General features: G+C 43.6%; 1 protein-coding gene across 2 annotated transcripts; it reads right to left on the bottom strand.

Annotated features, from left to right (window-relative positions):
- Positions 1 to 17,325: 17,325 nt before the first annotated feature.
- Positions 17,326 to 44,781, bottom strand: ATP12A (ATPase H+/K+ transporting non-gastric alpha2 subunit). Of its 2 annotated transcripts, none has more exons than XM_081814693.1 (23): positions 44,761 to 44,781; positions 43,736 to 43,891; positions 40,641 to 40,700; positions 37,510 to 37,713; positions 36,618 to 36,731; positions 35,494 to 35,628; positions 35,245 to 35,362; positions 34,722 to 34,990; positions 33,870 to 34,068; positions 33,603 to 33,712; positions 31,886 to 32,020; positions 28,564 to 28,756; positions 26,249 to 26,424; positions 25,431 to 25,567; positions 22,478 to 22,628; positions 21,778 to 21,946; positions 21,536 to 21,690; positions 20,119 to 20,242; positions 19,791 to 19,936; positions 19,172 to 19,305; positions 18,916 to 19,017; positions 18,388 to 18,479; positions 17,326 to 18,302 (listed from the first exon to the last, which is right to left on the bottom strand). In XM_081814693.1, exons 2-23 carry the CDS (start codon positions 43,853 to 43,855, stop codon positions 18,274 to 18,276), a joined length of 3,072 nt encoding a protein of 1,023 aa, XP_081670819.1. In that variant the 5' UTR covers positions 43,856 to 43,891; positions 44,761 to 44,781; the 3' UTR covers positions 17,326 to 18,273. The 2 variants fall into 2 exon arrangements, with proteins under 2 accessions (XP_081670819.1, XP_030893786.1); XM_031037926.2 differs by lacking the exon at positions 44,761 to 44,781 and adding an exon at positions 44,558 to 44,645.
- Between the last annotated feature and the right edge of the window lie 15,758 nt (positions 44,782 to 60,539).

Genomic DNA, 60,539 nt, shown 5'->3' with positions numbered 1-60,539 from the left:
TATATCACTAATTCTCTCTTCTGCCTCATTTATCCTAGCAGTTAGAGCCTCCATTTTTGATTGCACCTCATTAAGAGCCTTTTTGATTTCGACTTGGTTAGATTTTAGTTCTTTTATTTCTCCAGAAAGGGTTTCTCTAATAACTTCCATGCTTTTTTCAAGCCCAGCTAGTATCTTTAAAATCATCATTCTGAACTCTAGTTACGACATCTTACTAATGTCCGTATTGGTTAGGTCCCTGGCAGTCAGTACTGCCTCTTGTTCTTTTTGTTGAGATGATTTTTTCCATCTTGTCATTTTGTCCAGAGGAGAACAGATGAATGAGAGATCAAAATGCTAACAGGGTAACAACATCCCCAGAAAATATACACTAAACAAATCAGAAAAGACCTGAAACCGGGGTAAAAGAAAGGGAAAGAGTGAAAAAAGAAAAAGAAAAAAAAAAAGAAAAAGAAAAAGAAAAAGATAAAACAAACAAAAACAAAACAAAAAAACAGAATATGATCAATCAGGCTGGTGCATAGATCAGTGCCACACACTAGATTTTGGGCATATTTTGCTCTGTTAGAAGAAAGTGCCTCCCAAAATTTTAAAGAAAGAAAAACATATATGTACAAAAATAAGGGTTAATACAAGAAGGGATGGATATGACTGTAATGATGAAAATTATAAAAGATTTTATAAAAGGAATTGATAAGATAAGAAGTTGGTTTAAAAAAAGAGAAGAGGATTTAAAAAAAAAGGGGGAGAGAATGTGATCAGGCAGGAGACTAGAACAAAGCCATACACTAGAGATTTAGGGTATATTTTGATCTGTTAGAAGAAACTGTATCTCAAAATTTTAAAGAGAGAACAACATATATATATATACCAAAAATAAGGGTAACTCCTATGAAGGGATAGAACATGACTGTAAAAATAAAAAATAAAAAATATTTTTTAAAAAAAGTATTGATAAGATGTTGGTTGAAAAAGGGAAAAAGAAAAATTAAAAAAAAAAAACTTTGAAAGACTAAAGAATCATGGGAAAAAAGCCATGAATTCTATGTGCAGTATTCCCCTAGCGCTGGAGTTCTGCCGTTCTCATTGATCGGTAAACTTGGTCGTGGCTGGCTGTTCTTGCTGATCTTCTGCCATGGTTCCCAAATGTCTTTGCTGGAGGTGGAATGGCCCTGCCCTTGCCGGGTCTGGGCTAAGTAATCTGCTCGGGCTTGCTCTCGGGAGCTTTTGTTCCCTGCAAGCTTTCCACACAGCTCTGGAGGACAAGAGTGAAAATGGCGGCCTCCCAATCTCCACCCCGGAGGAGCCGAGAACTTGGGGCCCTGCTCCTCAGTGAGCCCCCAGAGAAAAGCAATCACTCCTGTCTCCCTGGTCTCCGGCCGCACTCCATGCTCACCTGGCCTGTGACTGAGCATTTCTATCTCTGGCACACGACCCCGTGTGGAGTCTCCAAACCCAGCAGATCCCTGCGGTGCACTCCCGCACCGCTCCTCCTGGGGAGGAAGGGGAGTCTCCCCGGATCTGCCACTTGTTGGGTCCCTGCTGGAGGAGCAGTGGCCTGACTGTGCCGCGGATCACGGTTTATGGCAATCCCGAGCTGAGAGCCCGCTCCTTGGCTCCATCTCTGCAGCCGGCTTCCCTGCTCTGATACCTGGGAGCTCTGCCGCACTCAGGCACCCCCGGTCTTTCTGTGACCCTGAGGGTCCTGAGACCACACTGTCCCAGGGAGGGGTCCACCCCCCCACTTAGCCACTGGTGTGATGTCCCTCAGCGGAGCAGACTTCTAAAAGTTCCGATTTTGTGCTCCACTGCTCTATCACTTGCCAGAAGCAGCTGACAGAGGCCCCCTCCCCTGCAGTCTATCTTCCTGAATATCGCCTCGGATTCACTTCTCCACACATCCTACCTTCCAGAAAGTGATTTCTTTTCTGTTCAGAGAGTTGCTGCTATTCTTTTCTTCGATCTCCTGTTGAGTTTGTAGGTGTTCAGAATGGTTTGATCCCTATCCAGCTGAATTCCTGGGACCAGATGAAATCCAGGTCTCCTACTCCTCCGCCATCTTGGTCCGCCCCTACCTCTATGGACACTTATTATCCATGTGATCTTGGAGCAAGTTATGTTACCTTTCCAAGTCTCTTTTTCCTCATCTGCAAAATGGACATGATAATAGTCCCTACAGTGTAGCTGCTTACAGGGTTCACCAAGATAATGCATGCAGAAGGCTCCCATAGTGACTTACACACAGAGGGATCCAGTAGGCACATGAACTAAGATGGACTCTCATTGACTCCCAACCTGCTCAAAGTTTCTCTTAACTTCCTCCATCTTTCAAGAATTTTCAAGGATTTCACTGGGGTCCTGAGAACTATTCCATGCCAGAAGGCAGATAAACTCAATTCTGTCCTTGATTATCTTTGCGACATTAGGCAAGGGAATCTTTTTGAGATTCATTTCCTTCACCTGTAAAATGCCCAGATCATTTCTCAGGCTTATGATGAGAGTTAAGTGTGAAAGGGCTTTGTAGACAGTTCACTATTAACAAGTGTCAGATATTAATGCTCTTCTTAAATAACACTTGACCTTCCATGTTCCTAGAGATGTTCATGAGTGGAAAGAATCTGGAGCTGTGACCAAGGGTGGCATTCACTTGTAAAGATGAATGTGTGCTGGAGACTACAGCAGCCTTCTCGTTACACTTCATTTCCTAAAATCCCACGGCCTGACTGTGTTAGCATTCACATCGCATGAGTGAGACATGGCAAATGGGCTCTCCATCAATTTGTAAGTTTGCCAGTTCTGCTCTTTCGTTGAACCTGTAATTACCTTTCAGAGGTTGGTCCAGGTGAAGCACAAAGGGTCCTGGAGAGGTCTGGCTGCAGTGCTTTATATGTAGTCCAGACCTAACTTCTCAGAACCATGGTTTTCCTTCCTACAAAATAGAAATATAGTAGTAAACCTACGCCCCCCATTTAATTCCCACTGATGCTGCAAAACTAAATGGAATTGTAAAAATTATGTAGGACTAGTCACGTATTTTTTAGGTTTTATTTTTTATGTTAATACATAAAAATCACTATGGAAAGTATTCTTGGAGAGTGTATTCACTTCAAGTAGAAGAAACTGAAATAAATATCTTTGGATTTCACAGACATTGACTGATCCCTCATTAATGAGAGACAGTATCACACAGTGGCTAAGAGCACAAACTGTGGAGTCAGATTGATTGGGTCTGATTCCTGGCTCTGCTACTTAAAGCTAATTATGTGTACCTGGGCAATGTACTTACTCTCTCTGCCTCAGTTTTCCCTTCTACAAAATGGGATGATAATAGTACCTCCCTCTCAAGGTTCTTGTTAGGATTAATTGAGTTAACATATATAAAAGTGCTTAGAACAGTGTCTGACAAACAATAAGCACTAAATAAAGTCCTGTAGTCAATGCCTAGCACAGTTTTCAGCACCATGTAGGGCTTCTACAACTGTGTTGTCTCCAATATTGCTTCTTTCCTTTTCTTTTTGAAAGTAGTTTTAGGCTTACAATAAAATTGAGAGAAAGAGAAAGATACCCCATATACAACCTCCTCCCACACATGCATAGCTTCCATTAACAACATCATTCACCAGAATGGTACATTTTTTCTTTTTAACCAAGAATGAGCCTACATTGACATATTACTATCATGCAAAGTCCATAGTTAACCATAGGATTCACTCTTGATGTTATATATTCAATGGGTTTGGACAAATGGACAATGATATATATCCATCATTATATCATAGAATATTTTCACTGTCCTTAAAAATTCTCTGTGCTTTGCCTATTCATCTCTTCCCTCTCCTCATTCACTAGCGACCACAGATCATTTAACTGTCTCCATAGTTTTGCCTCTTCCAGAATGTCATATGGTTGGAATCATATAGTATGTAATCTCAGATTGGCTTCTTTCACTTAATAATATGTACTTAAGTTTCTTCTATCTCTTCATGGCTTAAGAACTCATCTCTTTCTTTTTTAAAACTCCTGGTATTCTTTTTTTTAATATACTTTTTAAAATTTAAATTCAATTAGTTAACATATAATGTATTATTAGTTTCAGAGGTAGAGGTCAGTGATTCATCAGTCTTCTATAATACTCAATGCTCATTACATCATGTGCCCTCCTTAATGTCTATCACCCAGTTACCCCTTCCCCCCACACCGCTGCCCTCCAGCAACCCTCAGTTTGTTTCCTATGATTAAGAGTCTCTTATGGTTTGTCTCCTTCTCTAGTTTTGTCTTGTTTTATTTTTTCCTCTCTTCCCCTATGATCCTCTGTTTTGTTTCTTAAATTCCACATAGGAGTGAGATCATATGATAATTGACTTGCTCTGATTGACTTATTTCATTTAGGATAATACCCTCTAGTTCCAGCCACATCACTGCAAATGGCAAGATGTCATTTTTTTTTTTTTGATGACTGAGTAGTATTCCATTGTATATATATATACCACATCTTCTTTATCCATTCATCTGTCAATGGACATCTGGGCTCTTTCCATAGTTTGGCTATTTTGGACATCACTGCTATAAAATTGGGGTATAGGGGCCCCTTCGGATCACTACATTTGTATCTTTGGGGTAAATACCCAGTAGTGCAATTGCTGGGTTGTAGGGTAGCTCTATTTTTAACTTTTTGAGGAAGCTCCATACTGTTTTCCAGAGTGGCTACACCAGCTTGCATTCCCCCCAACAGCATAGGAGGGTTCTCCTTTCTCTGCATCCTCACCAACATCTGTTGTTTCCTGACTTGTTAATTTTAGCCAATCTGACTGGTGTGAGGTGGTATCTCATTGTGGTTTTGATTTGTATTTCCCTGATGCTGGGTGATGTTGAGCATTTTTTCATGTGTCTGTTGGCCATTTGGATGTCTTCTTTGGAAAAATGTCTGTTCATGTCTTCTGCCCATTTCTTGATTGGATTATTTGTTCTTTGAGTGTTGCGTTTGGTAAGTTCTTTATAGATTTTGGATACTAGTCCTTTATCTGATAGGTCATTTGCAAATATCTTCTCCCATTCTGTTGGTTGTCTTTTGGTTTTGTTGACTGTTTCCTTTGCTGTGCAAAAGCTTTTTATCTTGATGAAGTCCCAATAGTTCATTTTTGCCTTTGTTTCCCTTGCCTTTGGCGGCATGTCTACATGCTGTGGCTGAGGTTGATAGCTCATTTTTTATTAGCACTGAATAATATTCAATTGTCTGAAGGTACCACAGTTTATTTATCCATTCATCTACTGAAGGACATCTTGGTTGCTTCCAAATTTTGGCAATTATGAATAAAGCTGCTATAAACAGCCATATGCAGGTTTTTGTGTGGACATAAGTTTTTGCCTTCTTTGGGTAAATACCAAAGAGCACGATTGCTGAATCATGTAGTAAGGGTATATTTAATTTTTGAGAAACTGCCAAACTGTCTTCCAAAGTGGCTGTAACATTTTGCATTCCCACCAGCAATGAATGGAGTTCCTGTTGCTCACATCCTCACTAGGATTTGGTGTTGTCAGTGTTTTTGGAATTTAGCAATTCTAATAGGTATATAGTGGTTATCTTATTGTTGTTTTAATTTGCATTTCCCTGATGACATGTTATATGGAGCATCTTTTCATGTGTTTATTTGCCATCTGTGTATCTTCTTTGGTGAGGTGTCTGTTAAGGTCTTTTTTTTTTAATTTAATTTAATTTTATTATGTTAGTCACCATACAATACATCATTAGTTTTTGATGTAGTGATAAGGAGGGCATGTACTACATGGAGCACTGGGTGTTATACAAAAACAATGAATTAAGGTCTTTTTTTTTTAAGATTTTATTTATTTATTTGTCAGAGAAAGGGAGAGAGAGAATGAGAGAAAGAGAGAGCGAGAAAGACAGCACAAGTAGAGAGAGTGGCAGGCAGGCAGAGGGAGAAGCGGGGTCCCTGCTGAGCAAGGAGTCTGATGTGGGACTTGATCCCAGGACTGTGGGATCATGACCTGAGCTGAAGGCAGATGCTTAACTGACAGAGCCACCCAGGTGTCCGTCTGTCAAGGCCTTTGGCCCATTTTTAAAATTACATTGCTTTCTTATTGTTGAGTTTTAAGAGTTCTTTGTTTACTTAGATAAGAGTCCTTGATCCGATGTGTCCCTGTTGTTTCTTTATGCTTGTCCTCCTTGTCCCACTGAGCTGACTTGACTTAGACATATCCCCTGTAGTAAGGAGTCAGACTCCTTTTTGATGTTTGCTGACAGCTTTTAAGCATCACTTATCTCTTTTCTTTCTGTCCCAGATTTGAAAAAGATAATAAGAAAGCCCGGATAGTCTCTCTTTTGGAATCCTCAACCCATCCCCACCCGTACCATAGTACAAGCCCAAGCCACTTTCCTTTCTCTGCTCTCACAGCCATTTTGGACCTGCTTGGGAGCAGAAAGTCTCATTACATGAGTAATAAACCTTTCCATACCCTCTTGGTGTGTGTAATTTGATATCACCAAATTTTGGGTGGGGTCCATTCTGTTTAATCAGAGTGGCTGCAACACCCTCTCTCTAATAATGCACTATGTGAAATAGTCAATTACTGCTTATGGAAGATCTAACTGAATAATATATAAATAGAATGGCTGCTACCTTCTGGAGAATTCAAATGGGCAAGACCAGGGCACCTGGGTGGTTCAGTCAGTTGATTACAGCTCTTGATTTCAGCTTAGGTTCTGATCTCAGGGTTGTGAGAGTGAGCCCTGCATTAGGCTTGCACTCAGCTCAGAGTCTTGTCTCTCCCTCTGCTCCTCCCCCTGCTTGCACTCTCTTTCTCTCTCTCAAATAAATAAATAAATCTTAAGAAAAAAGGGTGGGGCTAGACAGTACAAATTTGCCCTGTTGTCTCAAAGCTGTCACTTTTAGGTGGTAAAAACAGGACACATATTGAGGACCTAACCATTCTGGAGATAGTCTAAGTATTTGGTTTTAGTATCTGAAGATTGGAGCAGCTTTCTGGACTTGCCCCCATGGAAGCTGTTTGAACATTTGGTGGTTAGAGGAGGTACCTTTCTCCTGAGAAAACCCTACATTCTGTCCTTATTTGACCCCAACTGCTAAGGAGGGCAAGGTTGCTGGTTCTGAGCATGTCCTTTTTTTCAAGAATTTAAGAGGCTAGATTCTCAGACCCCCTATAGAAAATGTTTAATAACACTAGAAACATGTTATCACACACTTGATGAGATATGGTTTAAATAAGTATTAATATCTCTTTCCTTTTGAGATGAAGAGAGATTATCATCATTGCTCCCTTACATTTGAAAGAATTGCAGTATAGAGTGGTTAAATGAGTTGTCCATGAATATGTTTGGATGGAGGGTCTGACCCTAGACCTGTGCTTTTTCTGCCAGGTCACACCACCTAATGCACAGGGTGACCATGTATCCCAGTTAGTTGAGGACATTCTGGTTTATGCCTCTTATCTCAGCACAATTATTAATAGTGCCTCATTTTATTTTCGTAAGTGTCCCAGTTTGAGTGATAAATTATATGGTTACCCTCCTAATACAGAAGATGATAGGATATTTTTAGGTGACTAAGTCTGCAGTGATTTGCATTAGTGCTTATTATTGTTCTTATTAGATTCAGATCAAGTTAATTTGGGGAAACTGGTACTTTGCAAAGATCATTAGAGGATTTCAGGGTCCAGAAAGGCCTCCCTGGCCTTCTTCCCCTTGCTTCAGGGTTGAACTTTATGTTTAATGTAACTCTTATCAAGGTTGCTGAAGGACTTTCTTATTTAACAGATCTAAACCAACACTGTCTTTTTAGCAGCTTCTTGAGAAAGCAGCATTGGAAAAATCCTACATCTGGTCGTGTGTGTGTATGTGCATGCTCACACGAGTGAGCATGCCAGCTTGGAAACATTTTCCTTCAGAAAAGTCATCTCTAAGCTAATGGAAAGTTGTAATGATCATCATGAGAATGACATTGATAATAGTAGCTACCAATTCTTGAGTGCTTACTATGTATAATGAACAATACTTATCACTTAATGTGTATTAACTCTTCCAATTTTTACAACAATAATATTAGGTGAGATAAATTTTACAGAGGAGGAAACTGAAGTACAGAGAGAGAAAGTTATTTGTACAAGCCTTTACAGCTAAATCAATTCAAACTGAGTAGGTAAGGAAACAGCCCTGGCAGCTGATAGGTAGGCCACAATGTTCCCAACTGAGCGTGAACAATTTTCACAGACTCTAACCAAGACTCAGATACATCCACTCTGTGGCTAGGGTGGAACAGGGTGGAAATACAACTACTTGGTTCATGCATGTCTGATCCTAGAAAGAGACAAGGATGCTCTGCAACTAGAAAGAACTAAATATTCCTTTCTTCCAGCTAATGTGAGTTTCTTTATCCATGATGGCTTTAGCCCTCTTTAATTCTCCCATCTCCTAGATAAAAATTACCAAGATACCCAAACACCAATTTGCCCTTGCTTCTTGATGGCATCCAATTAAAACTGACTCTTGCTCCCCCAGACCTTCCTTAGAATCTCCCAGGATGAACCAGATCCTAAAATGAGACCCTCCACTGAGAGCCCCATGATTTTCTTGGTGTGCTCTTTCCTTTGAAGCAGCAAGTTAACTCAATCTTGCTTGTTTGACTGAAGGTGTGTTCCTGATGCTCTTTGGTTGGTGGGCTTTGATGATGCCCAAGTAGGTTGACTCCAGGGCCTATATCTATTAGTACTATTACAAACTGCCTTCCTTCTTCCATTTCACTTGGAAGAGAAAGTAGATTTTAACAGAGCGGGAAAAATACCAAACATTCATGGCAACTTAAAATTTTTCCACTTTCTTTACATGTTCAATGGAGACTTTCATAAAATTATAAATGAAAGAACACATTATGAATACTTTCTCTGAAGGGAAAAAAAGAGGTCTTATCTAGAAGTAAAATTTTGGAGTCTATATCCTTCTAAGGGAGACTACTTTTTATATAAAGTTTGAGAATGAAGAGGAGAGAGATTATTTCTCTGTGTGCTCAGCTTACAAATTATAATGGTCATTAATGACTACTTATTACTCTATCAATCAATTAACACACCTCAGCCTGGGCCCAGTCAGTTCCTTTTCTGATTTGTTCACTATTTGATGAGTTTTGAGAGCCTGTTATTTGTCTAAAAGTAGAATAAGCTCTATGAGGAATATAAAAGAACTAGAGGACAGTACACCTGACAGTAATATAACAATGTATGTTAATTACCTCTCCCCTTACCCCACCCCCCCAAAAGAACTAGAAGACACTATTCCTACTGGTTGAGTAGTTGGATAAACTTGTTTTCTGTTCTCTTGAAGGAAAGCATGGGCAGACTGCCACCCCTGGGATAGCCTACAGGAGGATCTTCTCAAAGGCCAAGAATTTGAGTGAATGCAGAAATTAGGGCATTACCTCTATTTGCTACTTTCTACAAATTTGCAAAGTTAACTTTTACTCCATTCTGAGTGCTTTCAAGTTAATGTTGTATTATTACTACCTTTTATTTCTTTATGGTTATATAAGCATGGATAAAAGTAAGGAAGACTGGGCGCCTGGGTGTCTCAGTTGGTTAAGCGACTGCCTTCGGCTCAGGTCATGATCCTGGAGTCCCGGGATCGAGTCCCGCATCGGGCTCCTTGCTCAGCAAGGAGTCTGCTTCTCCCTCTGACCCTCCCCACCTCATGCTTTCTCTCTCTCTCAAATAAATAAATAAAATCTTTAAAAAAAAAAAAGTAAGGAAGACTGCATACCAGTTTGGTAATATAGGTTACCTGGAGTGGGGGGAAGGGAGAAGCAAGCAACAAAGAAAAAAGGTTGCATACAATATACAAAAATAGACTCAAATGGATTAAAGACCTAAATGTGAAACCTGAAACCATAGAAATCTTAGAAGAAAACACAGACAGTAATTTCTCTGACATCAGCCATAGTAACATTTTTTAGGATATGTCTCCTAAGGCAAGGGGAATGAAAGCAAAAATAAACTTTTACACAGCAAAGGAAGCCATCAAAAACAAAAAGACAACCTACTGAATGGGAGAAGATATTTGCAATGATTTATCTGGTAAGGGGTTAGTATCAAAAATACATAAAGAACTATACAATTCAACACCAAAAAACCCCCGAAACAATCTGATTAAAAAATGGGCAGAGGACCTGAGTAGACATTTTTCCAAAGAAGACACTTACGAACAGATACATGAAAGGATGCTCAACATCACTAATTATCAGGGAACTGGAAATCAAAACCACAATGAGATATCACCTTATGCTCGTTATAATGGTTAAAATAAAAAACACATGAAACAACAAGTATTGGTGAGGATGTGGAAAAAAAGGAACCCTTGTACACATTGGTGGGCATGGGAATTGGTGCAGCCACTGTGGAGAACAGTATGGAGGCACTTAAAAAATTAAAAACAGAAATGCCATATGATCCAATAATTCCACTACTGGGTACCCAGAGAAAATGAAAACACTAATTCAAAAAGATAAATGCACCCTATGTTTATTGCAGCATTATGTACAATAGCAAAGACATGGAAACAACCTAAGTGTCTATCAATAGACAAATAGTTAAGGAAAATGTATATACACACAATGGAATATTACACAGCCATAAAAATGATGAGATCTTGCCATATGAGACAACATGGATGGACCTAGAGGGTATTATGCTAAGTGAAATAAGTCAGACTGAGAAAGACAAATTCCATGTAACCACTCATAAATGGAATCTAAAAAAATGAATAAACAAAAAGCAGAATCAGAACTATAAATACAGAGAACAAACTGATGGTTGCCAGAGGGGAGAGGGGGGGAAAGGGGTTGGGCAAGATGAGTGAAGGAGAGTGGGAGATACAGGCCTCCAGTTATGGAATAAGTAAGTCACGGGAATAAAAAGCAGAGCATATGAGTATGGCCAATGATGTAATAATCACATAATGGGGCAGAGGGTAGCTATACTTGTGGTGAACATAACAAAATGAATAAACTTGTCAAATCACTAAGTTGTACACCTGAAACTATGTAACATCGTGTGTCAACTATACTTAAAAAAATGGTTAAGATGAGAAAAAGAAAAAAGATTACATATAAAAATATAATATACATAGTATAATATGACCCCATTTATTAAAATTATATATGTATGTGAGTGTTTTTTTTAAAGATTTTATTTATTTATTTGACACAGAGAAAGAGAGAGAACACAAGCAGAAGGAGCAGCAGGCAGAGGGAGAGGGAGAAGCAGGCTCCCTGAGGAGCAGGGAGCCGGACGCAGGGCTCAATCCCAGGACCCTGGGATCATGACCTGAGCCGAAGGCAGACACTTAACGACTGAGCCACCCAGGTGCCCCATATGTATGTGAATGTTAATGAAAAAATAGATCTACATATGGTGACTGTAAAGTGAAAAAAGGAAGAACAGCAACTGAAAGATACTGAGGGCCTCATAGGTATTGTGCCCCATGAGGCAGGTATCATCCCTATTCTAGAGATGACAAATGAAGACTCAGAGAATGCCACAGTAATGTAATAAATGGCAGGGAGTATCTACACTAGATCTATCTGACTCCACAGCCCAGGATGTTTTTCCACTATGAACAATCCCCTTGTTCCCTACCTTCTGAATCCCTCTCCTTTTTTCCTACCTTCTGAATATAGGTCTTTTCATGCTTCTGTTTCTAAGCCTGTTTTCTTGACTTATTCCCTTGTTGATAGTCTGTTCCAAGCTCCTCCAATCATCCATTCATCAAATATTTATTGAGCATGTACTATGTGCCAGGCACTCTTCCAGGCCTTAGCAGCAAACCAAGGAGACCAAAGTTCCAGCCCTCCAGGAGGTTACATTCCAGGGCTTGTCCATGGGGAGATAGGCAATCAAACAGATCAGCATGTGAAACATGGAGCATGTCAGATGCCGAAGACTGCTATGGAGAAAGATGAAGCATGGAAAGGGGAGAGGAGTGTTGGGGTGTTTGTAGTCATCAGGCAGATCTCAGAAGGGTGGGAGGGAAAGAAGCCTCGGGGTGTTTGGGAGAAGGCATTTCCAGTAGAGTGAGCAGCTAGCACAAAGGCTCCGAGCTGGGTGACCATTTGGCATCCTGATGGGGCCAGATCAAGGCCTAATGAACAGCTCACAACATAGAGGTCAAAGGCACACTGCATGGGGCCTTGTAGACCAATAAGGACTTGTGAAGTTCTAATGAGGATAACCAATACCGTTTGAGCTGCTAGCATGTGCCAGGAACTCTTCTAGGTGCTTTACATGGATGGGCTTATTTAATCCTTATGATCCCCAAGAGCTCGGCCTTCTTCATCCTTCATTGCCTGTTGAATGAAGTCCTGACTCCTGAGCTAGGCACTCAAGGGCTCCAGTCTGCCTACCTGACTTATCTTCCACTCTCCTCTAGGACCAGCCCAGGCTTTCCCACACTAGACATTAAAGGGAATGATCAGAGATCTGTCAGGGGCAATGGCCCTTTAGACTTCTCTGGGGAGTTGATGGCTTCAGAGTCTCATTCCACCATGACTGATGTCCTAGAGGCTCAAGTATATAAACCAGGTGCTGGTTTAATGAATTTACATTATGAAATAACTGCCTGGGGCATGAGGTCTTCATATTCCCCAGCCAGGCCTTCCTCCTCTGGTTGCATCACAAGTCAGAATGTCAACAGGTTAAAATGGAATTAGAGGAAGTGGATGTGGCTTTGTGACCTGATGTGGGTCTCACATGCCTGTCCCTATGTTAGGACTAGACCTGCCAGGGACGCCATCACATGGCTCAGTGGATCCAGGCGCTTTCCCCTTGACAGGCATGAGTGGACATATCAACTAGGCTTCAGTGTTCCTTTTCTTTATCTCTGTTGTGGACAGCTGCTTTCTGACAGTCTTTAGCACGGGTCTTCTTATTTAAGGTATATCTCTGCTTTGGCCCTGGATGTGTTCATTTGAGTTTTACGCTCATAGGCAATCTTATTTCTGTCTCTTGGGGGTTTGGTCACAGATACTGCAGCCCCCCAGGGGTGTGGTCAGGCCGAATACTAGACCCAGGCTCACAGGGGCCGGGAGATAGGTGTCTCTTCATCCTCCTGTTACTACACTCAGGTAGCTTAAAACCTACCTTCAAGGGAGCTGGCTTCCGGGACACATTGTGACCCACTGGGACACATCACTTGCCCCTGCCCCTTCCTTTCCCTTGCTGTGGTGCTTTCCCTCATCTCTGCCATTGAAATCCCACCTCCTGACTCAGTGGGCCTGCTGAGGGCGGTCTCCTGAATACTTACAACACTGTGCTTCTGCTGCCTGCGCCAAACCCTGCCCTCGAGCCACAGCTTATATACGAACATGCCCTTCCTGTTGTATTATTCGCTCCTCTGAGGCTAGTACCACACTGATCAATCCTAGTTTCCTCACCTTGTTTAGCCTGCCGCTGTCTACCTAGCAGGTGCTTGATTTTGTTGAAAAATGAAAGCAAGAGGGAGAAATTCCATGTTATAACTATGAAATGCAAAAAAGGAAAAAAAAGACCCTCTAATAAATTCTCATACTTTCAGGCTTACAGAGTGCTTTTCTCCACAGTATCTCAATTTATCTCTATAACAACTCTGTAGAGGGGAGCTTCTATCCCTTTAAAATGAATCAAGCTTTTGTCTTAAATTTCCATTGAACTTTATCTTGGAGCCTCTAGACCAAGAAGATAAAATCCTGAGTTGGTTCTGGTATGTCAGACTGGAGGAAGGAGCCCGCCCAGAGATCTGGTCTGAAGCAGAAAAAACAGCATCAATGAAGCGAAAGTGGAAAATGGAAGACAGGCCCTGGAGCTTGTTTGGGTAGCTGGCTGGGTGAGATTAGCCCACCTGCAGTTGGTAGATGTGAACTGCACCAAGGCTACAAGCCCCTGAGAGGAGTGAATGATGGCTTTCTTCCTCTCTTTTCATTGTGAAAGAGTATTTTTCAAAGAAAAGGTAAAATGGCTCTTCCACAACTATAGAATGAACAAGGGTTAAAGATTTTATTGGCCCATTATTTAGATGAGGGGACTTAGGACTGGTTTTTAGAACTGTTTCAAAGGACAAAAAAACACGTTTATTTGTAGTCAAGGAATGTCAGAAGATTATGCAAAAGGAGTAAACCTGGCTTTTCCAGAGGAAGCAGGACTGTCCCTCATGGGATGGGATTCATTTACGTGTCTATAGACAAGGAATATTTTGAATTGCTGTCAGTTCTTGATAACTTTAGATAACACCTGAAGGGTGTTTTCCATGGAAGCACAAATTCTCCCTCCATCACTTCACAGATTCTAAAATTGAGCTACTTAGTAGAACAGAAGAAATCCACAGTGCTGGGCAAGTCACTTAACCTGAGTCTCCGTTGCCTTATTTGTAATGTGAAGTTGGCACTATTCACTGGTCTGGTCGTCGTGACCATTAATAAGATAATGCTTTTAGGAAGATATCACAGTGCCCAGACGTAATAGGTATTTAATAAATTTCAGCGGTTGTTACTGTCCTATTAAGCGACATTAAACTCCACAAGTAGAGTGGTGATGGCAGAATGAGTGAATGTGGAGATCTTATACTCTTTATAAAGGTAGAGTCAGGAGCAACTAGCGTATGTGCATTTAAATGTGTATCTTGTTCTGCTTACGTCTCCTGGGAGGGAGATCCTTGCCTCAATATCTCTCCTTTCCCCCATCTTGATAATCATGGAGTCAGCCAGGGAAATTGGTGGCCTTTCTAGTGGCCTGATTTGGAGCATCTACAGGTAACCTCCCTTACAAAATTCTTCCATGGAAGTCTGTTTATCTACTTAAAGGTACACACATACTCACAGGGGCCAGGTGCTTCACATTCAGGTGTTCTCATACCTGTCACTACCTGCCTAGTCTAAATCATAGCTTTCCTTGCCTAACTCATCTTCTTGCATCCATTCTTCCCTGGCCCCCCTCTTCCTGTCCTCTATGCAGAAGTCAAAGTGATCATAACATGTAAACTGGAGCAAGTCACTGCCTTTATTAATAATCTCCAATAGTGCGACTCTGTATTTGTAATGAAATTCAACCTCTTTCACAGGGACTATGAGACCCAATATGATTCTTGCATATTTCTCCAACTGCCTGATGAACCAGTCTTCCTGTTGCTGTCCCTGTCCCTTCACACCTCACTGTGCCCCCTCTTCTGGAATTTTCTTCTCTCTGCTGGTGACAATGACTGCTTCTTCTCACTCACCTCCTCAGAAAGGATTTTCCTGACCACCTATTTAAAGTAGGCTCACCATACCTCCCCAACCTACAGCTTACTATCTAAGCCTCATTATGTCTTTTAAAGCCTTTTTGCCATTTATATTTTTTTCTGCCCCTCCATTGGAGTATCAGCTCCATATTTCTGTCTCGTTCTCTGCTGTATGATCAGACTGCGTGACAGATACTCCATACATCTTCGCTGAATGAATAAAAATCTCTTATAGTTGACTGATCCTTCATATCTTTTATGACAGGCAAAATAAATACTCACTTTATTATTGCTAGCAGGAATGTAAATTGATACAGCTTATCTGAAAATAAACTTGGTAATGTGTATCAAGAGGCTTAAAAATGCTCCAAACATAGATTATTTAAAAAAATAAAGACTTGGGGCACCTGGGTGGCTCAGTTGGTTAAGCATCTGGCTTCGGCTCTGGTCATGATCCCGGGATCCTGGGATCGAGCCCCGCATTGGGCTCCCTGCTCATGGGGGAGCCTACTTCTCCCTCTCCCGCTGCTCATGCTCTCTCTCTCTCTCAAGTAAATAAATCTTTAAAAAAAACCCAGAAATACAAAAATAAAGACTCAGTAAATCCAGCCTCAGTCTCATATCCCTGGGTTACTGTGCCACACCAATTAAAGTCAACTTTATTATTGTTTCTAAAACGTATCTAGACCTTCCTTAGCAGGTCAATGAAGTAGTCCCTCCAAAAAAACATTTCTCTGATATGGCACTTTATTGCCTTATTCTGTCTACAATTTCATAAAGCTACTTGATATGTGAGTCTCATTTCTGGGATTTCTTAAATTAGTTATATGTTCATTTTACAATATTTGAGTGTCAACTTTTATAAGAGTAGGTATGTACAATATGAGAGTTATTCCAGACAGGACTCCTTCTGTGAGGAGACTTCTATTTCAAATGTTACTCCTTTCAACCTCAAGTTAAGTCCCTTAGAGGTTTGTGTTAGATTTATAGCCTTTCCTGGCTGGCTCTGGCAGGACCAAGAGCTACCAACCGTTACAGCCAGGAGTGCTCAGACAACCTGGCAGGAAACAGAGTGAGGACAAATTATTCTTAGTTGAAGTTTAGAAAGCATTAGCTGCCTTGTCAAGACTGGAATGAGAAGGCCATGATGTTGCTGCCTGGAAAGGGTTTCCAGTTCATTGCTACTACTGATGTGAGATTAGCCCAGTGATAACTGTGGTTGAAAACAGAGATGCAAGACCTTGAGGACCCAATACGGTTCACTTAAATATACACATACAGTACACATTGTACATCATAATCTATTCACATAAAGTTACAATGGTGGCCCCTGACCTCTTTCATGCTTCTCAATGTGACCCCTGAGAAAATGCCACAGAACTGAGGTTCTGTGGCTCCCTCTTCCTGTCCCAGAGACACCAGCCTAGAGCCATCAGCAGCAGAATGTCCTTGTCTAAAGGCACAATGGAGGAGAGGTTGATAGGGTAGGCCAGGGAATGGGAAAGTTTAACCAAATGCAATTTTTAGGTTCTGTCAGGTCAACTGCTGTGAAACTGCTTTCCCCAGAGCTGCTGATGAAAGGTGTATCCTCCCCCAGAAATACTGACTTAAAAATGTAGGCACATCAGATTCAGGATACAGAGCAGGGGTGTTGGTGAGGGGAGTTCAGAAGGTAAATCTTATATCTTATATCTTTAGACCTTCCATAGAAAAGCAAAATGACTGAAAGAAGCAAAAAAAAAAAAAAATTGAAATCACATCTCATTTTTTTGTGCCCTATGCTATGCATTCTAGAAAAACTCAAATTAGGGGCGCCTTGGTGGCTCAGTTGTTAAGCGTCTGCCTTCGGCTCAGGTCATGATCCCAGGGTCCTGGGATCGAGCCCTACATCGGGCTCCCTGGTCTGCGGGAGGCCTGCTTCTCCCTCTCCTGCTCCCCCTGCTTGTGTTCCCTCTCTCGCTGTGTCTCTCTCTCTCTGTCAAATAAATAAATAAAATCTTTAAAAAAAATTAAAAAAATGTTGAAAAACTCAAATTAATTAAAATACAACAATTAGACTGGGTTTTATAAAACATCTTTTACTTAAAAATGAGGCCTCCTAGGGGCTGTCAACATGGATGTATGTGTCACATGTGAATAAAGCGAAGTTAAAGCCTGAAACATAACTGGCATAAAATTAGTGCCGGAGAGTGCTTTGCAGCTGTTTTACGTGAAATAAATATTATTGTTTTAAACCCCAATGCTTCTCTATTGAGGCTGAATCCTGGTAAATGAAAACCTCTTTGGGATGGGAGAGCATCTGGAGCTGGGATGTGCAAAATGGACGTGGAGCTCAGTTTTGGAGTTGGTGGTGGGGTGGAGAGCAACGTGGGAGGGAGGGAGGAGTCCAGCTGGGAGGAGGGAGGGCGCCAAAGGACTGGTGAGGTGGTGAGGGATGGGATGAGCAGGGATGCAGCTGGGTGACTGGGGACCGTTAAGAAGGATGTCTGAGAGTCAAAACTGAGGTTGTCCATGTTGCTGTGATGTAAACCTGCCATCACTTCTACCTCTTGCAAACCTTCAGCTGAATTAACCCTTTTAAAGCAAGGTGACTATGAAATTATAAGCTCTCTGGGAATTCACAGAATCTAGGAAAGTCACTGGACTTTTAATAGGGTATGGAATGGAGGTTTGAGCAATCTTATCTAGCAGGAAGATCTGAGCAGGTGGCCGGATTACCCAAGACTACTTAACGTGAGTGAACTTTATATACATATAAACATGTCATTCTTCCCTTGAAATTCACATATTTTTGAACAAGGAGATGGATATAGAGAAGCAAATCATATATAAACAGTTGAATATCTGCTTGAAAGTACAAAACCTCAGTGGGTATCTTTCATACTGTTTTCTGCCTTCTCTTTCTGCATTTTGGTAAGTCCCTGCTGCAGCAGTCTCCCAGATGCAGCCAGAAGATGAAGAACATCCCCAGTGTGCAATTGGGAGGCTTGGGAAGTCAGGTGGGCTTAATAATACATGTTCTTATCCCACCAGCCTGTGGAGGTAGAAAAAAGTTACTGAGAAATCAGGAGTCTGTTGAAGTAGATAAACATAGTCTCAAAAATCATATTACTACTTACTTCCAGGGTAGAGTCTAATGAAAAGTTTCCGCACCTCATCATACACCCAAATCAGAATGGCAAATGGCACAGCCACAAACCAATACTGAGGCCTGGAAGCAGAAGGGAGGAAGGTAAGTCTGAATGCATCCAAAGAAAGGGCCAAGCCCCCTGCCAATGGACAGAGAGTTTCTTGGTCATTTTCTCTGCCCTACTGGAAAGAACAACACATCCATTGGATCATACAACATAAAACTGGAAAGCTTCTTATTTAAACTGGACTGCGACTGGTAGAAGCAATATCTGCCTTTGAAGTGGCCTATTGGCTGAAGGTGGAGATGGGATGGTGAAGTTTAGAAAACCCATTTCCTCTTCTGGGAAAACTAGCAGGTCAAAATCTAAGATAAACTAAGATAGAATTGATTTGGTTTTGTCTCATTTGAAAGCCTGGAGGGGAAATAACCCACTGGAATTCTAAATGTTTACTTAGGCTGTGACAGCTCAGAACACGGCTGGCTCTTTCCTGTCCACTGTTGAAGAGGAACTCACCGGAGCATTGTGAAACTCAGGGCTGTGACACTTCCAAGCCCATAGGAGAGGATTAATGCAATGATAATCTGTGAGGCAATCCCCACCCAGATGACTTTATTTCTGCAGAAACATAAAAGCAAACAGATTCTGAATTCACATGGCTACAGGACCACACACCCAGTGGAGTCAAGGCCTCATGTATTATAGGCCTAACCCTCATCATTCCTGCATCAAAGGCCCAGGGTTGAACTATGAGGTTGGATGTGGGCAGTACCTGAAGAGACCCTGCTGGAAGATGGAGTTCCTCCTGGTTTTCCTGATGATTAGATCTGCTATTTGCTGGACCATGATGCCAACAAAGAAAGCCGTATAGCCCATCCATTCTAAGTATTTCCTCTGGTACCATGTCTGTCAACAGACAAAAAGGAGACCATGAAACCCCAGAGGGAAAACTTCAGGACGATATCAACGTAGTTCTGTAAAGTTTTACTCTCTCCCCACCTCACCAAGATTGACAGAGGATCACCTCCTTGTGTTTGGAAAGAAACTTTTTTTTCTTTACTCGGTTGAGTAGGGAAAGATGCTAACTTAATTGATTTGGCCCCACCATGGGTATTGTGGGACTGGCTACTCTTCCATATCAATTGCAAAGCCAATGTAAGAAAGCGAGCTCAAGGTATCTAATTCGAGAGAGGAGGCTGAGTCCTGGCAAAGGCCAAACCAATGTAACAAAGGGGCCCACAGGCCCTATTAACTGAGAAAACTTTCACCTTCTCTGTCTCATTAAGGCTGTCCAGGGAAATGGAAGTTCTGCATCAGTCTGGGCAAGACAGTGAGAGGAGGGGAGAAGCAGGACTTTGCAGGACTTTGAAGGCAGAGCCTCCTTCCCTTACCCACTGTTGTCCATAGCTGTCTTCCAAGTCATTCACATTGCTATTTTCCCATTCCACCCGGATGTTAATGAGAGCGCTGGGTTTGAAGCCCTCCTGCGCATACACAGTGAAATACACAACAAAAGCTCCCACAGCTTGCATGAGGCCTAAAAGCACAAAAGAAATAAGGGCAGAGGTTCTATAAATGACTTCGGAATTGCGCCTGTGCTCACTTTCCTTTCGGTTCCTCCTCCCATTCCAAGCCTGCCCCACAAGGAAAACCAGTTTCTGACTGGAAAGAATTCTCGGGTGGTCCCTGTCTGACAGGTCAGCGATGCCTCCGTCATACCAATGTGCAGGTAAGAGTACATGGCAAGTTGCTCGTTCACCAGTCTGTCCTTCTTCTTGTGGCGAGGCTTCCTGTTCATGATGTCACTTTCAGCTTTCTCATAAGCCAAGGCAATGGAGGGGATCTAGAGGGGGAGACAGTCCGTGAGGCCTAGCCCCAAAAAACTGTGCTGTACCAAGAGAGTGATAATGGCAGTGGCATAGCCGGGGGCCTCAGGGTGGGCGGGGGGCTGGCAGACTGCGGTGGTGGTAGGGTTATGGAACCGGTCTGTCCAGGGTGTAGGCAATGGGGGTTCATGGTTTCTAGAGAATTTAAAAACGGTTGGCTTTAAAAATCAGTCTGCTTTTTTATCACCATGTGCTGGCAGTTCTAAACTAGCTATAAAAACTTTTCTCCTCTGGGGCAGATTTTCCCTACCATCCTCTCCTCCTTAGGCATGCCACTGGATCACAGCGGTTCTCTCACAGGTCCTCCCACCTGGAAGGCCTGTTAAAGGTCAGATCGCTGGGCCCCACCTCCCACCTCCAGTCTCTCCCAAGGTCTGAGCTGGGGCCAGAGAATCTGCGTTTCTAACAAGTTCCCAGGTGATGCAAGAAGCACTGCAGTGGAGAAAAAGAAGTGAATTGAAAGAGTCTGGAAAATGATCTGACTGTAAAGCATGAGGACCCCGGTTCCCCTCTAAGGCAAAGATATCTTTAGTCTCTCTGCAATGTGTTGACTGCCTGGGTATTTTACCAAACAAGAGGGTAGGAGGCGCCATTTGCTGCATTCTCATTGTGAATTCAGCTCGCTCCATTGCCTTTTTCCCCCTTTGCCTGTGTAAGCTGGAGCCATATGGGTAACTGTCATGATAATTTCTTAAATGGACACATACCAGAAGAGGGGAGGGTTTAGTGACATTATTGTAGGTCAATATGAGGCCTGATCGTGTGTTAATACCTGCTACTTCTAACTGAGTGTAGGTGAGGGGCTTCTAGATCACAGATTCTTTTACTTGACAAGGAGCAGTTGTGGGTTATCACATTGGCCACTGGGCCCCGGCGTTACACGGGCTATTTAGTGATAGCTCTATCTTCTCAAGAGGGAAGGGAGGCATGTGAGCTGAAACTGACCAATGGCCTATTTTGGGGGGAGGGTAAAGAGCTCATGTCTTGAAAAGCTCTTATAGGAAGTGAAGTGGTTTTAACTTCCAAACATTTGACAGATTTCTTTAGTCCTTTGCTTTGAAGTGCGGCTGGTGGACCAGCAGAATTGGCATCACTTAAGAGCATGTTAGAAATGTAGACCTTCTGGCCCCATCACATCGAAGTTTAAGGAGCACTGATTTAGTCCATCTCCTTGCCCTTGCAGGTAATGCCCCTGAAGTTGCCATCACTTGGGGCAGTTATCAGATCCTGTTCCCTTTAGTGCTACTTACTATGTCTGTGCCCAAGTCGATGAACAAGATAGTAATGGTGCCAATGGGCAGGGGAAGCCCAACAGTGATGTAGATCAGAAAGGGGCACAGCTCAGCAATGTTCTTGGTCAGGGTGTAAGCAATAGTCTTCTTTAGGTTGTCGAAGATCAGGCGACCTAGGCAAAGATGTTGCTCTCATAGGACTTGCTTTTGATCCCCCAGGTGACCGCTGTCTTGGTAAGGCCACTTGAGACCTCACTCACCTTCCTCCACCCCTGTGACTATGGATGCAAAGTTGTCATCCAGCAAGATCATGTCAGCTGCATTTTTGGCTGCATCAGAACCTGTTATCCCCATGGCAATCCCAATATCTGCCTTCTTTAGAGCTGGAGAGTCGTTAACGCCATCCCCTGTCACGGCGACAACTGCATTCTATGGGGACACATGAGAAAATGGGAGTCAGCAGATCTAAGGGGTCACAGGTAGGATAAAATCAACATAGTCTCCCTTTCCCCTGGAGGATGTGGGCCAACTGGAGCTGAAATGAACGGTCTGTTTTGGGGAAAAGATAAAGCCGGGAAATCCCAGAAGCAAGAACAGCAAACTCCAAACAAGATGTGTTCCGTAATTAAAACCATTGTGTGTGGCAGGCTAAAGTGGATCTTTTATATCTTGTGTCTTTACATTTTTTCTTCTATATCTTACATTTTCAAATCTTTCTATATGCACACCTACCACAGGACCAAATGTTTCATTGTCAGAAAGCCCTGCATGCAGGAAGATCTCAAAGGAGCGTGGGGGGTCAGCCCCCTGAGAGGGTAGAAATGTAAAGTGATGAAGACGGGCAAAGAATTGTCTCTGAAGAGGTTTAAAAAGTGTCATAGCCCTGATCTGGGATCCAGATCTCAGCCCTGCATTTCCCCATGACAGTGACAGTTTCTCTGGGTGCTGCTGTCCACCCACCTGCATTTGACAGCCCTCCACGATGATCAGCTTCTGCTGGGGGGATGTCCGGGCAAAGACGATCTCTGGGTAGTTGGTTAAAAGCTCATCCAGCTGTTCCGGGCTCATGTCCTTCAGCTCCATGCCAGTCACCACCGCAGCTTTCGCGTCCCTAGAAGGGCCAGAAGGAACTGAGTGAGGCCAAAGGTTGGATCTTAGGCTGAAACACTGCTCTGGGCAGGAAGTGGGCTGACGCCTCTTTGACTTTACCGGGAGCCCAATGTCCTTGACACTAATACTCTAGTGGGATGACAGGGGTTATGAGTTCTGGGGACACTTTGTTCTCCATTTTAAGACAGTAAACTGAGGCGAAACAGTTAAGGCCCATTTTCTGATATCAGACAATAGGAATAAGCCTTTTGCTTGTAGGAATGGGTGGGAACACCTGTGGGGCAATGTTTTACTTAGGGAATAAAAAGAGGGTAAAAAACTTCCTGTTCAAATGTTTTGGGTCCTTGAATTCAGCTTATGCCAACACACATGGGTAACAATTCTGTGTTGTTGCTTATTTCAGATTTATAGTGTCTACTGTGCAATGAGCCGCGTAGGGAGAACAATTTATTGAGGTCCTCTTTGAGGAAAACTATTGTCTGCTGCTGATGAAAGTAAGGTTCTAGAAACTATTTTTTTTTTTTTTTCATGGTTCTAGAAACTATTAATGATGCAGATCTGATTGTGTTGTTCCCTGCTAAAACATTTCAGAGGCTTTCCACTGAACTTAAAGCAGACCCCAGAGCCCCTCACTTGGTCTGCAAGGCCAGCTGCAGCTTCACCTCCCCTTTGGCTCTCCCCCTGCAGCCCGTGGGACTCCCAGCCCTGAGCCTCCAACCCCCTCCAGTGCCCTTGGGCCTTCACCCGTCTTTCCCCTTTGCCAGGAACAGGCATCTCTCACCTCACCTTCCCTTGGTTAACACTCCACATTTTAGCTTTCAAATCTTATGTTATACCCCTACTCACAAAACACTGCATACCTTTTTCTATACATGTTTGTTTTGAGCTTTTTTAGGTTTGTGTTTTCCTGTTGGTGCTAAATACCGGAATCCTAGCACTTGACTCAAACTATAGGTGTTCTTATGTTCTGGTAAAAAAAATATATATATAAAAGTAAGATAAAAAGAAAAGGGTTTGTCCTTTCTCCCCGCAACTGCAAAAGTACAGTTAGTGTATGATCATAAAGGTACAGTTGATAAAGTGGATAGCTAAAAACATTAACAAATTTATCTATCCCATCTCCTGTTCAGTGAGGTGAGTTGCATGGATATGTATAATCCTATTATTTTTGGCATTAAGGAGGGCGTGTGATGTGATGAGCACTGGCTGTTATACACAACTAATGAATCACTGAACATTATATCAAAAACTGATGATGTACTATATGTTGGCCAATTGAATTTAAATAAATAAATAAATAAAACAAATTAAGAAAAGTTCCAAAAAGCTTTTGTCGATGAATGCTGTTTACACAAAGGAATGTTGGAATACTCTTAGACTTCAGACATTGTTATTGTGCCCAGAGGCTACAATTCTGTGTGGTAGTCTTAACTGGTAACTGTTGCCCAGGTAATAATTTATTAACTGACAGCTCTGTATTCTTTTTTTTTTTTAAAGATTTTTATTTATTTATTTATTTGTCAGAGAGAGAGAGAGAGCACAAGCAGGGGGAGCAGCAGAGGGAGAGGGAGAAGCAGACTCCCCGCTGAGCAGGGAGCCCAATGTGGGGCTCGATCCCAGGACCCTGGGATCATGACCTGAGCCGAAGGCAGATGCTTAACGACTGAGCCACCCAGGCGTCCGACAGCTCTGTATTCTAAAAGGTATAAATGCTTGGGTAAACTAGAAGAGGTTCACTGGTCTCTCCCTTCCCCTTTATTATAATATGATATTATAATAAAGCCAGTGACATTTACTTTTACACTGAGACTTTGGAGTCTTTGATCGTTTAAATTGTCAACAGTCCAGGTGACTCTGGACTCCTCCCACTGCTTGAACCCTGTCCTCTGTGTGTCCTTTACTGTACTTATCACACCACTGTACTTACCACATCACAAGTAGCTTTTATTTTTCTGTCCCTCTGCCTAGATGGAAAGCTCCCCAAGGGCAGGGATAGTGTCTAGTCTGTTTGCTACTACAGTTCCAGTGTCCAGGACAGTGCCTGGTATATTGTTGGCACTCAACAATTAATTGTTGAGGGGCACTGGTGTGACTCAGTTGGTTAAGCGTCTGCCTTCAGCTCAGGTCATGATCCCAGGGTCCTGGGATCAAGCCCCGCATCGGGCTCCCTGCTCAGTGGGGAGTCTGCTTCTTCCTGTCCCTCTGCTTGTTCTCACTCTCTCTTTCTCTCTCTCAAATAAATAAATGAATAAATAAAATCTTTAAAACAACAACAACAAGAAAAAAAAACAATTGTTGAAAGAATTAATACATGAGTGAATGAATGGGTGAATGGACTAAAGGACAGACATGATTACAAGAATTAGACAGAAGGAAAAACTAAGTCTTTCATTAGGAAGCTTTCATTCTATTTGCTACCGTATGTTCACATAGCTACACATTATGAAGCATCTGAATAAATACTCAAAATAAGCACTAAGGGAGTGCACCAAACACAGAGGGTTCTTAATATTCCTGATTATACAACTGGATCAATGGCAAGTAATTTCATATAAATTTTGTTTCAGTTTTTCTCACTCTAGATGTGGCACTGAAGTTTTCAGATCTACTCCATTGGGTTTTTCAATTTCATATAAGGAATACATCACGGGTAATTTTCATGGTACCAATACAGCCTAGCATTACTCTGAGAGAGTGTCTGGCAAAAAGGGGATTTGCTCCAGATAGCACAGCTCTTTAGAACTAACAAGGATAAGGACTTGGATAAGAACTTGAGTTTCGGCTACATTGGTTCTGTGCTTACCGCTTGTTAACTTGCTCCACAGCAATGTGGAGGCGTTTTGCAATGTCTTCCACCGTCTCACTGTTGGCCGAAATGATACCCACACTCTTGGCAATAGCTTTGGCTGTGATTGGATGATCACCTGTAACCATAATAACCTAGAACACAAACAATGAGAAAGGCATGTGGACAATGAGAAACTCGGCTGGCCAGACAGTATCACCTACTCTACCATGACCTGGTAGAATGTGACTAGTGATTATAGTGGTTTGTCCTTATGGGCAGTTCTTGATCTTTAGATCAAAGACAAAACTGTCTCTGAAGAACACACTGATCTCATTGGATCTATCCTTGCTTCTAAGCTTCTTACATTTCCTACTCTGACATTAGAGGAGGCCCTTTCCCTTGGATGTTACCTTACTTGTGAAAGGGCTAGGGGATGTGTACTTGAGACAGCCTCATGTTGCTTCAACAGTCTTGATATTAACATGGTAATGGAATTAATATTTGGCTTTGATAATATGAAGGCAAATGGATTTTGGAGGCTGAACCTTAAGATTAAGTAATAAAACCTTTTATTGTCTATCATAATCTAGGGCAAGATAAAGTCAATTCATGGCCTTCTCAACGCAGTCACTATTGTGGTTTGTTCCACATTGACACAGTATTTTGCCTTGACTGGGACAGTTACTAGAATCTTAGTATAGTGAAAGTTGAGATAAAAAGGGAGTGGGGGATTATGATATTTATTTGAGACTTAAATACTGACTATCTCTGATGGCAAACATTCTTAGACAACATAAATGGAGGACTTCTTAAGTCAGGAAAATAACTCCCACCTTGATCCCCGCACTCCGACATTTGGTGACTGCGTCAGGTACAGTGGAGCGAGGGGGATCAATCATAGATAAGAGCCCCACAAAACAGAAGTTAGATGTGGGAAAGTTCATGGTGTCTACATCAAATGTGTAAGTTTCTGGAAACTCGTCTGCTGGCAGGTAGAGATGACAGAAACCTGGAATGCACATGAATTTGGGAGTCAATGAAATTAGGATAAGAAATAAAAGAAAAGGAGGAACATTTTCACACACTCCTTTACTATTTTACTAATATTTGAGAGTATACCAGAATCGTTTTATTCTTTCAATTCCGAGATGCACGCTGTAATTAGGAAGGACATATCTCATCCAAAAGTAATTTACTGTGTGCCCACTGGATTTTCTGGTATGTACTAGGGATACAGAAACCAAGAGGGGGTGGCCTTTGCTTTTAAAGATGTCTCAGTTTAGTGTGGGGACAGAGACATAAAGAGGTAAAGCATAAAAAAGCATAGTGAGGGCGCCTGGGTGACTCAGTTGTTAAGCGTCTGCCTTCGGCTCAGGTCATGATCCCAGGATCCTGGGATCAAGCCCCACATCAGGCTCCCTGCTCAGCAGGGAGCCTGCGTCTCCGTCTCCCACTCCCCCTGCTTGTGTTCCCTCTCTCACTGTGTCTCTATCTGTCAAATAAATAAATAAAATCTTTAAAAAACAAAAAACAACAACAACAAAAAACCCACCATAGTGAGTGTTATAGAGAACAGCCACCTGGGGAATTAGGAAAGACTCCCCCAAGGAGGTCACATGTGAGTTGACTCTTGAGAGAGGAGTTAGAAGTTTTCCAGGGAGATGGGAGGGTTAGGGATGGGATGGCCATTTGAGGCAGAGAAAACAGTACATGCTGCTGCATAAACTGGGGAAAGAATCTGGGCCACCAGGAGAATGGTATGAAGCTTGGTCTTTAATCAAGGTAAGTGTGAGAGAAAGGCCATTAGGAATGGAGAACCTTTTGTTACTCAGAAGGCATCTGAGTTAAGGTAGAAGGGATTCCTGTGTCTGGTGGGACTCCTAAGATCATGTGACTTTCTCATCAGCTTTTATATCAAATTTATTCTCAGCATGCCCCACTGCCTCACACATTTCAGTAAAGCACAGAGTCTGAGAGGTCAAACACAAGGTTCCTAGAGCGATTCTTGTCAGATGGGTATCAATCCTGCATTGAAAACACTACCTGGTGCTGTGGGCTATTTAAGACATGCTGAAAGCATTATCACCTCATTTAATTATTTCATTTGCTTTACAAGCTCAAATATCCTTTAGAAACACACATTCCACAGACTCCATCTCTATTGGCAAGAACTTTTATGATGTTTAATGAGCCTTATCATCAACTGTGAACTTCTGTTACCTTGAATTCATATTCTGTAGTTCACAGGTGCCATTCTGTCAACCCAGATTCTCAGGACAGAACATACCCTGTGATACCACTTAAGTTACCACAATTAGGTTCCTACCAGTGGCTGTATTTCTATGGTTCCTTCCACCTCTGACAACCCCTGTCTCTATTACTGGCAGTGTTTTCTCCCTAATCGGCAAGTGAGAAACTTCAACATTATTTTAAACTTATTTTTCTCCTCTAACTAGTTGCTAAGTCTTACCAGTTCTGCCTCCATGAAGTCTCTTGCATCTGCCCCCTCCGTCACCTTCCTAGAGCCTTGGATCAAATTCCCATCCTCTTTTACCTGAACAAGGGCAGCCACCTCCTCCTGATACCCATGCCTCTCCTCTCCCTGCTCCTGCCAAGAATTAAACTCTAATTCTGATTGGTTCACTCACCCCAAAGCCTGATTGTGGAATGAAATCCCAGTTCCTCACCCACATAAGGCACTCTATATTATGCCCTCCAATCTATCTTTCCTGCCCATTCCCTAGGATTATGCCGTCTTATCTATCTGCAACACTCCACACAGACTGGCTCACTCATAATGTGAGCACACACCCCATCCATTTCTATCTCTGTGCTTTGGCCTATGTTGTTCCCTCTACTTCAAATATTTTTCCTCACCTCCCTTCAAGAATTGCTGTGCAAGGTCCAGTTTAAAATGTAACTCCTTCCATAAAATCTTCCCAGATTTTCTTTATCTGGAAGCCACCCCACCCTCCTCAGTACTACCACATAATATTCTCGTATGTTTATCATATTCTTCTTTCTATGATTCATGTGGATGCATAGCTACTCAGCTAAACAATAAGCCTGTCTCCTCTTGTGCCCTGACCTGGCATAGAGCCTCACACCCAACAGGTGACAGGTAAGGGTTCTGCCACCAAGAGCTCACCCAGCACGCGCTCCCCCTGGCCTCCCAACTCCATGTATGCTGTGTGGAAGGCCTCGGCTGTGTTCTTGTCCAGAGGCTGCTCCTGGCCGTTGACCATGATGGTGCTGCACTTCTCTAAGATCCTCTCAGGGGCCCCTTTCATCACCATGAGGAAGCGCTTGTCATTGGGGTCATCCGTTTTGTGTATGGAGAGCTGGGAGGGAAGGAATTGAGTGTGTTACGTATTCCCTGCCATTAAATAATGACACCATCTTTACTCATAAGGGCCTGAACTGGACAGATCTTTTAAGTAGCAACATGACAAGAAGATTAAAGACATCCCTTTCTCTCATTAGGCTACTTATCCTTGGCATGAAATGGAGTGTTCACTACAGGCATGTTCTATCCTTTTTATTTTGTGGTCAAGTAATATGCAGAGATCTAGACTTTGTCCTGCTCAGAGCGGCACCCTGAATTTGAATTGAAAGTAAGTAGATCTCATCTTTCAAACAGAAACTAGTTGCTTTAGGGAGGCCAGAGGTGGTTGTTGCCCTGTGAAGTCTTGTGTATTGAACCAGATCTCCTGTGGTGCCCGTAGGGGTCCGGGGACTGTGAGCCACCTCTTCTTGCTTCTTGTCTCTACCTCCCTATCATGGGTAGCAGCCTTTGGGTCCCAAGCTATTCTGAGCTCAGGCAGGCATGAGGGCAGCAGGAGTTCCTATGCCTCTTCAGCTCCAAATTAATCCAGTTTTACTGCCTGGAGGTGAAGGAAAATGGTAGGGGTGGAGGAAGTAGACACTCTCACGTACAGGCTTTCAGGACAGTTAAGTAACACAATTTTAATATCAATATCTTCTCATCTACTGATTCTATTTCCAGATTCATCCTAATAAGGTAATCAGAAAAAATCTAAAAAAAAGTTATATAAAATGGCTAAGTCTTATGGAAGCTGTTATATACCAGGTACTCTTCTAAGCCTTCAAAAGGAATTTCAGGAAGCTGGAGTGTTTGAAAGAGAATGAGTAAGTTACAAAAAAACATAACAAAACAAAAAACCCTACCATTTTGGGTCTATCAGTTGATTCTAAATCAGTAGTTCTTAGCCTTCTGGATACCAGAGAGGAGCACAATAAAAAATAAAAAAGTAGAGGGCAAACATAGTTTTTTTGCTCTTGTTGTTGTTCTTATTGTTGTTGTTTTTAATGGCCAAGTAAACACATTAAAAAAACCCCAACTAACTGACCAAAACCAAAGCAAAACCTCCCATCTATTATCACTATCATCTTCTCGAAGATAAGATATTTTAACATTTAAAAAGTAGAAACAATAAACACTTTCATAGTGTGTACTCTTCTAAGTGCTTCACACATTGACTCATTTAATTCTCGAAACTACCCTACGGCTATGGGTACTATTATTATCACCTTTTACAAGGAAGGAAACTGAGGCACAGAGGGGTTAACTGGCATGAACAAGGTCACGCCCTAAGAGGTGGCTGAGCTGGGATTTGAATTCAGGCTAGTAGGCTCCAGAGTCCCTGCCTTAGTCAGGTACCATATAAAGGATAATCTTTTAAATTAAATACACTCATCCTTATATAGAACTTTATAAAATACTGTCCTAATTTTCCAGTTTGCCACAAACTATTGGAAATATTTTTATGGGCTGGTCTCAGTTTGAGGAATTGCTATTCTAAAATCAGTAAGACATAGACTTTCCACTTTGTTTCCTTTGGTTGAATGATACCCCAGAGACCTTCCAAGGTCACAACATCAAAGACTCTTTTTTGAGTGTTGCTCATGTGTAGATATAAAATGGCACTAACAGCCTCCAAAGAGGCTCTTTGACCTCTTCTGTAGGAACCCACAGAGGTCCTCCTATCTAGTCCCAACTCTGGGTAGCCTATTTTCCCCTTCAACATTTAGTATATGAAGCCTCATGGAACCTGCTTTTTCTCATTTCTCACATGATGAGGAAAGTCTTTACTAGAGTAGATGGGGCCCCAGCAGGATTCTGAGTCTTGTTCCTGATTAGAAGACAATTCGATCTACTCCTTAAGAGCACAGACTCCCTGGGTCTGCTTGAATCCTGGCTCTGGCCCTTACTAGCTGTGTGATAATGCCCTGTACCTCAGTTTCCTCATTCCCTACCTTGTAGAGTTGAGAGAATTGAGTGATTCAATACATGTAGAAATTAGCATATAATAACTATCATTACTGTTGTTATTTTAGGATCATTACTCATTCTATTTTCATGTCTGTTTTGAACAAGAGACCTGATTTACTGGCTTTAATATTTTACTTCATACATTTTTTAGTTGTCTATTTGGCTAACTACAATTCTTCATTGGCTTGTTATCCACAGAGATGTTTGCAACACAGTTATTTCCCAATCCTAAATGCCATCCAAACAAAATGTGTGGGTAAACACCAGAAACTTTTACACAAACATGGTTATCTTATTTATATACTTTCCTGTTATGCAAAGACCAAGTCACAAGGCCCTGCTCTCAGGGCTTTGGAGTCTATGGGAAGTCCCACCTGCAGCAGTAAACTGGGCTACAAACTGTCATTTGTCCCACCCTGCGGAGGATGGAGCTAGTTGACCGTTGGCCAGCCTGGAATGAGGGAAGACAGATAGGCAATGATGGCCATTTTCTTCCTGAGCAATGGGTAGAAAGGAGGTCCCTGTCAACTGCATATGGGGCTGGTAAGGGCAAGGTTTACTCACAAGGCCCAAGCTAAACTGTTCTGTGTGGTGGTAGAAAAAGCATGGCCTTGGGAGTTGAAAATATATGTGAAAATTTGTTGTGCCACTTAGGTGCTTGGGAACTCTGGTCACATCAACATTTCCTAAGGACCTGGTTCCTCACCTAGAAATTGAGATTAATTAATCCTACCTCAGGTTTATCGTGAGGATTAAGTGAGAGAACCAGATACAGATTAAGGGAGCAGTAAATGTTAGTTCTCCCCAATCCCCCACTTTTCATTTATCCTTTAGGATATGGCTTTTGCCCCTCACCTGTGCAAATTACCTGGTGGGGGTGGAGGTGGCGTGTGTGTGGGGGGGGGGGTGGGGGGGTTATAATATAGATCAATCATTCATAGGGACAGCCAGGCCCTGACAAGATCTTCACTTTTCTTTTTTCTCTACCTATTTCTGGCAAAGGAAAGAGGCCAGCAAGGAAAACCTGTTCTGGGCTTACCAGATGCCCAGGCCCTCCATCCCTGAAGGCAATTTTTGAAGTCAAATATCATTCAAAATACATACTAACCAAAGGACACTTACAGGTAGAAATGCCATTCTTATGATAACAAAGATTCAGTTGTGAGGAAAAACTCACCTGAAATTTGTTGGTTGAGTTAAAAGGAATTTCAGCTACTTTGTGGTTTCTTTTTCTAATTTCCATCACATCACCCAAAATGACCTCTGAGAACTTCAAAAGAGCAGTTTCTGAGGCATCTCCAGCCACAACTCTCTGAGAATCAAGAGAAAACAAATATTTGTAGCACATAATCTGATTCTTTTGTGATTATTTTCAATGAGCCAGCAGACGGCCTGACTAAGCTCAGTATCTAACAAATGATTACACCACAATGAGCCACTGACCGAACCATGGTGGAGGTGTTAAACTGAATGGTGCTGCTTACTGGCATTAAGGAAATTCAAAACAGTTTGAGCTCTGTAAGACCTGGAGGGTTCCATGAAAAAACCAGCTATGAACTAGTCTTGAAAGACGGGTGGATAACTGGCAGACAAAGGAACAAAAGAAAGCCTTCTGGAAATCAGAATGCCATGAATGAAGGCATGAAGTGGAAGAGTTCCATTGTAAGTGCTGAGTGTACAGGTGGATATGGAGGATGCAGAGAGATTCAGAGGGCCCTGAAAGGCAGGCAAGGTCCAAAACTTGAGCAGCAGAAAACAGATGCATGGAAAGTTTTTGAGCCAAGTTAGGTGAAGCAGTTCATCTAAAGAAGTATTTAAGGAAAATTACTGGTATGCAAGAAAGACTGGGGGGAGGGATAAACTGGAATCATGGAGGCCAATCAAGAGGTTGGTATAATTAATTAGATGTAAGGTACTGGCGATAAAAGAAAAGTAAAATTATATATTTATTTGAAGCAAGAATAATAGGACTTGGTGATTCACTAGATATTAGGAAAGAAGAAAGTTAAAGATGACTTCCAAAAATTTTGGACTGGATGATAAATTAAAATGGTTATGTCATAGAAAAATAGAAAAGGGACCAGATAGTGATTTAGAGCCAGGTTGGGTACAGGTGGAAGGTGGCAAGTGTAATTTGTTCAGAGTCTAACATGACAAAACTTTCAAGTGGGAACACACAGCTAATTGGAGATCCATGGAGTTTGGGTGAAAAATCAGAACTGGAGATAAGGATTTGAAAGATATGGACAGAGAAGTGATGGGCCAAGAAGAGAATTGATGAGCTGTCTGACAAAGAAAAGCAACCAAACAAAAAGTACAAGAAAGAAAGAGTCAATGAAGGAAACAGATGGCAAATAGAAAAGCCAGGAGAAGACAGATTGAGTGACTCACTCAGAAGGAGAGGGCAGGGGGAGAAGAGAGTGGAAGGGGAAGAGGAAGGGGGAGAAAGAAAAGTTTGTTTTTGTATATGCTAACATTTCAGGGCCCCTTAGCACCGCTTCTGCTGCCAAGAGGAATACGTTCTAAGGTCAAGGCTTCTATTTCCTTCCAATTATATTTTAAACATCAGTGAATGGCACTTATGTAATAAAGGAACTTTGATTATATCTACTTGCTTGTAAAGGAAAGTAACTTAAAGGTACATTCATTTTCAGGAATGAGACAGAATTTTCAATAGACCTAAACCACTGTTCTGAGGACTTTTAGACATCTCGGTGATTTCTCGAAGCAAGTTAGGGTGAAGAAAATTTTCTGCAGGTCTTGTGAGTCAGACTTCCTCTTACTAGCACAAACTTCACTCAGTGGGAGAGATTTAAATCAAGTACCAAATCAGAACAGAGGAAGTGACTTCAAACTGGCTATGATTTAAGACCGAATATATACTGAAGCTTTACCTTCATGATGGGGACGTTTTCTTGTCCTGGTCTGAACTCAGCTCTGTTACACAATGTTATTATCTTTGATAAGGAGGCCCAGGTTCCAGAGCTTTGATCAAAGACTTGGTCTGGAAAACAGAACAGTGATGCTGTGGGTCCTGGACCTAATATCCATACTATTCAACCAATTCTCTGAGACTGCACACCAATGCTGCCATGTTCTGCGCGGCCCCCTCTGCTAGAGTCCATAGCTTCGGGCCACACTGAATGTTCCAGAAGACTTACTTGAATTGTCTTCACTGGTGTCAGCTATGAAGATCTGATTGTCGAACCACAGATGGGCCACAGTCATCCTGTTCTGGGTCAGAGTCCCAGTCTTGTCTGAGCAAATGATAGAGGTGGAGCCGAGGGTCTCCACTGCTTCCAGGTTCTTCACCAAGCAGTTCTTCTTGGCCATCCGTTTAGCTGTCAGCGACAGAGTCACCTAGACAGGAGAGAGAGAGAGAGAGAGGAAGAAGCTTTGAGAAAAATCATCATTTTGAACTCAGGCTCCATAACGTAGAAGCAGCTGGAGCCGAACTGATTTCAGGACAGAGGTATAGTTACAGATGCGGCAAAGCTGACCCAGTGGCTGATAAACCACATAAAGCCCTATATATATGCCATAATCCTTTTATTAAATGTAGGAGGTAAACAATGTGCCTAAGTTCCTCAGTTGTAGAAACTGCCAAGGACTCTTTTTTCTTTTTAAGAAATGTGAAAATGTAGAGAAGGTGTCAGGCTTTCTGAAAATCTGTAAGTGGTGGTTTGTGTCTGTCTTATCTAGATCTTACTTTTTTTTTTTATCTTACCGAGCTTTTAAGGAGAAAGATAATATGCAATTTGCAGGTAGAGCTCCTAAAAATGAAAATATAAAGTTTTCTAGGACAGTGTTAAAAATGTTAACAATATCACAATTCTGTTTGTCTCTCTAAGAAACAGTCTCCTCAGAATGTCCCATGGTGTCCCCTGACAGGGAGGGAGTGTTGTTCTGAAGATGAAGGAGACTTGCAGTTTACGGTGGGCGCACACCCAGCACAGCAGAATGCCATGTGTTAACAGGGTCAGGGGACAGGCCACCTAGCAGCATGGACTCACAGTGACAGTGGCCAGGAGACCCTCAGGCACATTGGCCACAATGATGCCAATGAGGAAGATGATGGAGTCCAGGACCTGATACTTCAGGGATACTGCGGTGATGAAGAAAAGGATGCCGATGGAGACGGCCACTCCTGCCACAATATGAACAAAGTGCTGGATCTCAATGGCAATGGGTGTCTTCTCATTTCCGACTCCTGAAGCCAGTGAGGCGATCTGACCAATGATGGTGCGGTCGCCCGTGTTGATGACCATGCCAGTCGCTGTGCCTACAGGTGAAGTAGACATTTTATTCCGGGGATCCTCAGCTACGAGGGGACCATAGCCTGCTTATAGTCTTCTCTTTGCTGGTTTACATGATCAATTAGCACACAACATTACAAAGTTCTCTGAGCTCTTCAGTTCCATGTTTTGTCCTTGAAAAGCTTTGTAGCAAGAGATGGTAAAGAGACAAGAGCATAAAGCCTGCAGGGGAGAGGTGATATGGGTGGTGCATGGAGTCATGGGAACCAGGCAGACTTACCTTCCAGACAGGTTGTAGAATAGAAGCCAATGTTCTTTGTTTCCAGGGGACTATCGTGGGTAAACTCAGAGGAGCGGGGCTGGGGTTCAGATTCTCCAGTGAGAGATGAGTTATCTACCTAGAAGAAATTTTGGAAAAAGTTCAAGACTGGGCATCTTGTTCCCTGTCCCAGTCACACTGAGATCTAGAAAGACAACAGAATGGCAGCTAGTTATCGGCGTGATCTTTGGGGTGCCCTGTGGCGCTTACCTTACAGCCCTGAACAGACAACAACCTGATGTCTGCAGGGATCTGGTCTCCTCCTCTAATCTCCACTATGTCTCCCACCACCAGTTGCTCTGCAGGGATTGTCTTCTTCTCTGAATCTCGAATGACAAGAGCTTGCTGCAAAAGAAAACAGTGACAGATGCCTCAGATCCTGGAGTGATGCCAACTCTCCTCCATCCTCATCTCCAACACATCTCCGGAATGGAGGCACTGGAAGGCACAGCTGTCAGAATGGCAAAAATGCAACAAAAGACTTTTACTTGGGGCCTGAAGACACTAAGAACTATCTTTTCTTGAGGAGGAACTCTTAGAGATATTCTTGGAACCAGAAAACGCTGCTGTGGGCAGATATAGCAAATTGACAGCCCCAAGCATGACAGAGAGAGGGACAATTAAGGATGAATGATCTTGGCTGGGATGTCCAGGAAGAACCCCGATGGCTGAGCCAAAGGGTTTAATACTCTTGCTCGGGTCAGGAAGACTTTAACAGAGTAGAAGGCAGATCTCCCACTTCTTAGTATGGACGATTCCATCCAGAACCTTCTCCAGCTGGCAGCTCTGTGGGCCAGGGGCAGTGTGGTGTTCCCACTGTGCTGATAGTGGTGTGTGGTCTCCCTAGAGGACTCCTAACGTGGGGTCCTGTGGGAAGACAGGAGCAGTGGGCATCCCTCACTGACAGCAGTTTGGGGCAACATGCAGAGAGACTCCAAAATGGGTGCAAAAATGGTCACAGATAAAGAATTGTAGGTTGACCTCCTTGGCTACCAGGGAATACTCCCGAACTTCTACAACTCACTTTTGGAAACACCTGAATTACTTTTGTTTGAACAGTTCACCAAAGCTCAAGAGCAGTAATAGAAGATGTTGTGCGATGACTGATGTTTCTGTCCTGTTTTGCTCTTGACTAAGCATTTTCCTGTATCTTACTTCCCTGATTATCTCAAAACTCTGTGAGGAAAGGGGGCTTCAGAAAGATTGCCTAAGACTTCTCAGACAGCAATGGGTGGAGCACTGACCCTCTGCCTCAGAGGCCCCATTCTCCTCCTTATCTGATGCTTCCTCATCTGAAGTCATGTGGAGACCAGAGAGGGATGGCTGCCACTCACCTGCGGGATCATCTTATTGAAGGTGGCCATGATGTTGGTGCTTTTTGCCTCTTGGTAGTAAGCGAAGATCCCTGTTAAAATAATGACCAAGGCAAGCACGCAGCCCAAGTATACCTGGGTAAGGAGAAGAAGCATCAATCAGAAGAACAGGCATCAGGAATGAGCCAGGTCCTAGGGCTGGAGCTCTCCATGGGAAGGTGAGGGACATGGCAGTGGTATTCTGGTGTCATTTACAGGTCACAAAATTTACCCATTTAAAGTGTATAATTCAATGATTTTTGATGAATTTACACAATTTCGCAACAATCATCACAAGCTAGTTTTAGGACATTTCCATCATCCCAATAAGACCGCTACTGCCCAGTGGGTGTCATTTCCCACTCCTGCCCCCAGCCCTAACCACCTCTGATCTGCTTTCTGTCTCTAGGGTGTGACTGTTCTGGACATTTCTTATCAATGGAATCATAGAGTATGTGGCCTTTTGCATCTGGCTTCTTTCTCTTAGCACCATGCTGGCCAAGTCAGTTTTTTGGTTTTGGTACTGTTAGCAGCAGGCAGAGATGCTCCCCATGTTAAAGGGACACAATTAGCTTTGAGGAGAGAGAAACCCAAAATATTTCACATGGATCTAGATCTTTTTTGTCCCCTTAGGAACTTACAGTGCGTCTCTCTCTCCCTTTAAAATTCATGCTCATACTGCCTCTGAGACATCAGAAAGTCAGCTATGATTTGTATTTTACAGCTGGCGAAATTACTGATTTTCCCAAACCTGCACAGTGATTGATCAGTGTAGACTCCTGATTGCAGCCCACTGCTCTGCCCACTAATGGCCTTACTTTATGGTTGTTTTCCCATTACTAGTTTAGCAAACCCTGGAAGGAGTCCCCCTTACATTGTCTAGGGATGAGGATGTATTCATGGAGTACTGGATCCCATATGCAATCCAGCACAGGATGGCTCCTATCCACAGAAGGATGGAGAACCCCCCCACCATCTGCTTGAAGAACTTGATGATCTCCGGTGTTTCCTTGGGAGGAGTGAGGGCATTGGGCCCATTCCGAGCCAGGAGCTCAGCAGCTTGGGCACTGGAGAGACCCTGAGAAAGCCAGACAAAAACAAACAGGAATTAGACATTTCTTTTCCCTCAGATTGGATGTCATTTTTCTGCAGGTTGTGGGTAGGAGTTACCATGCCCAAGAAGGGCCTGGGAAAAGTGGATGATGCCTCACCTCCCCCAACTCGCACTTTTTTAAAAAGAATATTTAATATTAATGCTTAATATCAGCCAGGCAATGTACTCTGTATATTTGCTTATTTACTCTTCAAAATAACCTTCTGAAGAAGGTGCAATTATTATCCTCAACTTACAGATATGAAATTTGAGGCACATGGAGGTTAAATCATCCAGCTAGTAAATGGGACCAGGCAACCTGGCTCCAGAGCCACTATATTAGACTCTACTAAGGCATTTTAGTTTCTTGGAGATTTATCTAGAGATAGGAGTAACTTGGCTAAGGAGGATTCGAAATACAAAAGCTAATCGCCAAGGTTAAGGGCAATGTGGTAACTATCCAGAAAATATTCTCTGTTCTGGAACTTCTACATATTGCACCGGCTAATTTTTCATCCTTAAGTCTGGTGTCTTTCTGCTTTTCTCCATATCCACTCCAAGTTCTAAGTTCTTGTTCATCTTAAGAGTTATAAATTCTACCCAACTCTGAAGCCCACGTGTGGTCACTTCTTGCCAGAAGCCCTCCCTGGTAAGCATGCCCTCCACGGGGTACAGAGGCCCCTCCACCCCCCTTGAAATCCTGTATTGTGACTCATAAGGTTTTTTTCCCCACAAACTATCCTATATGGAGAAAGTCTTGTCATTACTTTTTCTTCCTAATCATGTTGTAAGCTACTTAAAGGACAGCTTAAAGACTATATCCTTGGGGCGCCTGGGTGGCTCAGTTGGTTAAGCTTCCTACTCTTGATTTCAGCTCAGGTCATGATCTCAGGCCTTACTTTATGGTTGTTTGAGATCGTGAGATCAACCCCCGTGTTGGGCTCCACGTTCAATGCGGAGTCAGCTTGAGATCCTTTCTCTCTGCCCCACCCCCCACTCATGTGTGCTCTCTAAAGTAAGTAAAATAAATCTTTAATTAAAAAAAAAAAAGACTCTGGGACGCCTGGGTGTCTCAGTTGGTTAAGTGGCTGCTTTTGGCTCAGGTCATGATCCCAGGGTCCTGGGGTCGAGTCCCGCATCCGGCTCCTTGCTCAGCAGGGAGTCTGCTTCTCCCTCTGCCTGCCACTCCCTTTGCTCATGCTCTCTCTCCCTCTCTCTGACAAATGAATAAATAAAATATTTTTTTTAAAAAAGAGTCTATCCTTGTTGATTTTCGTGTCCTTTATAGGGTGTCCTGCTTGTTCTGTAATACAGGCTCAAATATTTGCTGAATAACTGGATTTGAAGTCACTAACTTGTAGTCAAAATAAAATTCATCACCATCTCCTTCCTGCTGTTTTCTCTAATCTCTCAGCCCCATGTCCCGCCATGGCCCTGTTGACCACCTGACCAAATCTCCTCCTCTTGCTTCTCTACCTTGGTAACTGGGATCAGGAATTTGTTCAAATACCCCAGTGAAACAAAGTCCTACCAGTTATTTCTCTGAAACATCTCTGGAATCTTGTCCCCTTCCCTTCCCATCTTACTGCTGCTGCCTTGTTTCAGTTCCTCATTTTATATTCCTGGGTTATTGTCTCATTCTTCTAGACCCTTCCATCTCCCACTTAAAAAAAAATCTATCCACCTACCTACTACCTGTATCTGTATATATCTTCTACCAGAAATACCTTTTGAAAGCCAATCTTATTTAAATCACTTCCCTGTTTAGAAATTGTGTATAACTAATACAGTCCTTATTCCTTAGTTTAATATGGAAGTGCTTGATGGTTTCACCCAAATTACCTCTCCTTGGTCTCATTTTCTATCCACTCCTTCCCCTTTCCACACACATTAGCTCCCAGAAACCCCAGACTGTCCTCTCCGGTCTCCTGGGTACTCTGCTAACTTAAACCCAAATCCTCCTCTTATGTCCTGATTCAAACACTGCATGATCCAGGGAGCCCATTCTGGCTCCTCTGGTCAGAATCTGTCACTCACTCAGCACACCATTTAGACCTCTCTTTGCCATCTAAGTCAAACAGACTGGATGTTATGATACTCTCTTACATCCCTGCCTCCCCTGCTGAAATGCTTACTCCTTAAGACCAGGGATCACCTGCCTCTCTTTGGCCCTCTCACTGCCAGTCTTGTGTGTTGCACACAGTAAGTCTTTTTGTTGACTTGAACAGATGTATCCAAATCTCCTGATGTCAAGACACCAAAACTTTTGAAATTTAATTTGAGTTTGAATTCACACAAGAAAGCAGTCCTTCTGTGGTGGGGGAATTTGCCAGACACCTGAGAGCACACCAGTATGTCCTGGAGTCATCGCTCCTTTTCATAGGAAGAGATGGACAAGCAGGGTTATAAGACTGTCACTCTGGATGGTTGCTTTTTTTTTTTTTTAATTTTTTTTTATTCTTATGTTAATCCCCATACATTACATCATTAGTTTTAGATGTAGTGGATGGTTGCTTTTTAACATTGGTTTTCCCCATTCTTTGATAAGACCATTATACTTCCTGGACATTGGGATCTAAAGCAACCTCTGACCATGACCATAAGGAAGTGTCTGAGCCTTTCTGGGGATACCACAGCTTTCCTGCAGTTACAATCAAAAGAAATGTTTATAGCCAGGCGTCCAGCTCAGCAGAGGGGCTTGACTCTGGGCTTTAGTTCAGACACGCCAGCTCTTGAGGTCAACCAGCCCTCTCTCACGTGCTGGGCGTGTGGGTGACTGGCATTCCCAAAGTTGCTGCTTCATCCTAAAGATGCCATTGAATTTTCCATACACCCTAAGCACACAGCTTTGTACAGTCCTTTGCATAGTCCCAGGGCTTCTCTTCCCAATCCCCAATCCCTTGATGACTTACTGTAATGATGTTTGTACCATATTTCTTTTCCAGTTCCTTAATGCTGAGTTTGTGGTCATCCTAAAGTCCATGAAAGGAAGAAGAGAGTGCATTAATAATTCCAAAATACTCAAACCCTAAGCTTTGCCCAGCCCAGGAAAACTGAGAGAAGCACTGATGATAGGAGGGGGCCAGAGAGTGAGGGAGAGAACGAGAAAAGCCTCTGTGCCAGGTGGTTATTGCATTGAGGGAAGAGAGAGTCTTGCTACAGGAGAAACTCTTCTGATTCACTGGCCAGGGGATTTTCTGGCCATCCCTTGAGTTCAGACTTAATTTGTCATTTACTACATATTAGCTGTCTTTAGTTTTTACGAACAAAGCAATGCATTTCATCTCAATCTGATCTCCAGCACATGCAAGTTCTAGCATACCTGCCTGCTGTCCGGGTGCTAGTGATCTGGATACTTAGTTCAGACCTGAGTTCTGGGATTAGTTGACGGTGATGAGCAATACCAAACCAGACCAGACCCATCTGACAACTCCTTACCCATGGAGCCCTCTATTGGGCAGGTAGTGTCTGGTAGAGAGAAGCAAGCCTTTCCTTAATCAAGTACTTGAGATTCAGGGAGTTCACTTGTTAGAGAAGCCCTGCAGGTTTAAAACTGCCAAATAAATACCAGTATGGCCCACACTTGCTAATTTTGTTATAGAATCATTAGACTAAAGCAGAGTTTCTCAACCTTGGCATTATTGACATTTGGACCAATAACTCCTTGTTGGGGGGGAGGCGGCTTCCACCCACTATAGGCCACCTACTAGCACCCTCCTTGGAGTAGTGATAAGCAGAAATGTCTCCAGACCTCACTAAATGTCCCATGGGGGCCAAATTCCTCCTATCTTGTCCCTTGAGAGCCATTGGGCTACAGGATTAGAAGCCTCTTCCTGTCTCTGAAAACCCAGGGGTAAGTAAGCCTTCTTTACCCCACCTAGAAAACCTAGCACTCAGGATTCTTCAAGCTCTGATCATCTGAAACAAAGATTTATATTGTGAATCTTTGGGTACTAGAACCAACTCTTTTCTTAAGTATATGTAAATAAGGTTACCTGTTGTGTTAAGAGATTAGATTTTCCAATTAAAAAATTATTTTGTCTTCTCCTCAGCCAGATTCTGCTTTATTCATTTAGTCATTGTACCAATATTGATTGAAAGATATTGCTGGGGATTCAAAGGATTAAGACACAGTTTTGTGCACAGTGTGCTAAATTCTGGGCAGATACAAGTAACAGGTGATTAGAGCCATTGTTTGCATGGCTGGACCTCAGACTTTAAGGGGCCTGTACGTGAGGCAGAAGGAGGCAGACTCTTTCCTTCTTCAGCCCTGGCTTTGGTGATGAGAGCCTGGGGCAGGAGGCATGGTGGGTGCCTGTGGCGCACTCTGCTGGCCAGCACTAGAATAGCTCGGGGCAGCATCCTGTGGCTCAGGCTTCCGACATTATCAGCCTGTTCATTCAGCAGCCAGGGATCCTTTCATTCTTGTCAAGGTTCTAATGTGCCAGAGGGCATCCCAGTACGCGTTCACAAATCAAATTATAGGATTCTTGTGAGAATGTTGGGAAAGAAGAAGGAAAGATGGTTCTCTCTCAGCCGGGAAGCAGGGGAACACTAGCTAACATTATGAAAATTATCTTTCTATATTATATATCTTCACAAAATGCTCAAAGAAGGGAGATTCTCTTCATAATAAACAGGCTTATGATAGAATGGATATATATTCATGCTATAAGTAGCAATTTCAAGGAAGACTAGATATGTCTTCAATCCTAAATGCTAGAGATTCGTAGGAAATAAGAACGACTATTATCTGGTTCTGTGCTAAGTCTTTCTCCAGTTTTATTTCATTTAACCTTTTTAACAACTCCAACAGGTAGGCACTGTCTTTAATTCTTATTTTTTGAAATAGGAACTGAATGTCAATGAAACCGGGATCTGAATTCAGGTCAGTCCTATTTCAGGGCTGTGTTCTTAAATGTCTGTCAGAACATACATAGGCAAATGCCTAGTGGTGTGCTGCTAAATGTTTAACAAGCTCTCCAGGAAAAATAAATAAAAAACTCTGATTTGTAGCATTTACCGATTTTTCACCATAACCAAGTTCCAAGATGCTAACTCAGTGTCAATCAACTTGCCAAATTCCTGAATATTTAACAATGGGCTCTCTAGCCCACGTGAACTCACACCACTGCTGTCTGCTCCAACAGTAACAGTTTTAAAGTCTGCAGTGAACTGCAGGGACGATCTATAAAACTTCAAGCTTGGTGTAGAAGTTCCCCCCTTGACATTCCTGAAACATTCCTGTCACGTTTCAGTTCTGAGGCAGATCTTGCCCATGGTGGCCAGCTTTAATAACTCTAAAGTTCTTCCTTAACAGGAATAATATTGTGCTTCCATAAATTACTAATTATAAATTATAATTTAATTATAAATTGCATAAATTACAAAATATTCTTACTCTTTTCTCACTTTTCCCCCTCATCCATGCAAATTGTTTATTTCCCACTTTACATAAAGAAAATGGAGCTTCACTGAAGCTAGGTAGTTTGCTCCCAGTTACCAATCACTGAAGTGGAACTTAATTGAGCCTAAGGTCCTCTGAATCCAAGCCCAATATTCTTAACAGTGAAATTATTCTTTCTCATGGGGCATACATAGCCAGAAACCTAGCAAGGTTTAGTGGTTTTGTTTTCCTCCTGCATGGTTCCAGCTCCAGTAGTTTTCCCTTATCAGCTAAAAACTGGCAGTTGGTTAAGGATATCTCAGTGAAACAGCTAGGAAGGAGAGAGGTCTGGGCTGTGCCTGTGGGGACTGGAATCTGAGGCGCTTCCCTCAGAGTTCTACCTGGGAGTGCCTACAACCAGAATGCAGGAATCCTGCAGAAGGCCTCTGACCCCTGGGCAGATATTATCACACCATTCATTTTAAACTAGGAAACAAATCTCATGGGGATTTTCAAATCCTTAAGACTGATCTTTCTTTTGTTAAGAGGTAGGTTATAGGGGCAAGTTCTCAAGGGGGAAGGGCAGTGGACCCATTTGGCTTAAGGACCAAATCAACTGACCAGATCCAGTTCTTTCGTAAGCTCCTCCTTACGGTGATTCTTTTTGGGTTCGAAGCAGTTCTTCAGGCCTCTGTACTTCTCCTTGCCGTTCCCCTTGTCTGTTTGTTCGATGTCTTTCATTCCACTGAGCTCCACAGAGTAAATTTCTAGTGTTTTCTGAAAGGAAAGCAGAGGTACAATATTGGTCCAAGATGGGTTTTCTGAAGAGGTGTGAGCGCTTCTCTCTGTGGGTCAGGGACCTACAGGGAAGGGAGCCCCCCCCCTTCATTCTCTCCTCTAGAGAGAGTAAGTCGCACGATGTGGAGAAGCTCTCTCTTCCCCACCTTCAAACAGCAACTCCCAGGCCCTTTCTCTCCTTTCTTCCCCTCCAGTGTAGAGGGAAGGCTGGGTAGCACAGCGCTGCCGGCATCTCCTCAGGGTGACCCCACCCTGGGGTTGGGGAAGGTGGGGGAAGTTACCTCCTCCAACTCGAGACAAGACCCCTCCAAGCCCCAGGGTCTCCCTAGTATCTTGCTCCCTCCAGGACACACGGCGTGTGTCCCGCTTCTTGGGTGGAACGTGCCCACTGAATCCCAGTCCCGGGCAGGGCGGCCGTGTAACCCCCAGGCCGGCGCCACGCGCCACATCGGAGCCGGCCTAAGACCCCTGGGGCCCCTTCCCACAGCGTCTGGATTCGGGTCTTCACCCCAGCCAGCTCCGGGAAGGGAGAGGAGCCGTGCAGAGGTCAGGAGCGCAGAATCAAGACGGCCAGTCGTTCCTCTTTCCCCTCGTCTTCCACCCGCTCTGCACGGGTCGGGGTCGGCGCGGGGGGCCCGCACGCACCTTGGCCATGGCGCGGGTGGTGGTGCCGCCGGCAGGCGGGCTCGGGGTCCGGTCTCTGGGTGGCAGCGCGCGCGGGGCGGGGGTCCGATCGGGCGGCGGCGGCGGCGCGAGCCCTAGGCACACCTCCCGCGGCCGAGCTCCAGCCGCTGGCCCGCCGAGGCGGTGCCCGCCTTAAATGCCACCTGCCCCGCCCACGTACCTACCCGCGAGCAGGTTGCCGGGCCTCACGACGCCCCGGGAGGCGGGAATCCCGCAGGCGCGGACCCGGGCGCGGAAGCCCGCGGCGGGGCCTCCATCCAGGGAGCGGGGCGCGGCGCGGGCCCCGGCCGGGGACTTGGGGGTCCCCAAGGGCAGCGCCGGCGAACCGCCGCAGCCTGCCTCCGGGCGAGCCCCCGACGATCGCACGCCCTCATGCCAGCTTTGGTGGGATCCTCACCCGCTTTGCTTTTAAAATTTGCTTTGCTAATAAAGGAATTCGTAAAAGTACTAAGCAGAGCGGGAGAATTGCGGCTCCTACCGGCAACTGCTCTCTAGGGTGTCTGGCCATAAAAGGCAACCTTATTATCGGAGGTTGGATTTCCACAGGCCAATGTGGTGTCAGATGAATTTGGGAATTACCGAGAGAGATCTGAGGAGTAGCTGAATTACCTTGCGGGATCCGGATAAAAATTGGAGTTCTAAAACAATTGTGGAGGGGGGAGTGGAGAGGAGAGATGGGAGGAAGCTGTGCAGTCAGAGGACTCAGGAATGAGGCTGCCTCGTGGGCAGAACCGAAGCTGTGGGCTGGGGTCGGATAAACACCCTCATCCCCTAATTGGGATGGACATCTCCTTCTCCCGCCAATGCTATAAATCCCTTCCTTCCTTTCTTCTTGCCTTCCGTCGTCCGCCCTTCCTTTCTTCTTTTCTTTCCAAAATGGCAGAATTTGAAGTCAGACCGCCCCCCCCTCCCCACTGTGGGGCTGGGCAACACCAGTGAGTTACTCCTTAACTAAACGGTAAGGGACAGGAAAATTCCGGGTGACATTTGGTTTGCAGATACAGATCACAGGTTCTTTGGAGTTGGAGGGGACATTAAATTCTAGTCCAGACTTAAGCAACAGCGGACCCCTGGCTAAGTCTGTGTTGTGTTCTTCCCTCTCCTTCTCCCCTGGAGAATGCTCTTCAAAGGAAAATTTGAAGACAGGGCTAAGGAGAAAAAATTTGCATGCAACTGATGTTCCCACTGTTTGCTGGGAATCCAAGAGAAGGGATTTTGCAGTTACAAGTGGCTGCTTGCTCACCTTCCACTCTTCGAGCTCCTGCTCTACCTTTTTGGACAGAGAGACTAGAGAAGCAGGATGGCTAGAGAAATGCCCCTGAACTCAAGTCTAGTTCAACCTTCAAAAGCAAAGTCAGATTCACACTTACTTAATTAGGGGAATAGGAGAGAGTGATGTAGGGAGAGGAATGGGCTAATGGAGAGGTGATAGCAGATTTTAAAGTCAGCAAATTGTAACAACTCCTGCTAGAGAAGATTGCTGTTTATTCTTGTTGGTGTCAAGTTTGGGAAAGTGTTAGTTACTGCCAAACTGGACAAAAGAGAACACTGTCAGATACTCTAGCACCTCTCTGGTCCTGCAGAGTTTCTGGTTCCTGCCAGGGGCCAGTCTTGGCAACTACTGCTGTGGCCCACATGGCAGCTTCTGATGCCATCAGGTATCCTGGACAGCGACTTCTACCAAAGAGGACAAATGGGGCCACTCCACACACACACACCCTAACTCCAGTTACTGCTTTGCTGTTGCTGGTCCTCTTGCCCCAGAGTCCAGACATCCCAATATTTCTTGAGGAGAAGGTCCTCCAGGTATCTGTGAGGCAGGTACCTGGAGTGGTCCTCACCTGATAGAACTATGGACTGAATTTCCCCTCAGAAACACAGACTCACCTCTTTGTGGCCCCAGGAACTATCCCCCATCCTTTTCTGGGCAGTGTACCCTGAATTCCACCCAATTCTATGACCTCTCTTGAACTGGCCGGAAAGGCCAGGGTACAACTTGGGACACCTTCTCAGCCCAAATACTCTAGTAGCAGCTTCTGCTTAAAGCTGGGTTTTCCTGTCTTTCAAAAAAAGCCTATCCATGCCACGAATCTCTTCTGGGACTGTTCCCATTGGTAAATATTACATATTTGGGATAGGCTGTCATAATATCTGTAACTACCCCTAGCTTATTTTAATCAATTAATGCACACAATGTCTGTGAAACTGTACCAGACATAGGGGCTGTTGGGGAGAAATGGTGCTCAGATTGTGTCATTCTCTGCCCTCAAGAAAGCTACACTGAGTTGGAGAGGCAAAATTAACGAATTGGAGAGGCAACACTTGATCTTAGCCAAAAGGCCGAGAAGCGATGAATTGGAGAGGCAAAATGAACAAAGAGACGATAGTGAATGACCCGAGCCAGAAAAGAATTTAGCGCTTAAATGGTATAGGTCCTGAGTGCTTTAAAAGTTTAAAGGCAAGATGAGGGAGATGGCGAGATTTTTATTTCTTAGAATTAATTATTCAGATTTTTCCATGAAAGGTGGGAGAGAGGCAGAGAGAGTGGCAGAGTTAGGGCCTTCTGTTTATGGACCACTCTTGCTGCCCTGAAGGCCCCTGTCCTGCTGCAGAGTCCTGGGTGAAGGGACATCCACCAGCCGGCTCAAGAGTGTGAGTGTGAAGATTCAGTACCCCAGAGAAGGGGATCCAGGTGCTAATGGGAAGAGGAAGTTTCGCTTCCTGCCTCACATCTGGATCAGCCAGTGCCACTGTTACCCACTATCTTCTTCCTCTCCTGGATTCCTGTCCCACGCACACGGGCAGGCCCCACACACCTGTGCTCACTCATCGTGCCAGGCTCTGACTAGGCTGCATTTCTCCACCGACAAGGGCGCCTGGAGTGAAGATGCAAAAACAAAACAAAACAAAACTGCAGCCAAGCACACCGCTATGCTGTTTCCTCGTTTCTTCACGTATAAGAAACCCTGAGATTGGCAGATGAACAACGTGCAGGAAGGAAACCTGCTTTCAGAAATAAGCACCAAGGGGCGCCTGGGTGGCTCAGATGGTTAAGCGTCTGCCTTCGGCTCGGGTCATGATCCTGGAGTCCCTGGATCGAGTCCCGCATCGGGCTCCCGGCTCAGCGGGGAGCCTGCTTCTCTCTCTGACCCTCTGCCCTCTCATGCTGTTTCTCTCTTGCTCGCTCTCTAAAAAATAAATAAAATCTTTAAAAAAAAGAAAAGAAATAAGCACCAATACCACGATAATGGCCCCGCCTGAGGCTGTTAAAGACCATGACCAGAGTGGACAGGGGTGATTCCAGAAGTAGATAAAAGGCCCGCATGGGGCTTAGGTGGGGTCATGCCACAGGGCATGCTTTCTCCCCTTGTGAATGTAGCTCTCCCAAATTTTAGGTTACTACAACGTTTAATTCTCTGTGACTTATTTTGGGTACTAAGATCCTTTTTCAAAAAATTATCATTTTCCTTTTATTAGGTGATTGAAAAAAATTGACTGCATCCTGAAGGTTTTAAATTTGTTTTTGAATCTGAGGGTGAAACAGATTCTTCCCATTTGAATCATCTTCACCTTTATCATGGAAGTTATACCATATATATATGTGTAACATATATGACATATAACACATATGACATGAAGGATATTATTCATACAAATAAGCTCAGTCAACTTTGTAGGCATTTGCCTCTCATGAGTGGGGTGATACTCTCTTGGTCACCATCTTCCACATTCTTCAGAGGTAGGGAGACAAAAGCAGATACTCCAATATTTATTTATTCTGAAATATTTACTGGAGGCCTGGGATACATGTGTAGGGCCATACTAGGTCCTTCCTCTGAAAGAGCTTTCAACTTGATTAAGGAGGTAAGATACATCACCCTGGGTTAGAATATTAATATAAAGACACATCAAAGGCTATACCTGAGGGACAATACCTGGCTGGCTCAGTGGGTTAAGCATCTGCCTTCGGCTCAGGTCATGATCCCAGGTCCTGGCATAGAGATCCGTGTTAGGCTCCTTGCTCAGTGGGGAGCCTGCTTCTCCCTCTGCCTGCCACTCCTCCTGCTTGTGCTCCACCCCGAAAAATAAATAAGATCTTTAAAAAAAAAAAGGCTATTTCTGGTCCAGCCCTGAGTCAGTGGACAGACACCAGAATTCCAGAGGAGCCAAGGAAGAAGTGAGCTCTAGACAGCAGAATAATGGGTGATTCTCGAAGGGGGGCAAGTGCAAGTGGATTTTGAAGGCTGTGTAACCTGAGACAACTAGGGAGGAGTAGGGCGATGCATGCTGTAGGAGAGGAAGAAAGAAGAAGTTTATGAGTTTATGGGAATGAAAATGACAGCATTCCAGGGAGAGAAAGGAGCCTGGTAGCCGGAGTGGACAGGTTCTCTCGGAGTAGCAGGTGGTCCAGCTCTCAAGGTGGGACTGTACAGGGGCTGGACTTTATCACTGTGCCTTAGGGAGCCCTTGAGGATGAGAGTAGTCTAATGGAAACAACATTTTGGGAAAGATGAGCAGTTCTAGAGCAAAAACTGAGAGCCCTTCTGACTCTGAAGTTACTGGGTTTACAACTGTCCCAACATGAGTCTTGAACCCTATTCTCTTTATTATAGGTTCCTGTCAGTGAGCAGGTTCTAAACAGGTGTCTTGCTGCTTTTGTCAAGTGTACTTTAGCACCCTGACACCCTAAGCATGTCTAGTCTCTAAGCAACTGTTATTTTAGGCAGAATTTATTTGTTCTATCAAGAGTCTTTGGAATGAAACCAGGGAGAGAGCAAATGGTCGTCACACAATCTACGTTAGAGAAGCTTTCCCCTCTCCATGCCCCAATAAATTTATATTTATCCTGTGTTTCCAGGGTGAACTGAGCTGTTCTAAGAGCTGGGGAACAGAAGCTATAGAATTAAAGGACATCACAGGAGATATAGTCTGTTTCATCCGCAAAGATCAGCTCCAATTTAGTAATAATGATGAGGTGCTTCATTCTTTATGATGATCTAAGTTTGACCTTTTTTCAGTGAAGTCAATACAGCTATGTTCATCTCCCTCAGCTTTCGGGTCTGATATGTCCCTTGTGAGATGACAGGTTTGGTGTTGGGTTACATGAGAATGACCTTGTCCTTATGGAGTCAGTGTTCTATATAAGTCAGGCACAAATAACAATCACTTTCTTACTTGATCGTCTCTCTCTTTTTCTCTGATGTACTTTATATAATTGTCTGTGATAACCCCACATCTTAAGTCAGCATGTCTAGCTCTATGCTCACATCTGTTCTGGGATCAGCACTTCAAAATAACAAAAATTCATGAAGAAACAAAGGGGAAAAAAGAAAAGGAACACAGCCTGAATTCCTGGTCTCATTCACAGCAAGGCCAACTTAGCTCTTGCTGACCCAGAAAGGTGCACAAGAATGGACCATGCCACAAACCAGTGAAGAGTCCAAAGCATGGCTTGAGACTTTAGGCATTTTGCATATAAATGAAGGGAAATAAAAAATGAGTAAAGGAATGAGAAACTGCTTTCAAGGGACAATTAGGAGAAAACTGGCAGATGCTTGCCTGCAAATTCTCCTGGGAAGTTCCCCTAAGAGGTGAGCTGGTCGTGGAGGTTCTGAAGTTTTGCCTGCCGTCACTCAGAGGAGACAGCAAAGGGTCAGATCTGCTCTGTAAAGTGCATCTGGGTGCTGGGGGAGGCCAGAAGTGAGAAGGACAAGAGAAAACACTTAGTACCTTTATAGGCCATCTTACTGTGGCTGCCAAAGTATCCCCTTAGGAAATAAAGCCACTGGCTGGGCTGCTGAAGTGCCATATGTGCTAATTAACATGAGACCAGTATGATGATAGCCTGGAAAACAGGCGGAGTCAGAAAAACAGGACAAACTGCATAATTGACAGATGCAATAGTGCAGGGATTGTCTCCAGCTCTAGGGAGAGAAAATTGAATTAAAAATTGTCTTGGCAGGTCTGGTCTAACGGTTCAACTGTCCCCAGCTTCAGCCATCACTACATTTGGGCAGTATTCATCTAAGAGATTTCTTTGACTCCGGACTGACGTTTCTCCTCATCTCACTTTTTCTTACTGCTTAGAGTTGCCAGATAAAACACAGGGCTCCCATTAGTGTTGCATTTCAGGTAAGCAACGAATAATTTTTTTGTATGTCTTAAATATTGCATAGGACATGCTTGCTTAAAAAAAAAAAAAAGGACATACTCGTTGTTTAGCTGAAATGCAAATTTAACTGGATATTGTTATTTCCTAACTCTGGCAATCCTATTCCCTGTAGAGGCCTTGGGGGTCAATCCTTTGTTGCTTGTCAGCAGGCACATTTTGGGACATTGGCCTAAGCTCTACTGGTCTTCTTATTGAGAGGGCAAACATGAAAGTAAAACAGATTCACATTTTCTCTTTTTGCCCGTCCCTCCCAAGAGCCCATCTGAACCAGATTTGCTTTAAGCCAGTCAATTTGAATGCATGTGGGAGTAAGTTTTTTTTCTTTTTCTTTTTAAATCAGATATCTTTTCAGCCAGAAAATTTTACCACTCTGCAGAGGTCACATTCTTCTGAGAGGAGCGCTACAGGAATTCAGTGCCTTTCTTAAAACTAATGTTCACTTTTAGAGGTGACCAGCAGGGGGAGCACATTCCAAAACAACACACTAGGCTCAGGCTACCTGGATGAGATCCTTACTGTTGGGGCCACCTGGCATCACTCAGGCACCAGGAATTTATAGAACCCCCGCAGGCTTTGCAACTATGTGCCAAATATTTCATTTCTGACTGAGCAAAGGACAACTTGGGTAAAAGACAAATCCCAAACAAACAAACCAGGAAAAAAACCACCAGTGAAAGAAAAGAAGTAACAATAACAACAAAAAACTCCAATGGTAATTAGTGCAAAGAAACAACAAACCACACGATTATATGAAAAAACAAGGGCGCCTGGGTGGGTCAGTTGGTTAAGCGTCTGCCTTTGGCTCAGGTCATGATCCCAGGGTCGTGGGATCGAGCCCCACATCGGGCTCCCTGCTCAGCAGGAAGCCTGCTTCTCCCTCTCCCTCTGCGGCTCCTCCCCCACACCCCACTTGTGCTGTCTTTGTCAAATATATAAATAAAATCTTAAAAAAAAAGATTATATGAAAAAACGGTGAATGTTTCCCTACGCCTAGGGCTGGATGGGATTTGGAAACATCATGTTCAACTTCTCAAGACTTGCTTCTTCTGTGAGGTATTCTCTGAGTAAGATCCCATTTCACACTCTACCTGCTCCAGAGGACTAACACATTATCATAGTCTTGGCCCTATAGCCCCATTGCTTCCTTTCATTTGCTTGTCTCCCCATCAAAGAAATAGGCTCTTTGTGGCATGTCTTATACTTTACATCTCTCAAAAATATGGCCATGGTGATTGGCACGTAGTAGGTGCCTCTATATCTCAATTATCTTGGAAAATGAAAGCATATTAAAAAAAATTTTTTTTAAGTAGACTCCACGCCCAGGGTAGAGCCCAATGTGGGGCTTGAACTCACAACCCTGAGATCAAAACCTGAGCTGAGGTCAAGAGTAGGCACTTAACTAACTGAACTACCCAGGTGCCTCAAAAGAATATTTTTAAAGGAGAGTCCACAATCTTCCTTCATCACCCTTGATTTTGTGATTGACTCTTGGAATTAGGAAAGCACCTTCCTTATAACTACTGAAAAAAACTCATGTTGAAGCTGGATTTTCTAGATGTAAGGAGCTGTTGATGAAATAGAAAACAAAACAAAACAAAACATGGTTTAAAATTTTTGTGAGACTAAATATGAAAGTAGATATTTCTTTCCAGCTTGAAAGAGAGAAAGACTTCATAATTTCTTCATAAATAATGCTGAATTGAGGACCTGTATAACTGAATTCTAGTCCTGGCTTTCTTGTCTGCTGACTGCATTTGCTGGGGCAAGACATTTAACATGTCTGTGGCTTCAGGACAGTGTTAGAGCTGGGTAGATCAATGGTTCCCAAACCTGACTGATCACCAAATATCCTGGGAGCTTTAAAAACCCCACACCCAAGTAAGTCTGGGGTAAGTCCTAGAAGTTTATTTTTATAAAGTTCCCTAAGTGATTCTTATGAACAAATGGGCTTGAGAACCATTGGACCAGATCACTGGCCCTCCTGCATATGTCCATGCCTGGACCTCCAGAGAGTGACTTCGGTGGTCTAGTGTGAGCTGTGTCCCCAGGTGGGTCCAACGTGCAATCAAGGTCAAGGGCCCTGGACTAGATGTTCAATAAGATCCCTTCTGACTCTAACACTTTATGGTCCGAGAACATTTACCTTGCCTTTATAAGTACTTATGCGGTAGTTTTATTGCATTTAATTAAAATGGGTGCCTTCCTATTGTGGCTTAGATCTGTAGATTAAAGGGCAAAGGTCTCATAGCCACCCCTTTACAAAGGGTCACTCTTGTTCCCAGGAAGAAGGGGATGTGGGAGTGTGGGTGAGTAAGCACAGGCCAGTTATACTATAAGGCAGACACCTGAAGTGCACATTCACCAACAGTAAGTTGAGTGTCCCAGCCATGTGCTGGCTTCCAGTAATGTGTGAGTATTGATATCCAAGTAGAGCTTTTCATGAACAGGGATATAGACTCATTCTACAATCAATGTATTGAATTGTGATGATCTCAAGGTAACCACATTTCTAATATCTTCTATATTTTTAAATGTAACTGATGAACACATTGGGAGCATTACAGGGCTTCCACCTCGAGCCTAAATTGTGTCCAAAAGTAGGACCTGTCTGGTTAACTGGTGGGGCAGGCCAAAAAAAGGAGGTTGGGTGGAGGCATCTCCTTGCAGGGAAGAAAGAGCAAGGTGTGCAAAGGTTGGTCCAGTACAAAAACCTTAGTCATTGGAAGGACAGTACAACGTGTTGTCATTTTAATTTGCCTCTTGACCCAGCTTATAATGCACTTCTGGCCCAAGGAAGAGAGAGGACTAGAGTAAAAGCTCAGAAGTCTGTTCCCCACACCTGTGAAACTCTGGGGTTTGGCACCTATAAGTTCTGTGTGTTCACAGTGGCCATGCTTCATAAAAACTGAGGTTCAGCAGGAACTTGCAGGAAGTGGTGATGATCCTTGGTGCCTGGTGGACAGGGAGTTAGCAGTGGAGTGTGACAGGGCTAGAGTAGAGGGAGGATAGGAGGGAGACTTGACCTCTCCCAGCATCCCAGGCCTCTGTAGATGTCGGGGTTCTGCATTAGCAGAATGGAATGAGGGCCGACAGAACACAGTTTACATCATAATGCCAGTTTCTAACTCCCAGAGACCCAGTCTAGGACCCAAGCACCTGTGATCTCTTTGGGAGATTTTCTAGTTCAGTTCAGCAAATGCTAGGCTTTGTCAATTGTTCTCCACTCCTGTGATGAGTTACTCAGTCTTGATGTCAAGAGTGTGTAAGAGATGGCTTATCTGCAGTAAGAATAGCATTGTTTCTGTGGTGAGCAAGTGACTGGAAATCCTACTAGTCTAGGTGATTACAGACCATTTGAATCTCTAACACTGACTCCCTCTTCTCAGAACGCCTGTGGAAGCTTATCAGCACCTCGGCGGCAACTTGGAGGCACCTTTCTTCTACTTCTTTCCCTCCCTGTGTGGGGCCAGGAAGGATGAGCTGGGGTGGGGCTTAGAATAGAGTAGCCAGACCCTGGGCTGTGTCCTGGAGCCTCTGCTTTCCCAAGGAGTTGGTCCTGACACGGATTGTGAGCCAGATCATCTGCCAGGGGCATCCCCCAGCTCCACTTCAGCAAACAATGAAAGACATGCTACACAGAAGCAAAAAAAGCTGGTCTCAGTTCAATCACTCCATCTTACTTCTGATGCAACCTTTCAGCTCTTAGAAAATTCTGACTAAAGGTCTGTGATGGTTGACTTTATATGTCAACTTGGCTAGGCCATGCTACCCAGTTTTTGGTCAAACACCAGTCTAGATGTTGCTGTGAAAGCATTTTTTTTTTCCACTGTGATTAACAGTTAAATCAATAGACTTTGAGTAAAGTAGATTACCTTCCATAATGCAGATGAGCCTCATCCAATCAGTTGAAGGACTTAAGAGAAAACAGACTAAGGTTCTCCAAGGAAGAGGGAATTCTGCCTCCAGACCGCTTTGGACTCAAGCTGTAATATTAAGTCTTCCCTGGGTCACCAGCCTGCTGGCCTGCTTTCTAGATTTTGGACTTGCCAGCCCTGACAACTTTGTGAGCTAATTCTTTAAAATATATCTCTTTATATTTAAACATCCTATGGGTTCTGTGTCTCTGGAGAATCCTGAACTAATACAAGCTAATGAGAGTTCTTTAAGCTCAGCCCAGTAAACCACACAGAGAACTTTTAGCATATAGAAAAGAAATCAGATGCCAAAGGCAGTTTTCTGTCATTCATCTACAACCTAAAGGAGACCTGTAGGATTGACCACCTTTTAGGATGGGGTTTATATAAAAAAATCTATTAATGTTCTCATAACTAGATACTACCATCAACTGCACCATTTTCAAAGGCACTATTTAGAACAGATTTCCTTGTGATTTGTTCTAAAGCCATTTAACTAATCTTGGGGTGTCTGGGTAGCAGTCAGGAGGCAGACAATGAACAATCACCTTCAAGTAAGAGAAGCATGGAGTAGAGGCTCTGGTTGTGAAATATTTGAGAGGCTGTGATGAAGTGATTTGAATTCTTAGTTTTCCTAGGAACTCAGAGAAATCAAGCTATTTCTGCTAAATCTCATGCTGGTTATAAGCTCTGTTTTAAAATGCAGCATATAAACTATTTCTACAAAATAAAAGGAAAAAGGGCACCCAGTAACTTTCTGGTGGATTTAAACAGCATTAGACATCAAGTCTGCAGCTCACAGGATCACCTAGATTTGGAGGTTTGGGAACTGGAAAGATCCAAACAGTTGCCTAAATACTCTTGTGTTCTTGGCTTCTTTGGTCTTAGTGAATCAATTATTCAGCTCTGATTATTAATGTATGAGAAGGGGAAACACAGAAAGGTGATTTCTTGAAGATTCTATTTATCTTATTCGTAGTTCCCCAAATGTGTGCCATGGACTCTTAGTTCTGCAACATGATCATACGGACAAATACATTCAAAAATGTTTGGAATCTTCTCATCCTTAGGAGAGTTGCCATGTTATTAGCATTCAGAAGGTACTAAGACCCCATTAACCTCCTTCAGAGGGTGGTAGGGAAAATCATTCAAAAGAAATGGCTGCTGATTCACCTGTGAGCTGAACCTGGGCACTCAGAGACTCCTCATCCCCTTGGCTGTCCTTGGAATGTGGGTTTCACTTGCCTTTCCTGATCCCAGAGGCTGCTCCAAGAACATAGGATTGAGATGTAATGTGGTGCTGAGAATACCTGCACTGTATACATGACTGAAACCAGTTAGGGCCTCTTTTTTTTAAATTTATTTAAATTCAATTTAGTTAAAATATACTGTACTTTTGCAATGATGTGGATGGACCTAGAGGGTATTATGCTAAGCGAAATAAGTCAATCAGAGAAAGACAATTATCATATGAACTCACTGTTAAGAGGAACTTGAGAAACAAGACAGAGGATCACAGGGGAAGGGAGGGAAAAATGAAACAAGACAAAACTGGAGGGGGAGACAAACCATAAGAGACTCTTAATCTCAGGAAACAAACTGAGGGTTGCTGGAGTGGAGAGGGGTGGGAGGGATAAGGTGGCTGTGTGATGGACACTGGGGAGGGTATGTGCTATGGTGAGCGCTGTGAATTGTGTAAGACTGTTGAATCACAGACCTGTACCTCTGAAACAAATAATACATTATGTTAATAAAAAAATAAAATATATATATACTGTACTATTAGTTTCAGGGGTAGAATTTCATGATTCATCAGTTGCATATAACACCCAAGTGCTCATTACATCAAGTGCCCTCCTTAATGCCCATCACTCAGTTACCCCATCCTCCTACCCCCCACCCCTCCAGCAACCTTCAGTTTGTTTCTTAGAGTTGAGTCTCCTATACTTTGCCTCCCTCTCTGTTTTTATCTTATTTTTCCTTCTCTTCCCCATGTTCATCTGTTTTGTTTCTTAAATTCTACATATGAGTGAAATCATATGGTATTTGTCTTTTTCTGACTGACTTATTTCACTTAGCATAATACCCTCTATAGAGTTCCATCCATGTCATTGCAAATGGCAAGATTTCATTCTTTTTGATGGCTGAGTGATATTCCTATGTGTGTGTGTGTGTGTGTGTGTCTCACATCATCTTTATCCATTCATCTGTTGATGGACATACAGGTTCTTTAGTTAGGGCCTCTTAATAACCTTTTAAAATTTGGCAAGCAGAGGTAGGGATCCACTCATCTTGATGTTGCCCAAGATAAGCCTCATATGTAAGTTCCCTTTACTTATTAAAACTGCCACCTACCAACCTGGAGTGGCCTCCTCTTTCTTTGGTCTACATATGGGGGGAGAATTTCATATTATACACAGGAAGCTCTGAGCTGGTTGTGACCCAACAATTAGTTAACCAGCCAGAAGGTGGAGGAAATGAGCTTTGAGAGTGAGGCATCCTTGGGAAAATCCCAAGTTGGACATAGGTCTCTATGTGGGGAGGGGTGGCCTGTATGTCAGATGCTTGTGGACCACTGTGTAAGTATGGGGACACCTGGGAAATGCAGAAGAGAAAGGAAGCTCATAGTTGCTACAGTGGGCTGGTTTCTACTGTAGGCAGTTTGGTGGCCACTGTGCCCAACTAGAGGCTGAAGCTTGAAGTAGAAAATTAGAACAGCTGAGGGGTGCCTGCATGGCTCAGTTGGTTAAGCATCTAACTCTTGATTTTGGCTCAGATCATGATCTCAGGGTTGTGAGATCAAGCCCAAGGATGGGCTCCATGCTGAGCGTGGAGCCTGCTTAAGATTTTCTCTCTCCCTCTGCCCCTCCCCTCACCCCCGCTTGCGTGCTCTCTCTCTCTCTAAATAAATAAAGATAAAAATAAATAAAAGAAAATTAGAACAGCTGAGATTAGAGAAGGATGTGTGAATGTCCGATACTCTGGTAGCTTCATGGCTGGCAGACAGTGGGAGAGCAGGATAAGGAGTGAGAGGCCTTGACATGTGTTCTCCAAACCTAGGAGGGCCTAGGATTCATCAGATGAAGATCTGGGTATCTGTGACAAAGTTAGGATGCTAAGAGGTAGGATCTCTGACAAAGTGATGAAAATGAAGAGGAGGATGTTATGGTAATTGATAAAAAAACAGATAAAATGCCCCATGTCTTCTGGCCCCTATTTTGAGGAAAATTTTAAATGTCAGTTACCCCAAAACTCCTAGGAGAAAACTTGCATTCTTTCTCTGTCCTATGAAAGTTGAAAATCTTATCATGTCTTTGAAATGTAAGCACCCTAGAGGATAGCCAAAACATTGCCCAGGGACACTGAAGGAAAAAAAGGATAGGAGGAAGCCTTTTCAAAATACAGACTGCTGTAGTCATAAATAATAACTATCATAAATAATACTGTCATAAATAATAATGTCTCATCAGATCTTTAACCATGGCCATTTTTAAGCCTTTTGTCATTCACAGACGGTTATTTTGCTCTGATGCTTTGGCAAAAAGTGTTCCTACAAAAGTGCTTCACTTCAAGGAAATTCATGAAAAAGATCTTTGACAAGTACAGGTTTCTGATAGCTAACATCGATTTGCCTTCTTGTGGGAGAGATAATAATGAACCTTTCAAGTGCTTCCCCAAGGCTACCTTCATAGCCCCACAGTATGTCATGGGATGGTAGCCTGAGACCTGTCCCTGTTCTTCCCTACATCAGTATAACGGGTCCTTCACACTGATGATATCATGTTAACCTGTAAAGATTTGCCTTTGCTGCAGGACACCCTACAGGCTTTGCTGGAACACCTATGAGGGAGAGGATGGGCAATGAACCCGCAGAAAATTCAATGCCCAGACACTGCTGTAAGGTTGTTTTGGGAGTTGTTTGGCCTGATAAGCTGTGATTAATAAGGTGCAAGCCCTAGTAGGGATTTGGGGAGTTTGGAGGACTTTAATTCCTTACCCGGCACAGTGCCTCCATCCCTTATGCCACCTGGTAAAGAAAGGCATGTGTGGGACCTGTGATCAAAGCAGCAAGCTGCCTTTGAGAAGTCAAAAATACTACCCTGGAAGGTATGTGTCAAACACTGTGACAGAGACAACAAAATGGGAGAATGCCCCTAGGGGGCAGAAAGCCATATACCCTCACAGAGCACCAGCTCCTGGCAGTGTACATCGTGCTCCTCCAGGTAAACCTCCCACATAGCAGCCAGTGCAGCAGCCAGTGGGATGGATGCAGAGTGGTCTGGCTGGTGATTACTCATGAACTCTGGCCATTAATCTTTTGCACTGACAGTTTGTTCTAAAAGGATTAACCCTTACGGCTTGGACAATGGAAAGCTAAGTGGTAGATGATCATAAATACCCTTTGTGGGAGCAAAATATGTGGAAAGACATTTGGGTACACCTGCAAGAGCCTAAGGTAGCCTTCACTGTTTTTCATCCTCCAGCTCATAAGGCACTTATACCCCTTGGCAATCAGGAAGCTGATGTCCTAGCTCAGATACAAGCCCTATTACCAACTCTTCAGTAGATACAGCAGGTTGGGTGTGTAGAAAGAGTGGCCATCACAATGCCTGAGTAGGATGGCATATTGCCAAGGATGCTGGATTGCCTTTGAGGTATAATGACTTGGTTAATACAATAACAGCTTGTCCTATGTATTTTAAACAATGCCCAAGGAAGATGTCAAAAGAATCTGGGACCATTCACTGAAGTTCCCAACCAATGAGGGATTGGCAAATTGCTTATGTTGGCTCCCTCCCTCTGAACGAGCTTCTAAATATGCCTTGGTTTGTGTGGACACTACGTCTGGCCTGACCCAAAGCTTTCCACTGTTTCTATGCAAACCAGGCTGCCACCGTTAGAATTAGAGAAGCTAAGTACCACATATGGATACCCTCCTTGACTAGATGATCATTAGGGGTCACATTTCAAAAGTCATGACATGCAAGAGTGGGCAAAGGAACATGACATTGAATGGAGGTTCCATCTTCCATATAACCTATAAGTAGCAGGGTGGGTAGAAAGAAAAAATGGAATACAAAAGCAGCAAATTAAATTGTTTACAAGTGAGAGAAGGGGAAAGATGGTGGAGGAGTAGGGGACCCTATTCCCACTGGTCCCCGGAATTGAGCTGGATATCTACCAGACCACTCTGAGCACCCATGAAACCAGCCTGAGATGTAAGAAGATCTGGATCTCTACAAACAGAATATCGCAGGCGGTTGGTTTTGAGGTACGAAGCGGGGAGCCGTGATGGGCAGATATCGGAGGATAAATGGCAGCGGGAGGGAGCCTGGCCATGGGGATCCTACACCACCGGTGAGTGACAGCCTTGTGCAGTGAGGACGGGCACAGACTCGCAGACCAGTAGCGGCGGGGAAAGGACTTTAGGGCAGCCCCCAGGGTGGAAACCCGGAGTGGCAGGGTCGTGCCTGCGAACTGCAGCCCCCCGACGGAAACAGGGGGTGGGTCGCACGTGAACAAACTGGGAGCGGCTGGCGGTTTTAGAAGCACAAAGGGCAGAGACGTGCCCGACCTGGAGGCAGGACTGGGAGCACAACCCAGGACGCTGCAGTTTATACCAGCACGGACAGAAATGGAGAAAGTGTGGCCTGGAGAGCTCACTGAAGAACAGATTGCGGTCTCTCTGCTCCGAGGCAGAGGGCTGGAAATGGTCTCTTCTGCTCTGACTCGTGGAAGAGACACGGAAAGCCACCAGGGAAAGCCGCCAGAGAACAAAAGCCCCCAAAACTGATTCCTGCTGAGCCCATCCACCACCACAGGGACGCAGGGCAACTCCGCCCCAACAGTGTTGCCT

Source organism: Leptonychotes weddellii, chromosome 3 (assembly GCF_054177405.1).
Source record: "Leptonychotes weddellii isolate Sample4059 chromosome 3, ASM5417740v2, whole genome shotgun sequence".
Taxonomy (NCBI): Eukaryota; Metazoa; Chordata; class Mammalia; order Carnivora; family Phocidae; genus Leptonychotes; species Leptonychotes weddellii.
Note: the sequence above shows the minus strand (reverse complement) of the source record. Positions and strands in the feature narration are given on the sequence as shown.

What these genes read in the sequence shown, in the direction of transcription:
- ATP12A (XM_031037926.2), bottom strand. An exon ending in GTCGGAGTGCGGGGATCAAG is followed by an intron (nt 25,568 to 26,248) that starts GTGGGAGTTATT and finishes TTTGTGTTCTAG; the next exon opens with GTTATTATGGTTACAGGTGA. An exon ending in GTGGAGCAAGTTAACAAGCG is followed by an intron (nt 22,629 to 25,430) that starts GTAAGCACAGAA and finishes TGGCCCTTCTAG; the next exon opens with GGACGCGAAAGCTGCGGTGG.